Source organism: Bufo gargarizans, chromosome 1, assembly GCF_014858855.1.
Source record: "Bufo gargarizans isolate SCDJY-AF-19 chromosome 1, ASM1485885v1, whole genome shotgun sequence".
Classification (NCBI taxonomy): domain Eukaryota; kingdom Metazoa; phylum Chordata; class Amphibia; order Anura; family Bufonidae; genus Bufo; species Bufo gargarizans.
Window position 1 is genome coordinate 187,220,007 of NC_058080.1, and position 72,089 is coordinate 187,292,095.

General features: G+C 41.3%; 1 protein-coding gene across 1 annotated transcript; it reads right to left on the reverse strand.

The window, feature by feature from the left end:
• Positions 1–1,431: 1,431 nt before the first annotated feature.
• On the reverse strand, positions 1,432–37,497 carry REELD1 (reeler domain containing 1). Its single transcript, XM_044277068.1, has 6 exons — positions 37,236–37,497; positions 27,393–27,615; positions 17,369–17,508; positions 13,669–13,984; positions 4,060–4,132; positions 1,432–2,031 (listed from the first exon to the last, which is right to left on the reverse strand). The coding sequence occupies exons 1-6, from the start codon at positions 37,495–37,497 to the stop codon at positions 1,432–1,434; spliced, it is 1,614 nt and encodes a 537-aa protein (XP_044133003.1).
• Positions 37,498–72,089: the final 34,592 nt, after the last annotated feature.

The window sequence follows — 72,089 nt, forward strand, 5'->3', positions numbered from 1 at the left end:
ATATAGCTTAGGATAAAATTGTGTCGAGTGTCCATATAGAAGCACAGCTCCAAAAACGCTGACAATTTTATGCAAAAGATGAAACGCATATTTTTTTTACATTTATTGCATATACAAGACTCACGGGTACAAATAAAGTCTTCATTGTTCTCTAGAGCTCTGTCAGAAAACATGTGAAAATGGTGACAATAAAAGTATTGAACTGACCTGAGGTAATACTGCCGAGTCTTCTTGCTGTTAGAATTAAACATGTCTCCTTATCAGGTGTGAATGGATGCACAGAATCTCTATCCATTTGCACCTGATGAAAAGTCATGTTTGGTCCCATATGCTGACATTTATTTTCCTACTCTTTTGGTATAATGTGTCATCTAATGACACTTTCCTTCTGTGATTTTATTATTATTATTACAATCAATACTTTTATGACACTTCCAATACTCCAGTCAAGTGTCTTCAGATTTAGCTGTCAACAGTTACTGAAGGTGAAATGACATCGCCAAGGAAGTCACGTGGTCCAGTTAGGCAAAGAAAGTAATACACCAATATCGACAATTATAAAATACATTTATTTACAATCTGATATAGAAACCAGGTTGTAAGGTTATCTACTAATATCATGTAAGTAACAAATTCTCTAGGCAAATAAATAGGCTCACATCCGTACCATGCTAGGGCACACTGCATATTCTCCATGGAGTCTAGGTGTCCTAAATATAATGGAAAGCTACATGCTACATCTATGACTATACGTACAATTGTACTGCCAATGAATTTGAAAAGGAAACTATGAACTATGTAATGAATCATAAGTTTTGATTTTTTTTGTGGAATAAATCAATAATACATGTGAATACGTGCAACTCTATCCAATATCTTATTTGGGGAACGTAGCATCTTTCTTACCTTCTATCATTATTTAGTTTCCCTCCCCCTCCCTGTGATCTACTGCATGCAACTATTCATAATCCTTCTCAGTCCCCAAAAATGTGTCTACTATAAAACATAAAATGGTAGATTTGGGGAGAGGGTAGGAGGGGGATGCAGCTGCAGCTTCTCAATCATTGTTTAAAACAGCATAAGCTAGTGAGGGTAGGGGTAGAAGCCCCAGCGAGATATTTGATTTGCTGAAAGCAACCTGCATATTCAGCACACAGTGACACAAAAAATATGCATTTTATAAAATGTATCAGAGGGAATATAATTGTAAAATAATCAGGTTACATGCCTCATTCCACACTGGTCATTTTGTAACAATAGGTACACTTTATGACAATATTAAACTTCCAGGCAACTCTCCCCAATGCTCTGTGTATACTCTTACTATGTAATTTCTTTAAAAACATTGATTTTATTAAATCAAAATATTAGAAAATACAGACGCTAATATCAGCACTGTGGGCTGCATTGTCTGCTACATGTAAATGACCATTACTGTGGTTTTCCACTAATAGCTGGAGTTATCCAGTTATATTCTGCTTGAACAAGCACAAAACTGTTCTCTCTAAATTTCTTCAAATGCATCATTTCCCCGTTCTCTCTAAGTGTAATAACATTGTTGTCTGGTTCACTGAAGGAAACTTCGGTCCTCCTGTGGCAGTACTGGGCATGGATGCACCGCAGACCAGCAGCAAAGGCCATTCCAAGAACTACAGCGCAGCCTAATAGGATGCCTAGCTGGGTCATGGCAAGTTGCAGCCCTGTCCTTTTATTTTCTTTCTCTTTAGTTGGGCCACCAAACTCCTGGATAGATTTGGTTACCCATGAGGGAGTACCAATCTCGGTGTTTCTTTCTAGAGGTGGAGATTCTGGCTGATATAAGAAGTTAGCAGAAAGCTCTTTGGTGGTCTTGAGCACTTTATATTGTGTGGAAGGATGAGAAGAAGGGAGAATCTGCAAATCCTGGAAGCTGAACTTCATAGGTTCTTTCATAATTTCTTGAGTTTGTGAAAGCTGAGTAGTATGTTGAGCAAAGGAGGCAGGAGGATATGTTGGTCTTGGTGAAGTCAATTTTAGTTCTTGAGGAACCAGCTGGAAATAAGGTTTGACATTTTTTCAGATTCTTTTCTTGCAATATCGTTGAAACATAGTGATAAGAACAACTGAAATATAGATAAACTAAAAAATGCTTGTGTAATTATTCATTTGCCCTATCTAGAATATATTGACATGTTTTATTGGGACTCCAAAAGGCAAAAATGTAGACTGGTTACTTTTCTTGATGTCCCAGAGCTGCTATTGCTACTCCTTGAAGAAGTCTAGCTGGTGTAGGAGGTCTTCTAGGAAATGTACCCCAGGAAAATGTATGCAAATTATCTCTGCTCCAGAAAGAAGAAAGCTGCCTTCCTAATGTAACCTATAGGTAGCTACTCAATAAGCCAACGTCTGACCCATTCAAGACTCTTAATGACACATTTAAAACTTAAATTAGTTTTAAATTGAATTATAGGTTGGCTACCTAGAGGTGGTATTATAGAGGCAGTTTTCTTCTTTCTGGTGAATAACTAATTTGTGTGCTAACCGCTGACTGCTCTCCGTTGACTAGGTGGTCAGCAAGCCACACAAAAATGTTATAACATTGTGCCGAGATTACAACGACACGCTAATCATGCAGTTGTGGTAGTGGGGAGTTTGCTGTTAGTAACAGCAGGGCTCCCCATGGAGAAGTAAAAAACTGTCCCTGCCTTCCTGATAACTACATACACACAGCTCAATGTGTATGCTGTGCACTGTGTATACAACTTCCTGCTCCGCTCTACTGCCAGAGGCAGGGTAACTGTGTGAACTGCTGGGTCTTATCAGACCCAGATTAGCTCTGCAGAGACAGCCCTGAACAATCTGGGGGCTGTATTTCCTCTATTACTGGGGCTACTATGTCATCCCCAGTTACAGGAGTGCCCTCCTAAGATGTCGTATTTGTAAAAGTGTAGTGTAGTGTGAAGTGTAAAAAAATAAATAAATAAGTGCAAAAAAAGGCAAAATTAAAAAGCTACTGCACGCCACACTACAGCTTCTACCCATACATTCCTTATAGTAAAATGACATTTACAGAAAGGTAATACAATTTTTTTTTATTTTGTTACATGTTGTGCTATAAAAAAAAAAGGACATAAAAATAAAGGCCCATATATCACCTAAAAAAAAACACACATTTACTACATAACCGAATGGGCAAAAAAGTTATGGCTTTCAAAAACACATGTACTAGAACATCATAAAATGAGCCTGGTCGGGACGGGGTACATGGCCCAAACTTTAATGGTGTTTTGCCATCTCAGACAATGGGGGCATGTCGCAAGGATATGCCCCCATTGTCTGATAAGTGCAGGTATGAACAGAGGGTGCACTGCGCATGCGCAGCCACCCTCTATTCATTTCTATGGGGCCGCCGAAAATAGCTGAGCGTCAGCTCGGCTATTTCCGTCTGCCTCATAGAAATAAATGGGAACAGGGGCCGTCGTGCACGGTGCACTCCCATTCACTTCTATGGGAGCAGCGATTGGCGGTGGACGGACTCCGGGAAATCCAGGCTCCTCCAGCCACAGGTCTCCCCGCTCTATTCTCGTTGTAGGTGCAGGTCCGAGAGGTGGGACCCGCACCTATCAGGCAATGGGGCATATCCTAGTGATATGCCCCCATTGTATGTGATGGGAATACCCCTTTAGGTCTTTCGACCCAGAAACATGTAAATGATGTGTTAAGAATTCTAGAATGAAAAGTGTTGTCTTGGCTTATATAAATCTTTTATTTCTTCCCCCTTTGTCCTCCGTGGCAGGCTGCAGCCAAGGCTTAGCCTGTATATTACCTCCCTATCCTCTCTTCATGCATTGGACCGAACATGTGACCTTCCCACCTGCCCACTTCATCCATTACCTTTGGTATTATTTTGTTTAGGGCCACATTTGTTATAATAGGCCAGATAACAACTTTATATTATGTTTGTATCTTTATTTGTTTTACTGCTGAGAAATACTTGGACAAGCCCTTTAATTTTATATTTATTTATGAAGTTTGGGAATGGTAACAACTCTTGGTCAGCAACTCCCCTAGCTGACATACATCATGTACAGTACAAGAGGCAATATAAGATAGTTGTTTACTAGTTTTCATCAGAGTCTGCTCTACTTTATGTCTAAGGGATATAATTTGAAGACATTATTTTACTTGAATTACTTTAAAGCTTCTACAAAATGAAACAGATACCTAAACTTTTTTGAGGATATCTGTCTATCTAGCAATATCAGACCAGATGAGATGTGATGGTGGACAAAGGGAGGTTTGTAGGCAAGGCACATTAGTTAAACTGTTTACAATGAATGAATGTGGTCAAAACCTGAATAGGGATGTTTTTTTTTTTAATTGGGGCATCTAAATTTCCAAGGCATAGCCATACAATTTTCAGATCTTTAAGTCACTTATTATTATTATTATTATTATTACTATTGACTATTTAATAGTAACATTTTTTTAAATTATTTTCCACAGCTATAAATTTGAGAACAAAACTGAATAAGGGGTTATTTTTCTACTGTATTGAAAAACAGTGCGGCATATGCTTCATTTACATGCGTGCCTGTAGGCAACTTAAAGGGGTTGTCCGGGTTCAGAGCTGAACTCGGACATACCTCCATTTTCACCCAGGCAGCCCCCCTGACTTAAGCATCGGAGCAGTTCATGCTCCGATGCTCTCCTTTGCCCTGCGCTAAATCGCGCAGGGCAAAGGCATTTTTTGGAGATCCAGTGACGTACCAGGCTCTCCATGGGGCTGCCAGGAAACCCGGTGATGTCACCGGCACTGATGGGTGGGATTTAGTGCTGCCCTAGCCAGTAAAACTGCTAGGGCAGTGCTAAACCTGCCCATCTGAGCCGGTGACGTCACCGAACACACTGCTGGGCGGAAGTTTCCGCCCGGCATTGTGTTATTGAAAACAAGAGAGACCTTGCCCTGCCCGATTTAGCGCACGGCAAGGGAACGATGCTAGCCTCAGGGGGTGGCTGGGTGAAAATAAGGGTATGTCCAGGTTCGGCTCTGAACCCAGACAACCCCTTTAAGTAATTGTGTGGTATACATTTGCATATGTCAGGGGTTAACATTTGGCACACACCAAATTTAAAGCAATAAAAAGAGGTGAATAGAGCTGAATACTGGGAATAACTTAAGACAGTACAACAGTATTATTGACCAATTTTGGAACAGGTATTCACTAAATGACATTCTCTATTCTAAAGATAATGGGGGAGATAGCAACCAATTAGATTCCACCTTTCATTTTTCACAGCTGAAAGGTGGAAAATGAAAGGTGGAATCTGATTGGTTGCTATGGGCAACTAAGCCAGTTGTACTTTACACCAGTTTGATAAATCTCCCCCTAATGCTTTTGTGGTTAGTTACTGTATTTTTCGCCCAATAAGACTCATTCCCCCCCCCCCCCCCCCCCAAAATGGGTGGAAAACGCTTGTGCGTCTTATGGGGTGATTACAGGGCAAAAAAATATAAAATGTGCAGCGCATTGCTTGTGCACGGTACATCGCAGGCTGAGCTGCATAGAAACAGCAGCCAGTGATATACCAGACATCCGTGTTACCTGAAGAGGGAGAGCCCGGCGGCCGCAGTACGTGCTTGTTGATAGGGACGGTCGCTGGGTGGTAGGGTCAGGTGGTGTATCTTCTGCAGGGTGATAGAGAATGGCCGGCCCCATCTGGTGGCGGTTAATAGGGACCTCTAAGTCTTCACACGTGGCTGCTCCTGTGTAGGTGCCCTAGAAGCTGATGAGTAGCATGGGGGCTGATAGGAGGCATGGGGGCTGATGATAAGAGGCTAATTAGAGGCATGGGGGCTGATGACAGGAGGCATGGGGGCTGATCTGAGGTCTTAATTTGGGGTCTTATTTAGATTGGGGTTCTTATCTGAGGTCTAAATTAGGGTCATTCACATTGGGGTCTGAGCTGAGGTCTTATTGGGGTCTTATTAACATTGGAGGTCTGATTGGGGCTGTCAGCTGAGTTCTAATTTTCATTGGGTGTCTGACTGGTGGTCTGACCTGAGGTCTAATGAAAAATATTTTTTTCTTATTGTCCTCCTCTAAAACCTAGATGCGTCTTATGGGCCGGTGCGTCTTATAGGGGCGGAAAAAAAATGGGGTACCTTGCTTTCTTCTCCACATGTGCTACAAGGAGTTGTAAGCCTTATATAAAGTGAGTTTTGAGTCCTATGGCAAAAAATATAAAATAAGACATGTATCACTATTGGCTGCAGAATGAAAAACTTTACAATCAAAATCAAAGCTAAATATCCATGGTCCTATATCACAGCAGTTTTACCTGAACCACTTTATCACATCATAATGTAAAGAATAATTCCTCCCAAGTTTCTTTTGTCAGATATTACAAGTTTTGGAGTGGCAGATGTACTGTATATACATTTGTGAGCAGGGGCGTACATAGAAATCACTGGGTCCCATAGCAAGAATCTACCGTAAATTGGGTCCCCATGCCTCTTAATAGCCTCTCCCTTTACCCATTCCTGGCCAGTATATTCAGCAGTGTACTGATATGTGAGGTATAAGGTATAAACTACAGCTCGTACCTCACATATCAGTTAACTGCTGTATATACTATATATCTTAACACACTGCATCTATTATACCTCGTACCTCACATATCAGTACACTGCTGTTTATATAATATATATGTACACGCTGCATCTATTATGCCTAGTACCAAACATATCAGTACACTGCTGTATATACCGTATCTCTGTACATACTGCATCTATTGTACCTCACATATCAGTACTCTGCTGTATATATTATATATCTGTGCACTCGGCATCTATTGTACCTTGTACCTCACATATCAGTACACTGCTGTACAGGTCCTTCTAAAAAAATTAGCATATTGTGATAAAGTTCATTATTTTCTGTAATGTACTGATAAACATTAGACTTTCATATATTTTAGATGCATTACACACCAACTGAAGTAGTTCAAGCCTTTTATTGTTTTAATATTGATGATTTTGGCATACAGCTCATGAAAACCCAAAATTCCTATCTCAAAAAATTAGCATATCATGAAAAGGTTCTCTAAACGAGCTATTAACCTAATCATCTGAATCAACTAATTAACTCTAAACACCTGCAAAAGATTCCTGAGGCTTTTAAAAACTCCCAGCATGGTTCATTACTCAAAACCGCAATCATGGGTAAGACTGCCGACCTGACTGCTGTCCAGAAGGCCATCATTGACACCCTCAAGCAAGAGGGTAAGACACAGAAAGAAATTTCTGAACGAATAGGCTGTTCCCAGAGTGCTGTATCAAGGCACCTCAGTGGGAAGTCTGTGGGAAGGAAAAAGTGTGGCAGAAAACGCTGCACAACGAGAAGAGGTGACCGGACCCTGAGGAAGATTGTGGAGAAGGACTGATTCCAGACCTTGGGGGACCTGCAGAAGCAGTGGACTGAGTCTGGAGTAGAAACATCCACAGGCGTGTGCAGGAAATGGGCTACAGGTGACGCATTCCCCAGGTCAAGCCACTTTTGAACCAGAAACAGCGGCAGAAGCGCCTGACCTGGGCTACAGAGAAGCAGCACTGGACTGTTGCTCAGTGGTCCAAAGTACTTTTTTCGGATGAAAGCAAATTTTGCATGTCATTCGGAAATCAAGGTGCCAGAGTCTGGAGGAAGACTGGGGAGAGGGAAATGCCAAAATGCCTGAAGTCCAGTGTCAAGTACCCACAGTCAGTGATGGTCTGGGGTGCCATGTCAGCTGCTGGTGTTGGTCCACTGTGTTTTATCAAGGGCAGGGTCAATGCAGCTAGCTATCAGGAGATTTTGGAGCACTTCATGCTTCCATCTGCTGAAAAGCTTTATGGAGATGAAGATTTCATTTTTCAGCAGGACCTGGCACCTGCTCACAGTGCCAAAACCACTGGTAAATGGTTTACTGACCATGGTATCACTGTGCTCTATTGGCCTGCCAACTCTCCTGACCTGAACCCCATAGAGAATCTGTGGGATATTGGGAAGAGAAAGTTGAGAGACGCAAGACCCAACACTCTGGATGAGCTTAAGGCCGCTATCGAAGCATCCTGGGCCTCCATAACACCTCAGCAGTGCCACAGGCTGATTGCCTCCATGCCACGCGGCATTGAAGCAGTCATTTCTGCAAAAGGATCCCCGACCAAGTATTGAGTGCATAACTGAACATAATTATTTGAAGGTTGACTTTTTTTGTATTAAAAACACTTTTCTTTTATTGGTCAGATGAAATATGCTAATTTTTTGAGATAGGAAATTTGGGTTTTCATGAGCTGTATGACAAAATCATCAATATTAAAACAATAAAAGGCTTGAACTACTTCAGTTGTGTGTAATGAATCTAAAATATATGAAAGTCTAATGTTTATCAGTACATTACAGAAAATAATGAACTTTATCACAATATGCTAATTATTTGAGAAGGACCTGTATATATTATATATCTGTACACACTGCAGCTATTGTACCTTGTACCTCACATATCAGTACTCTGCTGTATATACTATATCTGTACACACTGCATCTATTGTACCTTGTACCTCATATATCAGTACTCTGCTGTATATACTATATATCTGTGCACGCGGCATCTATTGTACCTCACATATCAGTACACTGCTGTATATATTATATATCTGTACACACTGCATCTATTGTACCTTGTACCTCACATATCAGTACACTGCTGTATATATTATATATCTGTACACACTGCATCTATTGTACCTTGTACCTCACATATCAGTACTCTGCTGTATATATTATATATCTGTACACACTGCATCTATTGTACCTTGTACCTCACATATCAGTACTCTGCTGTATATATTATATATCTGTACACACTGCATCTATTGTACCTTGTACCTCACATATCAGTACTCTGCTGTATATACTATATATCTGTGCACGCGGCATCTCTTATGCCTAGTACCTCACATGTTGGTACACTGCTGTATATACTATATATCAACACACTGCATCTATTATACCTCGTAACTCACATATCAGTACACTGCTGTGTATACTTCATATCTGTACACACTGCATATATTGTACCTTGTACCTCACATATCAGTATACTGCTGGATATACTATATACCTGTACACACTGCATCTATCATACCTCTAACCTTATGTCAGTACACTGCTGGATATACTATATACCTGCACACACTGCATCTATCATACCTCGTACCTCATATGTCAGTACACTGCTGTATATACTATGTATATGTACACACTGCATCCATTATGCCTCGTACCCCACATGTTGGTACACTACTGTATATACCATATATCTAAACACTCTGCATCTATAATACCTTGTACCTCACATATCAGTTCACTGCTGGGTATACTACATACCTGTGTCCACTGCATCTATTATACTGTATAATAGATCCAGTGTGTGTCTATATCTATGTGGTCAGTTATATATTATGGTTATTATGTGAGGTACATAAGGTAATAGTGGTTGTAACTGTCTGCAGTATTATATATGAGTAAAATAGGAATGGGGGCAAATAAAGAGAAAGGAGGAGGACCTCCTCTTACCACTCCATTCTAGCTACAGTAGAGCGCTCATCCTGCAGTCCTTTTCCATGCTATTGGGGGTTGAAGGACATGTGATGAAGCTCTGCTGTGCACTTCTTTTACTAAATACACAGGACCTGTGATGATGATGTCCTCACAGGTCCTGGCAGATGCTCCTATCTAACCTGGGAACTGCACCATGTTTTGGGCAGTTCCTTTACTAGATGTACAGGACCTGTGATACTGAAGATGATGTCATCACAGGTCCTGTGTATTTAGTAAAAGAAGTGCACAGCAAATGCTCCTATCTAACCTGGGAACTGCACTATTCTTTGTGCAGTTACTTTATTAGATGTACAGGACCTGTGATGACATTATCACAGGTCTTTTAGCTTTCTCCACTGATTATAGGGACACTATACTGGAGCTAAACAGTGAAAAGTGTAATTAGCGGGTAGGGTCTGTGGTTCACTGTGGGCACCTTTTCACCACAGGCCCCATAGCAGCTGAGTAGTTTTCCTGTATTGGAGGTACGCCAGTGGTTGTGAGTAGGGATGAGCGAAAAACCTTGTTACCGAACTCGGGTTCGGTTCCAAGGTACCACATGGAACCGAACCCGAGTTCGGTACCATGGTTTTTTACAGTAGAAATTAATTTCCTAAGTTATTACACAAAGTCTCGCAAGACTTCGCAAAGTAATAACTTCGGCTCATCGGAGCCAATAAATTCTAATACTGCTTCGCACACTAATTTAACAAAGTTATATGCGAATCGACTTCGGATAAAGCATCCGAAGTTGATTCACTCATCACTAGTTGTAAGCAGTCCCCAACACACCACATATACATAAACATATACCCTCTACAAAAGGAAGAACAAATTGTAAAACATAGGATGCTTATAACAAATGATAACCTATCAATACAATGTGATTTCATGTTCATAGCTGTGAATACAAAAATAAATTACAAGAATTTCTTAGGGTATGTGCACATGGCGATGTTGTGTTATGGTTGTGAACCAGCTGCGCTGCGGTCGAGTGCCACATGGCCATTTGGGCCGCAGCAGGCTCTAGTTAAACCAGTGAAAACCACACTGTTTAGTTAGTCCTTAGTGGACACAAGGCACCTTCAATACCGTGAGGCCATTATCAATGTACACTGACTAAACAGTGTGGCCTTCATTAGTTTAATTAGAGCCTGCAGCGGCCGATACAGCAGTACAGCACTTGAATGCAGCACGGCCACTCACTAAAACTGTGTAAGTAGATTAATTTAGATGCAACATATAAGTTTAATGGTGTGTAGCTGCACTCAGATATTTTGTGCCTTAAACTAGAAAAATCACAGAAAATAATGCACTTACAGAATAGATGCAAATATTATCTATGGACTAAGCCCTCACTCTGATATAATAAAATCTGGGACTCTCAGCCAATATATTTGGATCAAAACACATCTGTGCCCGCCTACCCTCGCCAAGGTGGTCTCAGTCAGGCAGGTCCTACTCTAAACCTACCTACAGTCATGTGAAAAAATTAGGACACCCTTTGAAAGCATGTGGTTTTTTGTAACATTTTTAATAAAAGGTTATTTCATCTCCGTTTCAACAATACAGAGAGATTAAAGTAATCCAACTAAACAAAGAAAACTGAAGAAAAGTCTTTTCAAGATCTTCTGTAAATGTCATTCTACAAAAATGCCTATTCTAACTGAGGAAAAAGATAGGACACCCTTGCCCCTAATAGCGAGTGTTACCTCCTTTGGCTGAAATAACTGCAGTGAGACGGTTCTTGTAGCCATCTACCAGTCTTCGACATCGGTCTGAGGAAATTTTACCCCACTCCTCAATGCAGAACTTTTTCAGCTGTGAGATGTTTGAGGGGTTTCTTGCACGTACAGCCCTTTTCAAGTCACCCCACAGCATCTCAATGGGATTCAAATCTGGACTTTGACTTGGCCATTCCAGGACTCTCCATTTCTTCTTTTTCAGCCAATCTTTGGTTGATTTACTAGTATGTTTTGGGTCATTGTCATGTTGCATGGTCCAGTTCCGCTTCAGCTTTAATTTTCTAACTGATGGTCTCACATGTTCTTCAAGCACCTTCTGATACACAGTAGAATTCATCGTGGATTCTATGATGGTGAGCTGACCAGGTCCTGCTGCAGCAAAGCAGCCCCAAACCATGACACTTCCACCTCCATGCTTCACAGTTGGTATGAGGTTCTTTTCTTGGAATGCTGTGTTTGGTTTACGCCAAACATGTCCTCTGCTGTTGTGTCCAAATAATTCAATTTTGGACTCATCTGTCCAAAGAACATTATTCCAGAAGTCCTGGTCTTTGTCAACTTTATCTCTGGCAAATGTCAGTCTGGCCTCGATGTTTCTCTTGGAAAGCAAAGGTTTCCTCCTTGCACACCTCCCATGCAAGTTAAACTTGTACAGTCTCTTTCTGATTGTAGAGGCATGTACTTCTACATCAACAGTAGCCAGAGCCTGCTGTAGTTCTCGAGATGACACTTTAGGGTTTTTGGAGACCTCTTTTAGCATCTTGCGGTCTGCTCTTGGGGTGAACTTGCTGGGGCGACCAGTCCTGGGCATGTTGGCAGTTGTTTTGAAAGCCCTCCACTTGTAGACTATCTTCCGGACAGTGGAATGGCTGATTTCAAAATCTTTTGAGATCTTTTTAAATCCCTTCCCAGACTCATAGGCTGCTACAATCTTTTTTCTGAAGTCCTCTGACAGCTCTTTTGCTCTCACCATGGTGCTCACTCTCACTTCAACAGTCAGGAGCACACCAAACTAAATGTCTGAGGTTTAAATAGGGCAAGCCTCATTCAACATGCAGAGTAACGATCTACTAATTATGTGCATCTGGTGTGATATACCTGTGTGAGATCTGAGACAATTTAAGAGGGAATACATGTGAGGGTGTCCTATCTTTTTCCTCAGTTAGAATAGGCATTTTTGTAGAATGACATTTACAGAAGATCTTGAAAAGACTTTTCTTCAGTTTTCTTTGTTTAGTTGGATTACTTTAATCTCTCTGTATTGTTGAAACAGAGATGAAATAACCTTTTATTAAAAATGTTACAAAAAACCACATGCTTTCAAAGGGTGTCCTAATTTTTTCACATGACTGTATACTGTTGGGCATCTAGATTCAGGAGAGCAGACCCTGCACATATAGTGTGCTGCTCCTAATTACCTCTGTGTGCATCAAGCAACCAATTAGAGGCGGAACAGGCACAGCTAAATGTACCACCTAATCAAGGTTGCCTGTGGGAAAGGTGGGGCAAATGTGCATGAAAATGCAACTCCCAAGCTAAAATAGAAGCGCGTTCACACTTGAAGGTGCCATTCCTTCAGTTGTATACTACAGGCTAAACAAAAATAACTGAAAAAGTTAAAAAAAAACATCCTGCTTGATGTAATAATTGAATATCCGGATGTGCATGGATACATTTACAAAAGAAAAATCACAGCAAATAATGCACACGATAGATGCAAGCATTATATATAGACTAAGCCCTCACTCCGATATGATAAAAATCTGAGACTTTCAGCCAATATATTTTGATCAAAACACATCTGTGCAGGGTCTGCTTTCCTGATTGTAGATGCCCAACGGCATATGTAGGTGTAAAGCAGGACCTGCCTGACTGAGACCACCTTAGTGCTGGTAGGTGGGCACATATGTGTTTTGATTGAAATATATTGGCTGCCACCATGTTTAGTCCTATTCAGCTAACCAATAAATGTATTACTTACATTGTACTGTGCAGACATGGCTCACCTGCATTCATATAAAAATGGTGAAAAGATTTTTAAATGCATGTATATTAGGCTTATTTCACATCAAGGAGCAGCCTGACTGAGATGTCTGGATGTTAATGGGGCCGGAAGGAATTTTGCCAGCACCCAGCAGTTATGGATCCGGCAGGTTGTCCCAGCCAGAACAGCCTGCAAGAGATGTCTAACGCAGATGTGAAACAAGCCTTAGAAATTTGTATAAGTAAAGTGAAATTTGGGTCATATTATTTTAGTACTGTATATCACTAAATAGGCTGTCCTAATATTTGATTTACTATACCTGCTGTTTATGCTGTGAGTTGATGTTAGGTTCAGACTCTGGGATTTGATGTTCGTGACAGTTTGATGTAACATGACAGTTTGGGCTGTTGATCCATGATACTGGAGAGACAGTTCTGCTTCTACATGACCATGAACACTGCTAATTCTTCTGGTGACATACTGCGGAGAGGTTTTCATAATAGATGTGACATTAGGAAAGACATGCTTCATTTCCTCTGTAACAGAGTTGACCAGAATTTCTGGCGGCTTGGTTCTGGCAGTGCTAGCTAAAGTTGTCTTGTGTATACCAGCTGAAGTAATGGAATGCTTGGGGTCTGTTAAAAGAGCAGAAAAACATTACAAATTCAAAATAAATCTCTGGCTCAGTTGCAGATATCTAAGAAATAAATTCATTCAGCTAAGTAATGTAACACTATGATGAATAAAGTGGAATTGTTGACATTTAAAACTTGACTATGCTCTCTGTCCCTCAAATATAGTAATTGTGTGCAGCCTTAAGCTCAACCATTTGTTCTCCAGACATCCCTCAGCCATAAGTTTCTGATTCATGTCCCTTGTCTGGCTCTATGAGGCCAATATCAGCCTCCCAGTGACAGAAAGTCCTCAAGTCTATGTCTATGTGCAGCATTTCTCATCCATGTGTGCATCTGTGAGTTCTCTATAAGAACTAATCCATCCAGGACTTTAAAGAGATTATCCAAGTTAAAAAAAACATAACTGGTAAAATGCATGGCACAATATTAAAATTATGAAAATTACAGTCATTGTTCCGAAATTCTCTGTTCCAGCACCCCCAATCCAAACCTCCATGCTGGGAAATATTCCTTTTTAGTTTATTTTAATACAATCTTAGTTTAATTTTTTTTAACTTCGCTAATCTCTTTTAAGACTACAAAGCTCCACCTCAGCAACAAACTGTTGCTTTAGCCACCAAACGTTTTAGATGATTAACACGTCCGTAGTTCTGGGACCGCAATTGCGGAATGGGTGGGGACCCATTCATTTCAATGGGGCAGCAAAAGATGCAGACATCACACTGTGTGCTGTACGCATCCGTAGCCCCCAAAAAAAGATAGAGCATGTCCTATTCTTGTCCGCGGAAAGAATAGGCATTTCTATCATAGGGCCGGCCATGTTCTGCAAAACATTTACGGACGTGTGAATGGACCCTAAACCTGACCAGGATACGTTCTCAAGGCTTTGGTGTGGTCTGTTGACCTGGAATTGTGGGACCTTCACTGTGTTGTATCACGTATAGTTGGGCTGATGCAGTGCTGGCCCCTAGTTTTGCTTGGTAACTTATCTATGTGAGAAAAAAAATACCAACTATATGTCTGTATAATTGAAATTATAGCTAATACTCAAAGTATATGCCAATGAAAGATACCATATATCAAATGCATATGTTTATATATTTAAAGGCTATGGACACATGTGGGGGTATTTTTATTTGAGCATTGTACTTATTTGGGTCTAAAAAGCATTTTCCCAATTGGTCTTTATTAGAGATGAGCACATCGATTCTACCGACCTTCCAGGTAGCGGCGCACATGCAGTCGCTGCACCTGAAGACGAATGAGCACTTCTATGGTTGCACCACTACTCGGAGCAGCAGTGCAGGCAATAGATTGGCAGGAATAGGCTAGATGTGGCAGGTGGGTGCTTCTTCACCAGCGGGAGCAGCCCCTCACAGGTGAAGAGCTCCTGCTGCTAATGAGACTAATTGATTCGTTAGAATCAATTCCATCATTTCTAGTCTTTATTCATAATTTTCAACTGTTTCTCTTCTACAGCTTTCAAGTTTCACTGAATCTGCAGACTGCTCTTTCACACAGAAGTCCATCAGAGAGCTGCTCAATCTGTAGTCCTTATCTCTGCTTTCCTAACAGATCTCAGACACTCAGTTAAGGTGCATTTACATGTGCCAAGTGGGCAGATAATTATCTGCAAGAAATACTTTCTTCCTGATAACTGGCTGCTTGTCCGTGGAGGTGAAGAGCTATATTCACATGCAGCAATCTCCTCTACTATGTGAGATTGAGCCATGGCTACTGCTATAGCTCGTCCTCATACAAATTCTACAGCCAGTAGAGTGCTGTTTACACAGCATGATCTGCGGCCCAGAAATGATGGCAGTGTACCCATGAAAGATCATTTCATCCTATGATCGAGATTTGTGCTCGTTTATCAGGTGATCAGCACCTTTACACAGGCCCATTATCAGGAATGTAAATCCAGCATTAAAGGGATTCTGTCACCAGAAATACCTAAATTAAACTGGCTGACACTAGCGATGTGCTAATGTCAGCTAAACCTAACTAGCCTATTCCTACTTTTATCTATGCCCCTGTTACTCCAGAAATATAACTTTTATACAATGCAAATTAGCCTCTAGGTGCGGGGGGGGGGGGGGGGGGGTTGCTCCTGCTCCTAGAGCAGGCATGGCCAACCTGTGGCTCTCCAGCTGTTGTAAAACTACACTTCCCACCTTGCCCTGCTGTAGGCTGATAGCTGTAGGCAGTCTGGGCATGCTGGGAGTTGTAGTTTTGCAACATCTGGAGAGCCTCAGGTTGGCCATCCCTGTCCTAGAGGCTCCGTTCTCCCACCTCTGTCACCTCCCTCCAAGTCTTGATTGACAGGGCCAGGCAGCGCTCGCATCCTCCTGCCGGCCCTAAGTGCATGGTAAGGGTACTTTCACACTAGCAGTGTTTGAATTTGGCGGGCAATTCCGTCGCCGGAACTGCCCGCCGGATTCGTAAAAACGGATTACAGTTGAATTCTGATCACAATGAAAATAGGAAAAAACGGATCCGCCATTTATGGACTACCTTTTTTTTTACATTTTTGGGGTTTAACATGCAAAAGCCGGATCCGGTTTGACGGAACACACAGCGCCAGATCTGGCATTAATGCAAGTCAATGGGAAAAATGTTGGATCCGGCGTTCAGTCAAAGTGTTCCGGATTTTTGGCTGGAGGTAAAAATGCAACATGCTGCGGTTTTCTGAAAAGCACGATTTCACAGAACGCACTCTGAACGCATCCGGACCTAATCCGTCACGCTTGTGTGAACCCAGCCTTAGGCTGCTTTTACATCTGCATTCTCCTTTCCATTCTTCTCCTCCATTATAGCAACAGAAAGGACGGCTTCGACACATAACTGAGCCAAACGGAGCCTACGGATCCCATAGAGTATAAGCCTATGAAGGGAAACCACACAGACCACATTATAGTCTATGTCAGGGGTAGGCAATCTCCGGCACCCCAGCCAGGGGCGTAGCTAAAGGCTCATGGGCCCTGGTGCAAGAGTTAGACTTGGGCCCCCCTTCTCTCAGTGCTTTGTGTGTGTCTTCTTATGCAGCACAAGGGTATTTGGGCCCCCTCAGGCTCCTGGGCCCGGTAGCGACTGCTACCTCTGAACCCCCTATAGCTACGCCCCTGACCCCAGCTGTTGTGAAACTACAACTCCCAGCATGCATACTTACTTGGCTCTTCTCTGAACTCCTATAGAAATGAATGAAGCATGCTGGGAATTTGTAGTTTCACAGCAGCTGGGGTGCCGGAGGTTGCTGATCCCTGGTCTATGGGGTCCGTAGGCTCTGTTCGGCTCAGTTATGAACTTTTCAGATGTGAAAGCAGCCTTACATATTACATGGCTTCTAGCAGCTTCAATATTAAACAGTACAGCATATGATAATACATGAACTTATTGCAGAAGACATCTCCGTGTTGGATACTTTAAGTTCTTGCTTCGCTGATGTCCAATTTTGCACATTACTAGAGATGACAATGGATTCAATTCGTGCCCAATAAACAAAGTATGACTGAACTATCGATACACTGTAAGAAAAGAAAAAAAGTCATCATTTATTTTGCCAAATCTGAAGCACCCACCATTCACTTTAAGTTGGCCTTAGCCTAGTGCACCTTGGTAAAATGGAGCACTTCTATTCAAACCTTCAATACAGACATCTAACATTGTGTAATATTTCATATTAAAGTGAGAAGGAAAGAGTATATGACTAAAATTACAATGCACAAAGGAGTCACTCCATCTCCTGAGACAGACCATGAAGTGGAGGGTGAACTTCCAGGACAAGAAATCCATGAAAAATAACAAATAGTGTGGACCACATACTAAAATGGGTGATTTTCCACTAAAGGGTCCAAGGTGTCTCTCCCCCTTGATTCCATTGTGCAATTAAAAGGGAGTGAAGTAGTCTGTCTAAAACATTATATTTTTTTTTTTTATTTGCCCAAAGAATAGTGTCTGTGTTGAGTTAACCTATTCCTAGCAAGTGGGCCTGTAGCTGGATGCCCTAACGGCTCATAAGTAAGGTGTATTCTGTGCTAGTAGTCTACCACGTGGTTAAAACACATACAGCAAAACCACATAGGTTTTCCTGCACATTAGGACCCATCAGTGATAGGACAATGGATTAACCAAATAATGTAACAAGGATCAACATACAGAAGCCAGGACACCAGAATGCAGGAGTGATAGTCAGACGGAGCAAAATATGTATATTGAACAGTTAGAATTAGAGATCAGTGATGACCAGTTCACATTGTTTGCCCGCGAACACATGCGGGCTGCCATCTTTTCTCACAAGTCCAGCGAGGCACAGGTAAGCCCTTACCTGTGCCTGTGCGCGAGACGGTCTGAAAACAAATGTGGTCAGCGGGAGCAGGCAGTTCCGAGAACAGCCTGATGGAGGCCCCCGGTGGCTGTTCTCGGAACTGCCTGCTCCCGGTGACCGCATTTGTTTCAGACCGGCTCGTGGCACAGGCACAGGTAAGGGCTTAACTGTGCCTCGCTGGACTTGTGAGAAAAGATGGCAGCTCGCATGTGTTCGCGGGCGAACAATGCGAACTGGCCATCACTGTTAGAGATACCAAGGCACTGAAATCAAGGATGAAGGAAATAGCACTAGCTGTATTTTAATTAGCCACTACTAATGATGCTAGTGGGAGGTTCTGGTACCAGTTTAAAATTTTGCATCCAAAAGTAGTGAACGTGAGAGCGTAAATGCTTATTCCCATTTCAAACTTTTCTGGCTGAGATTAGAATAACCCTCATAAGCATCGGCCAGAGGTAGCCAGGCTTAGGCTCCATTCACACGTCCGCAATTCTGTTCCGCATTTTGCGGAACGGAATTGCGGACCCATTCATTTCTATGGGGTCGTACGATGCGCTGCCCGGATCCGGAAATGCAAATCAGCACTTCCGGATCAACAATTCCGTTTCCGAAAAAAATAGAACATGTCCTATTCTTGTCCGCAATTGTGGACAAGATTAGGCATTTTTTTTATTATAGTGCCTGCGATGTACGGTTCGCAAAATGCGGAAACAGTCTAGTGCTCTGTGCAAAACTCCATAGCACATGGATACAGCATAGCTCGCTGTGCTGCACTGTTTGCATAGCTCTCATTCACTTACAAAAACAGTATATCAAAGCCCATTCAACTATTTCCATTATTCTACCCACCTCAGGCCAAGGCTTATAAAGGTTATTCTTATCTCAGCCATGAAAGGCTTAGATGGGAATAACCATTTAATGGGATTGTGCAGTGCTATGATACTGATGACCTATGCTCAGGATAGACCATCAATATCAGATGGGTGGGGGTCTGACTACCTGCACCCCTGCCAATCAGCTGTTTGAAGGGATAGAGGCGCTCATGCAAGTGCTGCTTCTTCTTCAAAATGACCTGTGCATCATCTCCTTTGCAGCAGCACAGTAATTACAATTACTTGTCCCATTCACTTGAATGGTAAGAGCAGTTGTAATTACATTGTGCCACATATGGAAACAGTGCTCGCACAAGTATCACTACCCGTTTAAATAGCTGATTGGTGGGGGTGCTGGGAGACCCTCACCCAGGGGCGGACACAGGCAGCAAAGGGCCCCTGTGCAAGGGATGTACCTGGGCCTCTCCCCCCTCAACCACACATACAAATATAAACATATATGTGCAAATAAAAAACATCTTGTGAATATGTTTACAATATGTATATATATTCTTTTCATACTACGTCACGCCTCTAACTCTGCCCAAAGCATTACTATACACACCCAGTCCCCTTAATGACCCCACATAGTACATGGTAGTTATGTCCAGATATGTGCCCCCTCACAGTAGTAATGGTCAGACATGTGCCCCCTCACAGTAGTAATGGTCAGCTATGTTCCTCATGATCACAGTTCAGCCGCTGGCGCTCCACAGCAGTAGCAGGATGTAGTGTCACACATTGCTCTGCTGGTCTGTGTAGGAGGAGGAGCACAGTAGATTCCCGGCCGCACCGCTCCTCCCCATACACAGACCAGCAGTGTGATGTGTGACACAACGTCCTGCTACTGCTGTGGAGCCAGGTCCATATTTAGATTTGATGCTGCCCTAGGCACTTTAGTGCCAGCTTTCTCCCCCCAATAAAGTCAATAGCTGATGGTAAACTGCTCCCTAGGCTTTCAGCTATCCCTCAGGACTCCCTCATACACTTGGACCTGTTATGTGTGCGCTTGGCAGCTGAAGGCATCTGTGTTGGTCCCATGCTCTTATGATAAAACATCTTATGATGTTTTATTTTATATAAACAGGGGCGTTACCAGTACACCTAGAGGCTCCGCTCTCTCTGTAACTGCCGCGCCATCTACACTTTAACATGGCCCGGTGGGATGACATTTTCACTGCCAGACTCTGTCAAAGTAGACAGGGAGAGGCAGCTGCAGAGACAGCAGAGCCTCTAGGTGTAATGGTAATGCCCCTGTTGTTCCTAGAGGATCATTTGCCTATATTTAAATATTGTTTTTTTTTCTCAATAATGAAGGCATATATAAACATGGGCCCAACACAGACCGGCACTGATGGGTGGCTTTAGCGCTGCCCTAGCCATTTTACAGGCTAAAGCATGTCCATTAGTGCCAGTGACATTACCAGGCTCACTGCCAAGCGGAAGCCACCCCTAAATAGTATCCCCAGTGGTAATAAGGCTCCCTACAGTGCCCTCAGTACTAATAAGGCCTCCATATAGGGCACCTCTTGTAATCTATAAGGCACTTCTATAGAGCCCTCAGTAGTAGCAATGTCCTCCACCACTGCCCACAGTATTTATAATGTTCCCTGCAGTGCCCCCTGTAATTATAATACCTCCTGCCGTAACCCCCGGAGTTATAATAATCTCTGTAGTGCCCCCATAAATTATAATACCCGTCCTCTCCCTCCAGTCTTCTATACCATGCAGTCCCATGTAAATAACACCAGTCAGCTCCCACCAGTCTTTTATATGATACAGTCCCATGTAAATAACCTATCTTCCTTACAGTTTTCTATACTATACAGACCCATGTAAATAACTTCACTCCTCTCCCTTCAGTCTTCTATACCATGCAGTCCCATGTAAATAACACCAGTCCTCTCCTTTCAGTCCCATGTAAATAACTTCTCTTCCTTACAGTTCTCTATAACATACAGTCCCATGTAAATAACTTAAATCCCCTCCTTCACCCCCCTCCAACACATAGTCCCATATAAATAACATCACTCCTTACCCTCCAGTCTTCTAAAATATCCAGTCCCATGTAAATAACACCAGTCATCTCCCTCCAATATTCTATAACATACAGTCCCATGTAAAAAACATATCTTTCTTATAGTCTTCTATAACATACAGTCCTATGTAACTGACACCCCTCCACTCCCTTCAGCCCCTCTAACATACAGTCCCAGTTAAATAACATATTTCCCTCCCACTAAGCAGGGAGGAGGTATAATGGGGAGAACCATATCTCCCAGCATTTCTCTGACACTTACATTAATTCCATGGCATCACAGGTCTCCACTGTTAAGCGCTGCCTCTTTCTGCACTGGTCACATGACGGTGACCTCGTCACAGGTCCTACCTCCACTTCCACTCCTGAAAAGATCACATGACTATGATGTAATCGAAGGTCCTTCAGCTATGGAGTGTAGACACAAACCGGCAGCAGATTTGCAGTAAGTGCTAATCAGGCCCCCCCAAACTCCGCCCCTCCCAACCTCCACACCAAGGTGCCCAGGTTACCCTTTTGGCAGAGGTAGGGAATGAAAAATATGATGAGATAACAAAAATAAAACACTTCTGCTGGCACTGGGATGGGCCCCCTCCCGGGATGGGCCCCCTCCCTTGCTGGGCCCCTGTGCAGCTGAACCAGCTGCACAGCGGTATGTCCGCCCTTGCCCTCACCGATCTGATATTGTTAACGTATGCTTAGGATAGGTAATCAATATCTTTGCACTGCACAATCCTTTTACTGTTGATTAATAGATGCCTAATAATAAACATTTTGTCGCACATTTTCTATTTTTTGCTTGTTGTTCTATTTTTTGTTTGAAACTGCTGTATGCACTGGTAAATTAAGGATGAAAAAAGCCCATAAGAGACCTCATCACAGCCGATGAGGTCACCGAACTTCCGCCCGGCAGTGTGTGTTTGTAAACAAAAGAGCCTTTGCCCTGCGCGACCTAGCGCAGGGCAAAGGAGAGCATCGGAGCATGAACTGTTTCGATGCTCAAGTCAGGGGGGCTGCCAGGGTGAAATTATGGGTATGTCCAGGTTCAGCTCTGAACCCGGACAACCCCTTTAAGTAATGTTGTAACTCAAAAAGTGGAACTTTATAGCCCTCAAAAGAGACTCCATAGCATCATTGTATCTGTAACAAGTAATCTTCTTTATCTCATGTGTGGTCGTCATAATCCTATAGAATATATATGATATTAATATCATCACATACAGTACAGACCAAAAGTTTGGACACACCTTCTCATTCAAAGAGTTTTCTTTATTTTCATGACTATGAAAATTGTAGATTCACACTGAAGGCATCAAAACTATGAATTAACACATGTGGAATTATATACATAACAAAAAAGTGTGAAACAACTGAAAATATGTCATATTCTAGGTTCTTCAAAGTAGCCACCTTTTGCTTTGATTACTGCTTTGCACACTCTTGGCATTCTCTTGATGAGCTTCGAGAGGTAGTCACCTGAAATGGTCTTCCAACAGTCTTGAAGGAGTTCCCAGAGATGCTTACCACTTGTTGGCCCTTTTGCCTTCACTCTGCGGTCCAGCTCACCCCAAACCATCTTGATTGGGTTCAGGTCTGGTGACTGTGGAGGCCAGGTCATCTGGCGCAGCACCCCATCACTCTCCTTCATGGTCAAATAGCCCTTACACAGCCTGGAGGTGTGTTTGGGGCCATTGTCCTGTTGAAAAATAAATGATGGTCCAACTAAACGCAAACCGGACGCAAGCCGCTGCAAGATGCTGTGTAGCCATGCTGGTTCAGTATGCTTTCAATTTTGAATAAATCCCCAAAAGTGTCACTAGCAAAGCACCCCCACACCATCACACCTCCTCCTCCATGCTTCACGGTGGGAACCAGGCATGTAGAGTCCATCCGTTCACCTTTTCTGCGTCGCACAAAGACACGGTGGTTGGAACCAAAGATCTCAAATTTGGACTCATCAGACCAAAGCACAGATTTCCACTGGTCTAATATCCATTCCTTGTGTTCTTAAGCCCAAACAAGTCTCTTCTTCTTGTTGCCTGTCCTTAGCAGTGGTTTCCTAGCAGATATTCTACCATGAAGGCCTGATTCACACAGTCTCCTCTTAACAGTTGTTCTAGAGATGTGTCTGCTGCTAGAACTCTGTGTGGCATTGACCTGGTCTCTAAATCTGAGCTGCTGTTAACCTGTGATTTCTGAGGCTGGTGACTCGGATAAACTTATCCTCCGCAGCAGAGGTGACTCTTGGTCTTCTTTCCTGGGGCGGTCCGTATGTGAACCAGTTTCTTTGTAGCGCTTGATGGTTTTTGTGACTGCACTTTGGGACACTTTCAAAGTTTTCCCAATTTTTCGGACTGACTGACCTTCATTTCTTAAAGTAATGATGGCCACTCGTTTTTCTTTACTTAGCTGCTTTTTTCTTGCCATAATACAAATTCTAACAGTCTATTCAGTAGGACTATCAGTTGTGTATCCACCTGACTTCTCCACAACGCAACTGATGTCCCAACCCCATTTATAAGGCAAGAAATCCCACTTATTAAACCTGACAGGGCACACCTGTGAAGTGAAAACCATTTCAGGTGACTACCTCTTGAAGCTCATCAAGAGAATGCCAAGAGTGTGCAAAGCAGTAATCAAAGCAAAAGGTGTCTACTTTGAAGAACCTAGAATATGACATGTTTTCAGTTGTTTCACACTTTTTTGTTATGTATATAATTCCACATGTGTTAATTCATAATTTTGATGCCTTCAGTGTAAATCTACAATTTTCATAGTCATGAAAATAAAGAAAACTCTTTGAATGAGAAGAAACTTTTGGTCTGTATTGAATGATGGGTGAAAGTGATCTTTTGGGGATTCAAATCAATTTTTGAAATATACATTTAGCCAAACAGTCTAGTCTGCAGTTCTCATTCATTTGGTCATTTTATAGAGTCAGTGGAAAGCACAGGAACATGCTGTAACAAGAAAGATTTTGAGTAGCAGAAGGAACATTTTTTAATTCTTTATAATTTAATAACCTGTAGATTCCCTAACAGCAATGACAACATTTCCTGAAACTGCAAATAAGATTTGCACAATAGTGAGGAGGAATTTTGGACCATTCCGCCCTGCACATGTGGTTCAGTTCATCAGTTATTTCTGGGATCCCTTGCATGCACAGAGTTCTCCAGGTCATGCCACAGTATCTCAATAGGTTTAAGGTCAGGTCTCTTGGCCATTCCAAAACATAAATCTTTTCAATTATTCATTTTTTGATTTACTTGTGTGCTTTGGGTCATTGTTTTGTTGCATCACCCCATGTCTCTTCAGCATGAGGTCATGGACTGCTGCTGGAGATGAGCAAAGTTAAGGAAAATTAGATTTGGCTGCTTCGCTGAATTTCACAAAGAAGTCGTTTTGTGATGAATTACTTTGTCATGAAGCGCATTTCTTTGTGTGTAACGGGCGCAATAATGGGAAACAGTGAGACTATCATTTAGGTCTTTCAGTGGTTAATCAGGGTTAAAAAAAATACTCGCATGAAATCTCGCATGGTGACGTGATGATGTCATTACGCATGCTGGTCTGGTGATGTCATACGCAGTATCTTCAATCAAGATGGCCACGAAGGCCTCTTCGCATGCAAATGGATGAGGCGAGTATGTTTTTTTTACCGCCATTTCAGGGAAAATTGATTCGTTACCACAAAGAGCGAGGAAATCTGAATTTAACTTTGATTTGCTCAACACTAAATGCTGCCCTTACATTCTCCTTAAAAATGTTTTGATACTTCTTAGAATTCATTGCTCTATCATAAGGAGTCCATGCCCTGAGGCAGCAAAGCAGCCCCAAACTGTGATGCTCCCTCCATGCCACTTCATAATTGAGAAGAGGTTTTGGTGTTGGTGTTCTTTTATCTACAAACACAGTGTCATAAAACAAAACCAACATTGCAGCACATCTTCCCCAGTGCTTTAGGGAAAATGTTCTAAGAATAGATTAGACAAAAAGTGGAACTTTTTAGCATGAATGTACAATGCTGTGTTTAGAAAAAAATACTGCATACCAACACAAAGCCTCATTCCACCTGTGAAGCATGGTAGAGAGAGCATCATGGGATGTAAAAAAAAACATTTTGTAGAAGAATGTACGGGAATCAGACCATGACCTTAAGTTGAAGATACGTTGGATAATGTAAAAAAAATAACCAAAGCACACAAGTAACTCAATTAAACGATGGCTGAAAAAAAAGTTTTGTGTTTTGGAATGGCAAGGTCAGAGTTGTAACAAGAGCGGATGTGGATCCGCTGTGTCACTGAACCGATTTGACATGAGGTTACTCCTAAGGGCATTGTCCTAGTGGACCCCTGGTCTTCACCCTTTAACCCCTATACACGTAATCTGGCCGCAGAAGAAGCACAAGGCCGCTACCTACTGGAGTAGTGTCTGTTCAGTGACACACCTGTGCAGAGCAAAGAAGGATCAGGGAAAACCATAGTCTGAGCCAAGCCAAGGAAATGGCAGGCAGCATACAAACAATCAGATAAACAGTCCATTGATCATGGCAGGCAGCATATAAGCAGTCCAATAAGCACTCCAAAGGTGAGAGAAGGCAGCAAAGGGTCACATCTGGAAAACAGGCAGAGATTAGTATTGGGCAAACAGACAGAATTATGGCACAGGCACCCTCCCAAAGGGGAAGGTGCCTTATAAACCCATAGGAAAGCTCCCATAGGCTGTGGTCAGATGAGGGCGTGTGTGTGCTGGCTCTTAAAGAGGCAGAGAGGAATGCATGTGCATGCCCTAGTAGAGAGGTTACAGTCAGGAAGTACAGGCTGATAAGGCCTAGCCGTGCATGCTGGGAAAGCTCAGGAGGATGCCAGCATGGACCGCCAGAGATGGTGCGGGACCTTGGTGAGTATTCTGACAGCTGTGCCTGCCAGATGCAGAAGAGCACTGTGAACACAAGGCATACCAGAAATATTGATGAACTGAAGCACATTTACAGTGAGGACCAACTAAAACACATTTACAGGGAGGAATGGTCTAAACTTCCTCCTCAATATCAGGAAACATTTGATGTAATTGCTTTTCGCTGTGCACTAGGAACTACTAATATCCTGGGTATCCTGTATGATTATATAATTATGAAGTTCAATCAACTAAATTACAAATGAGAAAAAGAAGATTACTGGTGCAATGAAGTCTCATTCGGGAGGCGGCAACAAAGTTCCTCTTTGGTTGACTTAGCATGACTTACCTAATGTTGGGTGTCTCCTTATTGAGTGCATCAAAATTAATAAGACAGTAGTTTCTGCTCAGAGCGTCACAGCCAGGGAGAAAAAACCTCACCTTCTCCCTGGCTGTGACGCTCTCCTTTGTGATTGGACCACGCTACAGCCAGGGAGAAGGAGACGCCCATTGAGAAACAGGGCAGTTTCCTCCTCCCTGTACCGATGCTATTCATTAGCATACAAGGCGGGGGGATTCAACAGGGGCCTAGCGGGCGAACGGAGCGGCGCCCAGAAAAAATAGTAAGCGCTTATAGATCCCTGCTGTATGCCCTACATGACCTGCTACTAATTTCATAATGTCTGGACCCATTAAAGGTCCTCTTTAAGATGATTGTTGGCAATCTGGCAGTGTAATTCTGCCGTGGATTACCTTATGAGCAAATGCTCATTCATTGGGCAATCAGGATCTTTTAACATGTTAAAAAATCCTGGTTTTTTTTTTTAGCAGATCATGCCATTTAATAGGTGCTCTGCTGCTGGCAAACAATGAGACAGTATAGGGACGAGTGATGCTTTAGAGATCGCTTATCCCTATACTGAGGAGGAGATCACTGCATGCAATAGCAGCAGTCTCCTCCTCTAGCGAGCAGGCGATTGACGGGAGGGGACGCTTCCCTCCCGGCAAGCGTCTGCTTTATCTGCCCATGTAATAAATGTTTATGACCTCTTAGTAATTTAGAAATAAGTGTTATTAAATGACCGGAAAGTAATAGTAGGATGCACACAGCTAGAAAAACAGAAAGGCTCAATATTTTTTAATAAAGACCAATTTAAAAAAATATTTATAACCCTAAATTTGTTAAATGCAATTATAAAAAAAAATTCCCCTTAAGGTGTACATATCCTTTAAAGAACACAAACGCAACATGACTGAATATGTCTTTTGCACACTCACAAGAATTTAATGTCTCCCACAGGCTGATCAGGTGATTTCCACACAAAGGACAGATTTCTTTTCAAGGACTTGTCTGAATGGGTCACTGTGTCTCCATCTTCAAAGCAGCGCAGTAGTTTGGAGCCAGGTGGAATGAACACAAAAGACCCAGCAACTTGGTCATTCGATACTCTGCGAGCTTGAAGGAAAAAGCCCATGAAATCTCTTGTACTTCTCAAAGTAACTGCAGAGAAATAGCAAGGAATTAAATGCCTCAATATTTCAGCTCATAATCCTCCAAGATTTTAGAAAACTATGATCCAGTGAACAGTATATTGGGGGTATAAACTTTCCCATGAAGATGTATTTTCTACATCTCATTTTCTGTATTACTGAATATTTATCACAGTTATTTATATCAGATCTTCAGCCAAAACATAAAATTAGATTTAAAATTTGGATCTTAGTGAAAACTTATCTTAATACTTATTTGGCTATATAACGTCTTGGACTGTTTACATCTTTGGCAGCAATATTTTTTGTATTTACATTTGACATAATGAAGATTAGTTTTGCTCCTTCAAATATAATGGGAAGAATTCCTATGCACATGCATTTTCACAAACAACTTTTGTATGCAAAAAACACTGCAGCAAGACATTACATGGTGGCGAATAGGGAATGATCAAACACCCTACTGCATGGTTTCTAGTAGTGTTTTAAGACAGCTTCCTTTGGGTTTTTGGTCCCATTTTTTCACATCAGAGAATGCTCTGGGTGTAGTGTTTTTTCATGCCTTTTCCCATAGACTTCTCTATAAAAAAAAAAAATCTGAAATAACCACAAGTAAAACACTGGTTGACTAGAAAAGGCACACCAAACAACGCATAAAAATGCTAGAAATTCATGCCATTTTTTAAAAGCCAAAAATTGCCCCCAAAACTCCTAATGTGGCAGCATCATTATTTACAACTACAATGTGTGTTAGTGTATACATTTTTCTTAAAATGAAAGTCAATGGCAGGCCTAGATGATTGAATAAGCAGACAGTTACACACATTTGCATCTTTTATGATAGTTTTTTTTTTATGTGTAACTCAGCTATATTGAATCACATTCATAGAGAAATATAGGAATATGATTTGTAAGAAAACACACTCTTTGGGCAAATTATTAAATAGCTAATAGTGGATGTATTTAAAGCCATGTCAGGCCATCATGATAGCAGCTTGCTTTGTTATAGTTCTCAGTTATTAACAACAGCTAAGATAATGGTATTGAAGCTTAACTCCAATGAGCCACTTAAAAACCTTATGCACACTGTATGTATATTCAATTGAAAATCGAAAAATAAATGGTCTATGCTCTTTATTAGATGTATTTACTTGCAGTCTCAGCACTGCATTCAATTTACTATGGGGAAGAGTAGGAAATGTGAGGAGTCTGCAACACTTTGTTTTCTTCAGATAGAGATATGGCCAAAAAAATAAAAAATTATTATGCTCCCCAAATATAAAATTATAAGCTATATGTGTCAGTATAAGGAAGCTGCCAGCTAATAAAGCCTGTGATCCCAGCAGCATGGGCACTAGTACAAAGAACAACAGGTCTGCAGCAGAAACAGTGGAGCTTTCAAGAGAAAAGCTATACAAAGGCATTAAAATTAAGCTCTCAGAGCAATGTGAGGTCTTTTTTTATTTTTCACCAGAGATAGGCTTTAATACAATGGATATAAATTTCCCTCTACAATATATTAAATTAGTGATTATAATATTACCATTTTTATCTTTTCTGTATTTACTTTATATTGCCAGTTGACTTGAATTACGGAACCAAAATATCATTAAACTCATAAAGCACACAGTCAAGGCACTTATTATAAGTTGTAATATACCTGCTATAGACTGTGCTGCAATTTGTACATTTGGTCAGTGGCCAAGCTCTAGTGTTGTCTGGTGTTTGGTGCTACGAGGGCTTACTACCTGTCACTAACACAAGGATAATTTATTGATATGGGACTTGCTGAACAATGATGTGTCATCTATATATTTAACAGAATAAATAGGAAAGACTATTTTTGCCAACACCTACAGACAAAAAATACTCTTAGATGTTAATTAGTGGTTGGCACAATGCTGAGTGAGGAGGTCCATCATCCATCATTAAAAATTAGACCAAGGAAGAAAGCTCATTTGACAACATTGTACACAATTTTGGGATGATAAGCATAGAAACATAGAAACATAGAATGTGTCGGCAGATAAGAACCATTTGGCCCATCTAGTCTGCCCAATATATCTGAATCCTATGAATAGTCCCTGGCTCTATCTTATATGAAGGATAGCCTTATGCCTATCCCATGCATGCTTAAACTCCTTCACTGTATTTGCAGCTACCACTTCTGCAGGAAGGCTATTCCATGCATCCACTACTCTCTCAGTAAAGTAATACTTCCTTATATTACTTTTAAACCTTTGCCCCTCTAATTTAAAACTGTGTCCTCTTGTGGTAGTTTTTCTTCTTTTAAATATGCTCTCCTCCTTTACCGAGTTGATTCCCTTTATGTATTTAAAAGTTTCTATCATATCCCCTCTGTCTCTTCTTTCTTCCAAGCTATACATATTAAGGTCTTTTAACCTTTCCTGGTAAGTTTTATCCTGCAATCCATCTACTAGTTTAGTAGCTCTTCTCTGAACTCTCTCTAGAGTATCTATATCCTTCTGGAGATATGGCCTCCAGTACTGCGCACAATACTCCAAGTGAGGTCTCACCAGTGTTCTGTACAGCGGCATAAGCACTTCACTCTTTCTACTGCTTATACCTCTCCCTATACATCCAAGCATTCTGCTGGCATTTCGTGCTGCTTTATTACATTGTCTTCCCACCTTTAAGTCTTCTGAAATAATTACTCCTAAATCCCTTTCCTCAGATACTGAGGTCAGGACTGTGTCAAATATTCTATATTCTGCCCTTGGGTTTTTACGCCCCAGGTGCATTATCTTGCACTTATCCTCATTAAATTTCAGTTGCCAGAGTTCTGACCATTCTTCTAGTTTTCCTAAATCCTTTTCCATTTGGCGTTTCCCTCCAAGAACATCAACCCTGTTACATATCTTTGTGTCATCAGCAAAAAGACAAACCTTACCATCGAGGCCTTTTGCAATATCACTTATGAAGATATTAAACAAAATTGGTCCCAGTACAGATCCCTGTGGAATCCCACTGGTAACATGACCTTGTTTTGAATGTTCTCCATTGACTACAACCCTCTGTTGTCTGTCACTCAACCACTGCCTAATCCACTCAACAATATGGGAGTCCATGCTCAATGACTGCAGTTTATTGATAAGCCTTCTATGTGGGACAGTGTCAAAAGCCTTACTAAAATCTAGATATGCGATGTCTACTGCACCTCCACCGTCTATTATTTTAGTCACCCAGTCAAAAAAATCTATAAGATTTGTTTGACATGATCTCCCTGAAGTAAACCCATGTTGTTTTTCATCTTGCAATCCATGGGATTTTAGATGTTCCACAATCCTATCCTTTAGTAGGGTTTCCATTAATTTGCCTACTATTGATGTCAGACTCACTGGTCTATAGTTGCTCGATTCCTCCCTACTACCTTTCTTGTGAATGGGCACGACATTTGCCAATTTCCAATCTTCCGGGACGACTCCTGTTACTAATGATTGGTTAAATAAATCTGTTAACGGTTTTGCCAGCTCACCACTAAGCTCTTTTAATAATTTTGGGTGTATCTCATCAGGCCCCTGTGACTTATTTGTCTTCACTTTAGACAGCAAACTTAGAACATCTTCCTCTGTAAAGACACATGCATCAAACGATTTAATAGTCATACTTTCTAGTGGAGGTCCTTCTCCTTCTTTTTCTTTTGTAAAAATTGAACAGAAGTATTCATTAAGGCAGTCCAGCTAGCCCTTTATTCTCTTCTACATACCTTCCGTCCTTTGTTTTTAATTTAGTTATTCCTTGTTTTAATTTCCTTTTTTCATTTATATATCTGAAGAATGTCTTATCCCCTTTTTTCATAGACTGAGCTAGTTTTTCTTCTGCCTGAGCTTTAGAAGTTCTTATAACTTGCTTGGCCTCTTTCTGCCTAATCTTGTAGATTTCCTTGTCTTCATTGCTCTGGTTTTTTTTTATAATTACAAAATGCTAGCTTTTTATTTTTAATGATTTGGGCCACTTCTGCTGAGTACCACAGTGGTCTCTTCCTTTTTTTGCTTTTACTGACAAGTCTAATGCAATTTTCTGTTGCCTTCAATAATGCACCTTTTAAGTAGTCCCATTTCTCCTGGACTCCATGTAATCCGTTCCAGTCTGAAAAGAACTCATTTATGACTAATTTCATTTTTGAAAAGTCTGTTTTTCTAAAATCTAAAACTTTTGTTTTTGTGTGGTGGGACTCTTTCACAGTTCTTATATTAAACCACACTGACTGGTGATCACTAGATCCCAAGGTTTCGCCTACAATGACATCATATACCGAATCCCCATTTGTGAATATCAAATCCAAAATGGCCTCCCTCCGGGTTGGCTCCTCAACCATTTATTGTAGGGATAACCCCAGTAGGGAATTTAGAATATCTGTACTCCTGGTAGAACTTGCTATTTTGGTTTTCCAGTTTATATCTGGAAGATTGAAATCTCCCATAATGATAACTTCTCCTTTCATTGTCATTTTAGCTATTTCTTCAACTAGTAGATCATCTAGTTCTTTAACTTGATCAGGTGGTCTATATATCACACCTACACGAGTTACTGCATGATTAGCAATCTGCAACGTAACCCAAACTGACTCTATGTTGGCCTCACCAACTTGTATTAGGTTAGATTTAATGCTATCTTTCACATACAGGGCCACTCCTCCTCCTTTCTTGCCTTCTCTGTCTCTTCTGTATAAAGAGTACCCTGGTATGGTTATGTCCCAGTCATTTCTTTCATTAAACCATGTCTCCGTAACAGCCACTAAATCTACATTCTCAGATGCCATTATTGACCCAAGTTCATAGATTTTTTTACCTAAACTGCGAGCATTTGTAGACAGGACTCTGAGCTTATCATTTCTTAACCTCTGTGCTTCTGACCTGTTCTGGCATTGTTTCGGGGGGCAATTGGACTCTTATTTTCACTCTTTTGCCCCCCCTTTTGCCCCCCCTTTTGCCCCCCCCCTTCCTAGTTTAAATAGCATGCCTCCCAATATATACTGTAGGTCGACCTTTTCTTAAGTGGTTGAAATGCCTTTTCGAACCAAACCAGTAATGTTTCAGCTTTATAAATGGAAGGAAATGCATCAAGAGACAATGATATTCTGTTACCTTAAAGGGTTTCTACCACTTGCTTTGCACCCATTTCGTTTTCAGACACTAGCGATCCGCTAGTGTCTGATGTACAATACAAGCTAAGTATTATCTTATTCTGTTCGGCCGTTTTGTTTAAAAAAGCACTTTTATATTTATGCAAATGAGCCTCTAGGTGCTAAGTGGGTGTCTTTTCAGCACCTAGAGGCTCCGTCTACCTTCATAAACTGCCGCCCAGCTCCTCGCTCCAGCACGCCCATCTCCTAGTGAATTCGATCCTCCCCCTGCTTCTGGCGTCTGAAATCTCGCGCCTGCGCCGTCCGTCTCTGCATTCGGCGGCATTCGGCGCAGGCGCAGTGGAAATGTCTGACCGCTCCCTGCTCAGACATTTCCACTGCGCCTGCGCCGAATGCAGAGACGGACGGTGCAGGCGCGAGATTTCAGACGCCAGAAGCAGGGGGAGGATCGAATTCACTAGGAGATGGGTGTGCTGGAGCGACGAGCTGGGCGGCAGTTTCTGAAGGTAGACGGAGCCTCTAGCTGCTGAAAAGACACCCACATAGCACCTAGAGGCTCATTTGCATAAATATAAAAGTGCTTTTTTAAAGAAAACGGCCGAACAGAATAAGATAATACTTAGCTTGTATTGTACATCAGACACTAGCGGATCGCTAGTGTCTGAAAACGAAATGGGTGCAAAGCAAGTGGTAGAAACCCTTTAACACACTGAGCTTGGTTGATATTCTTCTGGGTACTCCAAATTCCTTCCACATTACTTCCAAAAGCATGCACAGGCTATTTGGTCTCCTGTGTAACTGGCTTTAGTGTTTATGTACATGCAAGTTTTATATAGAGAAGCTACATTGTGAGCCCTTTTGGAGACAGGTACCAATATAGATACATTCCTGTATCTATCTGTAAAGAATAAATCAAGGCAACTGGACGTACTGTAGATTTCTTGAAAACTTTTCATTCGTTCTTCCAATGAGCTTTCTCAATTGTGAGTGACTGTACAAGAATTCTCTGGGAATAAATATGTAACTGAATCAACATCTGGTAATTATAGGCAATGAGGAAAGCTTGAATAGAGGCGGGGGGGGGGGGGGTTTAGTCATCTATTGTCTGCCACATACAATGTTGTCTTGACACCTTTTTCTGGGAGGTCATTATCACCTACTGACTCCAATTAGGATAATGGGATCAACATGGGTATAATGACCTCTGACCCCATGCTGGGTATAATTACCAGATGTTGATTCAGTTACATATTTATTCCCAGAGAAATCTTGTACAGTCACTCAGAAGTGAGAAAGCTCGTTGGAAGAACGAGTGAAAAGTTTTCAAGAAATCTACAGTAAGTCCAGCTGCCTTGATTTATTCTTTACAGATATACCAGGCCAGTATACATGTCTATTCTGCACAAGGTACGGACAAGTCGCATCTTACGATCACACTCCAGTGATGGAATTAAGGACAGTACGTTGTGCTCAGGTTGAGAACGTTTATGCCTCGCTTCAGACTCTGATTGCACAGCGTGCAAACCAAGCGTGTCTTGTCATCAGCACATTGTCTGAAGAACTGCCACGCCAGGGAACTCCTTGGAGCTAGCTTTGGTGTGCTTAGTCCCTTGCTGCGGTGGGTAGTAGCAGGCGTACTGTCTAGGGGACGGCCACTCCACTTTTGCACCCTGCTCCCTCTTCTGCTGTGCTGGTTGCTCTGTGCGACTAGCGCCTCTTCCTCCGAACTACACAGGTCACTCGCATGACATTGATTCCATGTGGGGTCGAGGACCTCATCGTCCTCCACATCATCTTCCACCCAGTATTCACCCCTGCCCTCCTTGTCGGTCTGCACACTTTTAAAAAGCCACAGCAGTTGGCACCTGTGTTTCGTCATCATCCGAGAAGTGCTGCGGTGGTCCTCCCATGTACTAATCTTGAAACATAAGTCGTTGGGTATCAGTGCACTCAATCTCTTCCACTTCTGGGACAGGGCTAGGTGGATGGCCCTGGGAAACCCTGCTAGCAGAGTCATCAAAAAGCAGAAGAGACTGCTGCATGACTTGGGGCTCAGACTGCTTGGTTGATTTGCAAGGGGGTGAGGTGAAAGACTGATGGACATCGGCTGCAGGTGCCAACTCTGATCTTTCAGCAGGAGACTGGGTGGGAGACAATGTAAAGGAACTGGAGGCACTGTCAGCAACCCAATCTACTATCGCCTGTACTTGTTCTGGCCTCACCATTCATAGAGCCATATTAGGCCCGACCAAATACCGCTGAAGGGTCTGTCGCCTACTTGCACCTGAGGAAGGTGTTTCACTTGTGCGTGTAGCTGGCACAGATCGACCACGTCCTCTCCCTGCAACAGGAGCTCCACCAGCAGCACCACGACCGGGGCCAGGTCCCTTATTTGACGCTCTCCTCATATTTCTCAAATTTAGGATCTTGCCAAAAATGGGTGTTTTTTTTTATAGGAGAATAGAACAGCAGTATATAACGCATGTATCTCACACTGACAGATGCAGCAAATTAATTTTTTTTCCCAAAATAGGTGTGTTTTTTTTAATAGCAGAATAGAACAGCAGTATCTAACGCGTGTATCTCACAATGACAGATGCTGCAAAGGCTGCAATATTAAGTACTTTGCCAAAAGTACTTAATATTGCAGTACAAAATGGGTGTTTTTTTAAACCCAGGATATTATTGCTGTATTTCAAGCTTGTATCTCGCAATAACAGCTGCAAACAAGGCCGCAAATTTAGTTTTTGCCCAAAATGGGTGTTTTTTAATAACAGAATATGACAGCAGTATATAATGCTTGAATTTCACACTGACAGATGCAGCAAGGGCTGTAAAATTGAGTATTTTGCCCAAAAAGGGTGCTTTTTCAATTATTGCTGTATTTCTAGCTTAAATTGCACACTGACTAATGCTGCAAAAGCCACAGATGTAGGGTCTTGCCAAAAATGGGTGATTTTTTTAAACCCAGAATATAATTGCAGTATTTCAAGCTTCTATTTGACTGCCACAAATGCACATATGCTGTGCTGGTGCATAGAACTTGCATAAAATGGCCGCCGCCGCCCACCTAACTGACAGACGGATAAAAGTTATTTTTCTGGGTCCCTGGGCTCAGGGCAGGGTAAAAAGATTGTGCACTGCACCCACAAAACAAAATCTAGGTAGATCGCTGAGTTAACAAGCACTTCTGATTAAATATTCTGTCCTATTCTCTCCCTCACAGCAGCAGCATCCTATCCCTACACTAATCAGAGCAGAGTGATGTGCAGCGCTACGTGACTCCAGCTTATATAGAGGCTGGGTCACATGCTGCACTGGCCAATCACAGCCATGCCATTAGTAGGCATGGCTGTGATGGCTTCTAAGGGCACATGAGTTAAACGCTTGTTGATTGGCTGCTCAGCAGCCTTTCAAAAAGCGCCATTAACTCGCCGAACACCGAACCCGAACTTTTACTGAAATGTTCGGGTCCGGAGTCCAAAAATCCAAAAATTCAGTATGAACCCAAACTTTACAGTTCGGGTTCGCTCAACCCTAGTGACCACCATTTGTCTTCAAAACATCATCAGTTCTTCTAGGTAGACCTACACACAGTTTTCAAAGGATCTTATCAAGGAGGTTGCTCCAAACATCTCGGAGAACTAACCACAGATCTTCTGTGGGTGTAGGCTTGATAAAGAAATCCTTCTGTCTTTTAATGTAATCCCAGACAGCCTTGATTATATTGAGATCAGGGCTTTTTGGGGGCAATATTATCACTTCCAGGAATTCTTGTCCTTTACACTGAAGATAGTTTTTTAATGACATTAGCTGTTTTTGGGGTCATTGTCGTGCTGAACAATAAGGGCTCATGCACACAACAGTATTTTGCGTTCAGTATACTGGACATTTTTTTAGTTCAGTATGCGGAACATATACTGAACCATTCATTTCAATGGTTCAGCAAAAAATACTGAAGTGTCTCCGTGTGCATTCCGTTTCAGTATTTCCGTGCCGTGAAAAGATAGTACATGTCCTACTCTTGTCCGCAAATCACGGTGCTTGGCTTCATTCAAGTCAACGGGTCCTCCAAAAAATCGGAACACATACCGAAATGCATCCGTATGTCTTCCGTATCCGTTCCGTTTTTGCTGAACCATGTATTGAAAATGTTATGGCCAGCCCAATTTTTTCTATGTAATTCCTGTATACTGTATATGGCATACGGAAAAATGGAAAGGAAATGGAAACACAACGGAAACAAAAAACGGAACAACGGATCCGTAAAAAATGGACCGCAAAACACTGAAAAAGCAATACTCTCGTGTGCATGAGCCCTAAATGTAAATTTTTACTCTTAAAACTTCTATTTCTGAAAGCATTCTTACGGTGCAACATTTTTTCTACATCAGCCAAAAACTTTTGAATAGTACTGTAGATATATATATATATACACACACACACACACACGCATATACATACTGTATATCAAATTAAAAGTAAAATAAATAAATAAATAAATAAAAACTATGATGAATTACCAGGGACTTTTTCTCCTGGTAGGTAAAAAGACTGATTGGTGTGAATGGTGACATAGTTCTTCCTCAGATTCTGTGGCAAAGCTTGAATGTGCTTTGGCTTCATGTCCAAGCAGGCAGCAAGGCTTCCACCACGTGAGAATGCTGCAGAGTATGAAATAAAACCAAGGCTGGTGCAGATCCACACAAATCCCCACAGTCTACACTTTGTGAAATCTTTCACCTTGACAAAGTAGAGAACATTAGTTAATACCACAAAATTCATAACTCTTCTTATTAAATATGATGAATATATCATTTAACATTTTAACCCTGTTGATGCAAAGTAGTTTAAACATGGTATCTTTTCTTGACAAGTCAAAATGGTATGCAAGCATTGAATACAAGCAACGATATATTTATTTCTATTCTATCTTATAGATCAAACACATGTCCTCCCATCCTAGCTCAGGCCTGGTTGCTTTCATAACTTCTTATGGCTTCATTGGTGGAACCACCCTATCCTCTTTTCTACTCATGTTGTAGTTCTTTTTCCTTATCTTTTTTGAGATTTAGCCTAAACCTATTTTGGCCAAACCATTGAAGGGTTTCAAAAGTATTCTGCAATTGTAAAAGGCACTCTTCCATCAAAAAATGATATTCTTATCACACATTAACAAAGAGTGCTTTATGTAACTTTGTATGCAAAATGGGTGGATGTTTTTTTTCCCCCTGAATATAATTTTTCACTTTATATACAGTACACTGATTCCTGTCTTGGCTCTTGAACATCCTTTCTGTCTAGACTTTTAGCACAACATAGAGTCTTACTTGACACTCATTGTCAAACCATCAGTCAGACTAGGGAGGAGTGACTCAGACCAGCACAACTCCTATATGATATCCCAGTAGTTTGGCTGGTCAAGGACAATAGAGATGTCATACTGTCATCCTATTTCTGTGCTTACTACTATCATGAAGATTACCCTTCAGATAAATTGTGTGCGAAAGTCATACTTTTCCATTGAGAACTTTTATTTGTCTGTGCTGCCTCCAACAGAAGGACAATATTTTTTATTCTTTTTTCAATAGCATAGTACTGACACAATGTAAAAAAACAACAATTCTGTAAAAATCTTTTCTAAATCTTTTCTATGAATATTGTTTTAAAAATTTGCCTTTAATATGGAAGTGTCCTTTAAAAGAAATAATCACAATTTTTACTGCCAGAAAAATATAAATTGCTCCGTGTGTTTGTATTGCCAGGCAAACGCAACACTTATAGAAAAAGTCTTGTCTATGAATGCAAAAATCAAACACACAATAGTTAACTAATATTTCAAATTGAATTCATTCAACTGGTACTATACAAGTGGTATAAATATGAAAAATGCTGATGGACTATAACATTTTATAGCAAGTTTTATCACCATAAAGTCACTTAGATTATAACAAAATACAAATATCCATTAATCACAAGTTGGCTGGCAGAAAAAAAAAAAAAAAAAGTTTCAAATGTGTGTTTATTGCCCTGAAAACTCAATGGGGGTCATTTATCAAACTGGTGTAACGTAAAACTGGCATCTTATGCACCACAATCATTGAGAGGCACTCAATGATTGTGGTGCATAAGATGCCAGTGGGAGAGAGACATTAAGGCCAGTGCATAAAACACTGGCCTTAATAAATGGCAATGCTGCATGTGGCATTGTATGTGTGTGGCCTATTGTATTAATATACAAGTACAGAAAATATATAAAGCACAACTACAGGAAACAAAAAATACAGATTCAAAGTCAGAAGTAAGTTATCAATGAGATCGGGATGAACATGTTAATAATAAAAAACAAACCATAATTAACTAATATTTCAATTTTAATTAATACATCTGGTACTATACAAGTTGTATAAATGTGACAAACGATGATGAAGTATAGCACAGCCACTCAGAGCACAGCAAATAAGCATATATATTCATTAATCATAAGTTAATTGGCAGAAAAAAATGTTCCAAGTGTGTGTGTTTGTATTGCCAGGCATCTACAGTGCGTTAATCAATCAAGACTTTTAGGCAGTACCTGTCATCCGTATGGTGATGGATAAAGCAGAGCCAACTGTACATCAGCCTGGCACACTGCTATGGCTTGTTAGGGTGTGTGCCAGAACCTGAGCTGGGATCCCTCTGCTAATCTTGGCAACTTCAGAGGCAATTGCAAAGTATCAAAAGCGACATTGTAGTTTCTTTCCTGGCATAAATATTAACTCCTTTGTTAAGCTCTAGCACTAGGATTGCAAAAGTATTGCAAAGCTACATGAATTAATTATATTATAGTGTGTAATGAAAATGTTCAGTTTATAATTTGCTTCATATTTTGTAACAGTTTTTTAGTTCTAAAACCTTTGCTGAAGGTTGTCATATTGCATTCTCACTTAGATGACACACTGTCTTCAATAAGAAGAAAGCATCACATAAATGTTTAGTCTCCAAGAAATACAGATCAGAAAGTAGACAGCATGGTTTATGTGGTGTATACTCATGGAGTACTGCGGATCTGTCCACAGTAGACCTGGCATTCATCCCTTCTCTCCACAATGACACTTGGATGGTCCAAGCCTGCATAGCAATGCTGACAAGCGTATGTATAGTGCCAGCATGCTGTGTATGATGGCTTATTGTAAGGATAGTCACAACCAAATTAAAAATATATATAAATATTGTAAAAAATACATTTAATAAAATATTTGATTAATAGAATTGCCATTTTAGCTCCCATTTAATTAATCTTACTAATCATTCAAATGTTTAAGGGTACGTTCTTATGCGGAGTAAATACTGTGGATCCACTGCAATTTTGGCAGTGATGCCACCGGGAAAAAATTGAAGGGGATTTTTGGCTGAATCTGCTGCAGATGTTCAGCTGAGGAAAATCCTCAGGTATTCACTAATGTACATTATGTTTATATTAATATGTTGTTATAATGCTTTTAATTTGTACTTACACCAAGTTTTTTTTTAAGCAAAATCACAAAAAATGCTTCTGAGGCCTCATAAATAAATATGTGTTATAATAAATGTGTGGTGGAATATTTTTAGTAGTTTCCTTAGTTATTGCAATGCAAATGAACGGGAAATTGCTTCTAATGACTGTTCTCAAGAAAATTCAATGTCAGTGTGAACAGGATGATGGTCATGTAGCAGTTTAACACTGGCTGTCTGATTCTGTGTCAAACAATCTTCGTTAAAATGTGCTGTTTAAGGCTGGGTTCACACAGGCGTCACGTTTTGGCCCCGGATGCGTCCCGGGTGCATTGCGGCAAACCCGCGCGAGTAGGTACGCAATTGCAGTCAGTTTTGACTGCGATTGCGTTCCGTTGTTCAGTTTTTATCCCGCGGGTGCAATGCGTTTTGCACGCGCGTGATAAAAAACAATGTGGTACCCAGACCCGAACTTCTTCACTGAAGTTCAGGAATGGGTTCGGTGTTGTGTAGATGTAATTATTTTCCTTTATAACATGGTTATAAGGGAAAATAATAGCATTCTTTAATACAAAATGCTTAGTAGAAGGTCAATTGAGGGTTAAAAAAATAAATACAAATTAACTCACCTCCTCCAATTGATTGCGTGGCTGCCGGTCTCCTGTTCTTTCTTCAGGACCTGTCAAAGGACCTGTGGTGACGTCACATCACATGGTCCATCACCAAGGTGATGGACCATGTGATTGGACCATGTGATGTGACGTCACCACAGGTCCTTTAGCCGGCAGCTCATGATTAAAGAAGTAAGAAGAGATCGGCAACTATGCGATCAAGAGGAGGAGGTGAGTTAATTTTTATTTTATTTTTTGAACCCTCAATTGACCTTCTACTAAACATTCTGTATTAAAGAATGCTATTATTTTCCCTTATAACCATGTTATAAGGGAAAATAATAAAGCGAATAGACTGTCATCTTAGCAACCATGCGTGAAAATCGCACCACATCTGCACTTGTTTGCGGATGCTTGCGATTTTCACGCAGCCCCATTCACTTCTATAGGGCCTGTGTTGCGTGATAATCGCACAATATATAGCATGCTGCGATTTTCACGCAACGCACAAGTGATGCGTGAAAATCACCGCTCATGTGCATAGCCCCATAGAAGTGAATGGGTCCGGATTCAGTGCGGGTGCAATGCGTTCAACTCACGCATTGCACCCGCGCGGAAATCTCACGCGTGTGAACCCAGCCTAACATGTAACTGTCACTTCAACCGGGGAAGTGATTTTACATTTTTTTAATATACTTTACTAAGTGATTTTATTCACTTTTCATAAAAAGCTGGCTCTGAAGTTTTCCATAGCAGAGCACTAAATGAGCATTGCTGAAGGAAATGCATCTTCAGCATGTATTGTACAAGCTGAGGATGGCTCACCCTTCAGCCTGCCTCTAATCTCACTGCTACTGTCGATATACATATTGTATACATAGGCGTGCGCAGCCTATTGCATTAGGGTGTGCACCCTAAAGCACAAACACACACGCCGCGCATGTATGTATATATTATATACACATATACACACACATATAAATATACACAAATACACTCTGCATGCATACATACAGACCCGCACTATCTTGTACAGTCTGCTGTGTGGGCGCGCATAGTGTGAGGTCACAGTGCGGACTCACACTGTGCGCAGCCTTCACAGTGGCACGCCGGGGACCAGGAAGGAAGAGGGGAGTATAGCGCTTTCAGCGCTTCCCGACTCTGACAAAACCTTGAGTCGGCTTGATTAGGGTGTGCCCAGGCACACCTGGCACACCCTGTGCGCACGCCTATGATCGTATATGTATATAACTGTTTGTAGGAAATAAAAAACTTACCACTCAAACATTAATTGCTTGTGAGTATATTTTGTAGTAATCCACAAAATTATTTAAACATGTAAGGTTTTCAATACAGAACACAGACCTTCTTCAGATTCCAGCAGCCGACGGAGCTAACTGCAGGGAGCCGGAGCGTTGTCTGTGCTGTGAAGATGGCTGAAGAAAAGGCGCTCATCACACACATAATACTGCTGTTCCCCAAAAAACAAAAACATTTACATGCTTCTGTGGAGTGCTACAACATAAACTCACAGACAATTGTTTGAATGCAAGGTTTTTATTTCTTATACAAAGATGGATTGGGATCCTACTTGAGCACCAGTAGGTGTGGGAGTGTCACATGGCCTTATTTATTGGTGTAAGGCCCCTTTCACACGGGCGAAATTTCCGCGCGGGTGCGATGTGTGAGGTGAACGCATTGCACCCGCACTGAATCTGGACCCATTCATTTCTATGGAGCTGTGCACACGAGCGGTGATTTTTACGCATCACTTGTGATCACTTGCGTTGCGTGAAAACCGCAGCATGCTCCTCTTTGCGCGTTATCCGCGCAACGCAGGCCCCATAGAAGTGAATGGGGCTGCGTGAAAATCGCTGAAAAATTCACAGAAGTTAGGCTACTTTCACACTAGCGTTCGATCGGATCCGTTCTGAACGGATCCGATCATATTAATGCAGACGGAGGCTCCGTTCAGTACGGATCCGTCTGCATTAATAACTTAGAAAAAATATTCAGTGTGAAAGTAGCCTGAGCGGATCCGTTCAGACTTTCAATGTAAAGTCAATGGGGGACAGATCCGCTTGAAGATTGAGCCATATGGTGACATCTTCAAGCGGATCCGTTCCCATTGACTTACATTGTAAGTCTGAATGGATCCGCTCGCCTCCGCACGGCCAGGCGGACAGCTGAACGCTGCAAGCAGCGTTCAGCTGTCCGCCTGTCCGTGCGGAGGCGAGCGGAGCGGAGGCTGAACGCCGCCAGACTGATGCAGTCTGAGCGGATCCGCTCCATTCAGACTGCATCAGGGCTGGACGGAGGCGTTCGGGTCCGCTCGTGAGCTCCTTCAAACGGAGCTCACGAACGGACCTATGAACGCTAGTGTGAAAGTAGCCTTAGGGTTTGGGTTAGCATTCTTAATACAGAATGCATAGTACAATAGGGCTGAAGGGGTTAAAAAAAATAATAATAATTTAACGCACCTTAATCCTTTTGATCGCGCAGCCCGGCTTCTCTTCTGTCTTCATCTATGCTGTGCACAGGAAAAGAACCTATGGTGACGTCACTGTGGTCATCACATGGTCCGTCACATGATCCATCACCATGGTGATGGATCATGTGATGGACCATGTGATGAGTGCAGTGACGTCATCAAAGGTCCTATTTCTCAAAGATGAAGACAGAAGAGAAGCCAGGCTGCGCGATCAAGTGGATTAAGGTGCGTTAAATTATTATTATTTTTTTAACCCCTTCAGCCCTATTGTACTATGCATTCTGTATTAAGAATGCAAACCCAAACCCGAAGAAGTCCGGGTTCGGGAAAGAGGCCTAACTGTTTATATGCCATGTAAAACCTTTTCTCTCTGTCTCCCCATCATACTGACTGTCAGCACTGACTGATAATAGTCACTTTCTCCTCTATCTTCATGGCGCTTCCCACAGCTAGTTAGGTAGTAGGCATGCCAGGGAGACAGAGGAGAGATTGGCTGTCAGAAACAGTTTTACACAACATAAGAACAGGAGCTTGACAGATTGCGAACCCATTTGAATGTTATATATCAATACATAAATTTGACCTAGATTCACATCAGATGAGAAGATAAAGATAACTGAATCAAACAAGGGAGTCAAAGATATTAGACTTGAGGCTGGTTTACACCACACAATGTCACAGCCGATTGTCCGGAAGGAAGAGTTCATTCCCAACAGCCGGCTGCTCGTTCAGTGAAGGAGAGCGCTGTATTTACATGCAGCAATCTTCTTCACAGTATGAGGTCGAGGGATCACTGTTGCGATCCCTCGACCCCATACAGAATCATTGTTTCTCGGCAGCAGATCTCTGTTTAGGCAGCATGATCTGCTGCCCAGAAGCGATTATTGATGTGCACAAACGACAGGCTCACCCGATGAACGAGTGTTTCGCGGCACATTTAGATGGGCAGATTGAAATGAGTGTTTGCATGAACGATCGTTCCCGATAATCTGTCCGAGAATTGTGCCATGTAAATCCACTTTTGGTCATTTATTTATTAAGGAATATTATCCAATATCACATGTGTGTGAGTGGCAAAAGTATGTGAACAGAGATGAGTGAATCAGTTTGTAACAACCCGGGTTCTTTATGAACTTCCCAAAAATCTATCCATAAGATGAACCTGAAGCTTTTCAGGTTGACTTTGGACGAATATAGTAAAATAACGTGCAGCACCATTTTACTGCACGGGGGGGGGGGGGGGGGTTCTACCCTGATTGGATCACAGACTGACAGTCAGCCTGGAAAAGCCAATCAGTGCTACATCAGGCAGAGAGGTATCCGAATGAGGGTGGATGGGTGTAGCAGTCTCTGGCAGAAAACGATCCTAGGGACAGTATACAGTCACTATCAAGCTTCTATCCTAGTGGCAAGGACAGTGAAGGGAAGGACTAGAATGAACAATAATTGTGTAGAATAGGGAAGGGCAGGGAAAGCTTTCAGCCAGGGAGTGAGGAGCTGAGGATGTGTGTGGTTGGCGCAGGCAGTGCCTTCTAATACAGCTGCAGGTGCTGCAGAACATCAAGAGCAGCCACTTCATTTTTACAGAAGGAGAAAGCAGTTTTTTTCCCCCCAAAATCTGAAGTTTCTCTTATTGCCAGCGTACTCCCAGTACAATTAGCAATATGTTGCAGTGCTGACTGCTGAGCAATTAGTGTACATATCCATCCAAGCATTGCATAACAGCAGAAGCATTGTATGACAATGACACTATCTGCTTATGCTGAGTTTTATTTTTTTTAGTGCATCATATCTGTATAGTTTTTTAAATGCGTTGTATTGTAGCAAAAGCAATAACATCATTTTTCTACCAAATGTAAATTACACCGTACATGTAAATCAAACCGACATCCCTGCACATTTAAAGTGTTGGTGTGGGGGAAGGGGGGAGATTATCGCAATACAAGGGTGCAATAAGTGTTTTATAATTCAAAGGATACCGTTTTAAATCTTTAAGTGAAAACACCTGAAATAGTAGACCAAAATCTTTTACAGGGCATCTGCAGAAAGTTCAAGTGTTGGTGTAAGGGGGAATAATATCATAGTAGGCTGACAACTTGTGTTTTGCACTAGAGAAAGCTTTTTTCTGAATCTGCGTATTTGAACACACATAAGACTTTAGTCCTAAATCTGCCAATAAATCATTATCCCCAAAGTAAATTGTAAATGGTCTTTAGTGTGTTTGTAGAAAGGGAGGGACATTTAATTGCGCCGTTCTATCTTTAAGTTCCAGAAAACAGACTTGCAAACCGTTCCATACTTTGTGTGACTGCGTACGATAGGCTAAATGTCTGGAATATGGAAGGGTTTGAAACACTGGTGTACATGGACAGGGGTCGCAGGGGTCGCAGTTGCGACCAGGCCTGGCACTCCAGGGGCCCCGCCACCTGTAGACCCCCCCCCAGGCCACCCTAAAGCATGTTAAAAACGGCCGCTGGCAGCGGACCCCGCTGTACTCGCATCTAATGGAGTGCTCTGATGGGGACTGGCATGAAGTACAGTGGCAATTTCAGGCCCCATCAGAGCGCTCCATGGGCACCTACTGAGGGGCACCATATCTGCCATAACTAATTTGAAGGGGCACCTAATCTGGCATAACTACTCTGAGGGGGGCACATATGAAGGCATAACTATGAGGGGGCACATATGAAGGCATAACTATGAGGGGGCACATATGAAGGCATAACTACTGTGAGGGGGCACATAATCTGGCATAACCACTGTGAGGAGCACATATGTAGGCATATCTAATGTGAGGGGCACATAATCTGGCATAACCACTCTGAGGGGGCACATATCTGGGCATATCTACTTTGAGGGTGCACATAACCGGGCATAAATACTGTGAAGGGGCACATAATCTGGCATTACTACTGTGAGGGGACACATAATCTGGCATAACCACTCTGAGGGGGCACATAATCTGGCATTACTACTGTGAGGGGACATCACGCCGACGCCAGTGACACCCTGGATGAGGTAGGACCAGATTTTATTAGGACTGCGTGAGTGTAGCCATGCATTGGGCTTAGGGCTCTTTAACACAAGCGGATCCCGTGTGGGTAATCCGCTGCGTGAAAGAGAGCCAAGCCCTGTTCCGGACAGCAGAGACACGGAGCAGTAACATGATTGATAATGCTCCGTGCCGCTCTGTGACCGTTTTACTACAAAATCACAGTGAGATAAAGTTGTCACCGAGATTTTGTAGTAAAAAGATCACAGTCAATCATGTTACTGCTCTGTGTCTCTGCTGTCCAGAATGGGGCTTGGCACTCAGTCACGCAGCGGATTAGCTGCACGGAAAGAGCCCTTAGTAAGAAAATCTGCCGCTTCTTTGTAAAAATGGGGGGGGGGGGCCCAATCCAAAGTTTGCACTGTGGCCCATAACACTATAGTCACGCCACTTAGTGTTCCCTCTAAGTTGCGCGGGTGAGCGGCCGTGCAGCAATTATTGTGCCCCCACTCACAAGTTTACTATGTCCGTGCAGCGTGCCCACTCACCCGCCTTGCAAAATGCCCACACACTTGCCCACACTATTGGTGAGTTCTTCCAAACTTCCTCTTCCTGTGCGAGGTAAGTGGACCGCCTACCACATATTCCCTGCGCCACTGCTGCTGCCTCCTCCTTCTTTTTCTGACTGAAGAGGAGGAGCAGCATTGCACAGGGAGAGGTAATGTGGAGGCGGCGTTGTCGCCATCTTAGAAGCTAGACTACCTCCTGAGACTGAGGGCTGCCTGCTGCACCTGCTGCACCTGCTGCATAAGTATGCTGGGAGTGGGCACAGACCTGGAGGGCATGCTGCTGCAGAACACAAGGGGTGAAGCCACTGTCAGGGACACACCATCCTATCCCAGTGATAGTCTATCCCTGCCCTGCACTTATATACAGCCGATACCTTTGTATACCCCATTAATTTTCAATGGGGCCGGAAAAGATGCAGACAGCACACAGTGTGCTGTACGCATTTGCACTTCAGTTCCGCAAAAAATAGAACATGTCCTATTCTTGTCCACAGACACGGGCAAGAAAAGGCATTTCTATTAAAGTGCCGGCCATGTGCGGTCCACAAAATGCAGAACGCACATGTCCGGTGTCAATGTTTTGCGGATCCGCAATTTGCGGACCCCAAAACACTTGCGGGCGTGTGAATGGACCCTAAGGCTGACTGCAAGCAAATATGCGCAAGCTCGCCAGCTAGGGGTCATGTGATCTTTTTCTTCATCTTCCCTGTCCTGCAGTGTGTCTCCTTATCTGCAAAATTGCCAATGCTATTGAGCAAGTCATCTGAAACTAATTGCAAATGTGTCAGATTCACTAGAATCCAATTTTTGGGGGGAAATTCGATTTACTCATGTCTAAGCACTATGGAGGTCATTTATTTAGATCGGCATTTTAGACGCCGGTCTTCATAACCCTTATGTCTGGCAGTGGATCCACCGATGTTATGAAGAGGCACTTTGCCGCATTCAGTGCCAGTCTAAATGTAAGCCAGCACCAGAAATAGCCTAATACAGGCGTATTTCTGGATAATAAATCCAGAAATGTTTGTGTTTTCCACAGACTCGCCTATCTGGGTTACCTTATCGCTGTAATCCACATTTGACTGTAATATTTTCCATGGCTCTTTTAGATTTTTCTTTCTCATTTAACAGAACAAGATGCCTCTAAAGCTCTACCTTATTTTATATTGTCAAGGGATGATTAAAGGGAATCTGTTACCAGTTTTATGGTGGTTTAACTAAGGGCAGCATAAACTGGTGACAGATCCCCATTACTTGTCTCAGCTGTTTTGCTAAAATCTTGTACTGAACAGCTCCAGCTCATGATGAGTAGTGTTGAGCGCGAATATTCGATTAGGGAATTTTAATCTCGAATATTTGTTTTTGTTTTAAGTTGTTCCTACTTCCTCAAAAGCAGTTCTTTTTACATGTCCGGGGGACTCCGTGCTCCTTGCTGGTTCCAGTCAGTGCCTGTTGGCGCATCTGCCAAGTGCCGACTCCCCATGCACATGGAGCGTTCCCATCACCATTGGAATGCCTCCATGCTAGAATGTACTGTCGGATGTGAGAATCACGGTCATCTAGACCAGTGTTTCCCAACCAGTGTGCCTCCAGCTGTTACGAAACTACAACTCCCAGCATGCCCGCACAGCCAAATGCTGTCCGGGCATGCTGGGAGTTGTAGTTTTGCAACAGCTGGAGGCACACTGGTTGGGAAACACTGATCTAGACCACTCTCAAAGTTGGATGTGCAATGCGAGTAAAATTACGCATTGAGCATCCAACTTAATTTTGTGTATAGCCAACTTTCCTAATGGTTGGCTTGCTAGAATTAACAAATATAATGAATATAGTGATATATTCTCTATATTCATTAATTCTAGCAAGCCAATAGGAAAGTTGCCTATGGACAGCGCTAAGATGGATTCGCAATGCAAGAATATTACTTTGCCTATTTTTCGCAATAAATAGAATACTGAGTCATTATTCTATTTATTGCAAAAAATAGGCAAAGTAAAATTCTCGCATTGCGAATCCAACTTAGCGCTGTCCATAGGCAACTTTCCTATTGGCTTGCTAGAATTAACGAATATAGAAAGTATATTGCTATATTCGTTATATTTGTTAATTCTAGCTAGCCAACCATTAGGAAAGTTGCCTTATACAGTTAAACTCGCAATAGGCATATAATTAAATCACATATTATTCGCGATAAATAGAATAATGATGAATATTCGATTTCAACGAATATAAGATGAATATTCAATCAAATATTTATGAAATATTGCGAAATCGAATATGGCACCTCCCGCTCATCACTAATGATGAGGAGTCCTGATATTCAAGAGATCCTGGCATCTGCCCTCTACCTGCCACCAACTGCAGTAGGAACAAAACTGTCAGTCATTGGCAGGGGGTGGGGAGAACCAAGAGCTCCTGAATATGGAAGGTCTTACCTGCATGCACTAGAGCAGGGGTGCACAACCTTTTTTGGTCTGAGGGCCGCATTGTCATATCGCTCTATTTCAAGGGGCCGCAATGTACACAGGCCGATGTAAAGTGACTGGGGTGGAATGATCGCTATCACAGTCATTCCTTATTCATTTAGTTACATTGACTATCAGTAGCACATACCTGATCACACAGAGAGATGTGCGGCACGATTATACCGCCAGTTATCATGAGTGAGTGTCCCTATAAAGAAGTGTTTCCAGTAATTGACCTGAATATCTCGCTGCTGGCCCTGGAAAAATACTAACAGTGGCCCCGTTTTGTAGTTGGGTACAAATTTATGGAAGTCCGGGGCAGCAATACCATATTGTGGCACATTATACTGCCCCACAGTTCCTCACACAATACTGCCCCCATGAGCACAAAATACATCCCCAAAAACTCTCACTGGCTGGCCGTGAAGAGGGTCCGGCAGCCCCTTGGGAAATTTCCCTGTGAGATCTATGGCTAATCCACCCTGGCTTAAAGGGATTTCCCAGTAAAAATGAATTTTTAACAAGTTCTTGCAGCATGGCCCCTAAAACCGAAGAGTTATACTTACCTGCTCCCGGCGCTGATTACACCCGTCAGTGCATGGCCATGTCACATGTACCTCTGCAGCCAATCACTGGCTTCAGCGGTGATGTGGCCACAAGCAGCGTGTCACTGCTGCAGCCAGTCATTGACTGGAGCAGGGTATGTGACCATGGTCATGCACGGACAGGTGTAAAAGTGCAGGAACCAGAAGATGGAGGCAGGGTGGCATGGAGCAGGTAAGTATGCATCTTCTGGTTCAGGGGCCACACTGCAGGAACTTGTTCATAAATCAGTGATTTCCCTCACTGCAAAGGCCTTGCTCCCTGATTATTACCACCTCCTTCCAGTTACAGGCACCCTGCAATAACCAGTAAGCACTTTCTCTTACTAGTGGGAAAAGCGCTTATTGGTTAATAACCAGGCCTGAAAATACACTTTTTTTGTGTTTATTGTGCACCTGGTGGTTCAAACGGTTGTAACTTTATGTGTGGGGACTACCAAAATAATTTTTGCAACAATTTTTCACTTGACAGATAGGGCCTTATAATTTATTTTTTAGGTTTTTGGGGGGAAAACTGCACAAAACATTTTTAAAAAGTATGTTTTTTTTCAAACTATAGCTCCTTATTCTGTAAATATTCAAACTGACACCAAAATAAATTATTATAATTAGTTCCCTATTTTGTGTTGGTCGTTTTATAACCATATAGTTATATGTTTAGTTAGTTTCATATGAATGGCATGATAATGGCAACGGTTTTGGTTGGTGTGGGTGTTTTTTCTTTTATGTACTTTATAGTTTTTAAAATCTTTTTTAACTTAATTTTTAATATATTTCTGCTACAAATAATATCCCCCAAGAGGTCATAAAAAGACCTTTGGGGGACACTGATACTTGTTGTGAATTTTTCACTCTTTCCTTTTTATTTTTTACTTTTATTTGTATTTTAATAATATATTATTGTATTCTTTTTTTTATAATTGTTTTATTACTTATTATTTAAATATATTTTTGCCACATAATATCTCCCCAAAGAGGTCATAAAAAGACTGTTGGGGGACAATGAACACTCTACTATTTTGCATATATATATATATATATATATATATATATATATGAATAAATGTATTAATTTTTTTTGCCACATAGGGATCATAAAAAGACTGTTAGGTGGCAGTGAACACTCTTTTACTTAGCAATTTTTCCTATTACTTCCTTTTTATTTATATTTTATTTTTTATAATTTTCAGTTTTTTTGCCACATCATATTTTTATTTTATTTATTTTATTTGTGATTTATTATTTTTTTTTAAACTTATTCAATATATTTTTTCCGCATAATTTGTCCCCAAGAGCCCCAGTTACAGGGGAAACCAGCCTATGGTGTGGGCATTGTACACAGGCAGAGCTGATCAAGTCTCCTAACCCTGCAGCTCTGCGCTCCTCTGCCCCCAAGCCGGGTCCACCCTACATAGCGCTCACCTGTGTGAGGGGAAGGCAGAAGCGCTGATAACTGCTTATGCCTTCTCATCGTCTCTCCCGCTGTCACTGACAGCCGACGACCAGTCCTGGCTGCTCCTGCTACAATGCAGGGGCAGGAGCTGTAATGATTCATCGCGCGGCGCTGCGGGCAGAAACACAGCTGATTTTACAATCAGCTGTGTTTCTGTCCAGGGGGACGGGGGCCGCAAATCCTGGCTCAGGGGGCCGCATGCGGCCCGCAGGTTGTGCACCCCTGCACTAGAGCTTTCAAGATTTAGGACAGCATAAACGTGTGACAGATTCCCTCTAAAGGAGTTATACCATGTATGATGTAATTTTTTAATAAATTACATGACAATCTCTTTCTAACAAAGCAAGAACCAGCTCTGTACCTCACATGGATCCAGAGATCTCAAAATTGTTCCAATAGATTTACTTCAGGCTGGCACCTCATGGGGGCGTCTCACTTTTGCTGCAGCTCAGGGGGCATATCCTTTCTCAGGGGGCATATCCTTTCTCAGAGGGTGTATCCTTTGTGCTCTAGCTATTTCTCTGTAACTGCCAAAGCTTCCAACATAAAATATGTCTGGTGGCAGATTTAAACTGAGCATGTGCAACCACTTCAGTCAGGGGGACGGAGAAATAAGGAAATGAACAAACAGCAGGCGCTATCCATTTTATTGGATAGATCAGTGGCTATACAAAATTTTTCATTACATGCAATTAAGAAAGTATTCCAAGCCAGGTGCTGGTTTGAAAAATATAAAATTATTTTCATGGTATTTCATGGTATAATCCCTTTAAATATAGGCTAGGCTAGCAAGTAGCAATGACAAAATGCTACATACACTGAAACAACAGAGTCATATCTTATAGTCCATCTTTTTGTAGTGAACACAATTTTAAACAATAACCAAGATTTATTAATCCTATAAATGGCGTGAGCTTAGAGGTAGTCTAGACCTGCACCAGATTTATCACATGGACTCGATGAGACGTGGTGCAGAGATAGACACTTTTGTCTAACTCTATACCAACTATTGGTTGGCTTACTTTGAGACAGAATTTTACATCAGAATTTTGGGCGCAAAATGGCGCATCTTAGGCCACATACCCTTTCCTGTGAAGCTCCATCCCTTTGGAGGAGGTTGGAGAAAAGTGTAGAAATCCTACTTGTGTTAAATTGCACCAAAATTGCACCACTTTTTAGACAGAGTTTAGGTGCAGAAACATTAGTAAATTTGCAGAGATCTTCTTTAAATAATTTAAATACAGTGCCAAAATGACATATAAGACATGATAAATGAATGAAACACCATTCATGCCCTCCAGCTTCCAACAAAACCCCTTACGAACTTGCTTGATTAAAATATTGATAACAGAACAGTAGACTTTTTTCATAAAATAAAATGATTTTTCTGGATTTCCCCATGGCTTCCTTGTGAACAGTTTGAGTTAAATGTATTTTATGCTATACATCAAATAAAATAATGTTGCTTTGAAAGTCCTCGGTACCATTGAGAAAGAAAAAGAAGACTTTTTAATGATCAGATGACGCTAAACATTTATCATATTCTCATCTCCACTTGTAACATCATTCACATTCACATCATATAGAGTCCTAGCGAAGACATATCCATATGCCTTACTTCAGTCCATTACTTATGCTTTTTATTCCTGGGTTCATACACAAATCAAAGATATCATTTGTTCCCCAGGATACTTCAGTGAGCTACCTGACTGAACTCGTGGAGTGCCAAGGAGTTCTCAAGGTTAGATTTTCTCACCAGCATGAATTTTGTACATTTCTAAGACTGCTCTCAAACCTTCTTCTTACAAAAAACATACTTGCAGAGTTATAAAGTTTTCACTCTCTTCCTTCCTAACATTACACATGAATATCTCTGATCTCTTTCACTAAGCCAGTCACAGAAAGCAGCAAGGAACCAGAAAAAGGATGGCCTTCAAGCCTCAGCATGACATTAACCACCATGATACACAGGTTTAGTATCGCATTCAGATACCATGTAGATCTTCTCATCTGTTCAGCAGTACTGGGGCCAAAGTACTGCACTGCAAGGAAAAATATCAAAATAAACCTGATACTATCACTCAATAAAGCTTACATTTATTACCATCACCACTCCATTTGTTAACTAATATTTCGTAATTTGTAAAAAAAATTGAATGGATGATATGATTACAGTATATTGTAAGGGATCGTCTCTTTTTCGGGGGTCATTCTCACAGAATTATCGCTGACAACCGTGTTGCATGTCCAAACAGTGCATGTATTGGACAGTCTTCAGACACAACATGACACAAATAGTACAAAACAATAAACACTGGCCTTGCTGGGCTCTAAATAAACGTATTACTTAATCCCTGACTCGCCTACATAACAAAGTTTACACTTGGGCTCAGATGCGGCTTTCTCAGCCGATCGCCCAGCAGCCTCCAGGCTGTAGCAAAACAGTATGTCAGGGGAACTAGGGCCCAGAAGTCCACCTGACTCTGGCCGTGCAACCTTCTCACTGCAGGCGTTGCGAGGTCCCCCAAACTCCAGGCTATTCAAAGGCTTGTGGCCCCTCAATCCTCCTGACTGAGACCACACACAGAGCCTCTGCAGGACTCTGCTTTACAAACACTCTCTCTCCCAGACTGACATACTGGGAGGTGCTTTATGCTGGCCTGATTACAGCAGGCCTCACCTGGGGATCCCATCCTGCTAGGGAAAAACCTGCCCCGGACTAGGGGGTGGATTGGGAGGTCCCACTGCCAAAACCTACCATCCCAATCCAAGTAAAATCCAGCCCTGAATAAATAAATAAAATAGCTTCAGCAAATAGGTTTGCTGAAACCAGCGCCATCTTCCTGGACATAGGTGAGATATACACCCCTTCCAGGGCTTCATCATACAGATCACTATTCACATTGCCACAATATGTAAAATAAATATCTTAGATTTATTATATACATATTAACAAATCTGAGATTTGCAGTAAGTCACATCACATTAAGATCCTACATGACATATACCTTTAATGAAAGGTGACATATCTGTACATCATGGATTTCTAAAAGAAAATAAGCAAAAACATAATTTGCACATATGCTAAAGAAACAGAGGGGGTCATTTATTAAACAGAATTGCACCTATATTAGGCATATTACTGGCGCAGACTGCGGCGCAAAAGACTAATCTGCGATTTTTCCCTGCTCCCGCCAGGTCTAAAAATGTAGGCGGGGACATTTATCATTTTCTACCCCTGTTTTAGGCTAGAGAGCTGTTTTACATTTAGAAGTAGCGGTGGATTCGCCAAAGTTAAGTACGGGCCGGCACCTCTTCATAACTTTGGCAGATCCTCAGCCAGCGCCGGGCCTTATTAAGACTGGCATCTAAAACAACGGTCTTAATAAATGTGCCCCACAGTCACAGGAAACCAGGAGAGAGAGGCAATGCATCCAGCTTGCAGTCATTGCATGCTCGTGTGGAGAGGAAGAACTCGGTCTTCCCAGGTGCTTTGGATTTCTGGTTCAGGATATCGGCAGTGTGGATCTAAATATCTGAACGTCAACTTTAATGAGATGGCTAGATCCCGTTCATGTGCACTACAGAGCCATCTCATTGAACAGATGAGATGTAATTACACCGGCTCACCACTGTAGTTGCAAGGGCGACCAGGCAAACCCCTTTAATGAACTGTTTGGCACTAATCAGCCAAATTTGGCACTAAATGTTAAGAAAAGCTGTATGATAACACAGTTAACAGCAGTAACAGCCATTTGGAGGTGACACTTTAAGTTAATTTTTTACAACAGTGCACAGCTGGAACATATACGTTGACTGATTAATAGTGTATTTTAGATTGGAATTTCAAGGGGTTGTGCAGTGCTAGTATATTATAGACATATTCTCGTTAATCTTTACTAAATCGGTGGGGGTCCGACATCCTCACGATCAGCTGTTTGAAGAGACCCTGGCGCCCTTGCCAGTGATGTGGTCTCTTCAAACCTCTATATCTGCACACTGTCTAGATCAGGCATCCTCAAACTGCGGCCCTCCAGCTTTTGCAAAACTACAACTCCCAGCATGCCCAAACAGCCTACAGGTATCAGCCTACAGCAGGGCATTGTGGGAGTTGTAGTTTTACAACAGCTGGAGGGCCGCAGTTTGAGGATGCCTGGTCTAGATCTTAGCAGTGGTGCAGTGTAATTGCAACTTCTTCTCCCGTTCATTTTACTGTGTGCAGTTACACTGTATAGTTGGCCTTCATTGTTAATGGCCACGCGGCACCTTTAATGCACCTTTAAACAGGGTTGTTGCTGGCATGGTGTTTGGTGGGGGTACAATATGCATATTATTGCTGTTCTGGCCTGCAATCTCCTGCGGGTTATTTGACAGTAAACACAGAATATTAATCAGCTCTGGTATACCCCCTCCTCCAACCCCAGCGCTCTGCCGCCCTACAGGTGGGAGTCCTTCTTCTGCCTTCTGCTTTTCCTACTTTTCCACATCATCTAATATCGATGAGAATATGTCATCAGTAGTGTTGATCGGGAATATTCTAATAGCAAATTTTTATCGTGAATATCGGAATTCGCGAAGATGTAGAATATAGTGCTATATATTCGTAATCGCGAATATTCAAGATTTTTTTTTTCCATCACTAACCTCACACTTGCTTGTGGGCCAATGAGAAGGCTGCAATATCTTTGTCAGAGCTTAGCAACATCCGTAGCAACCAATAGGAAAGTTGCCTACCCCTTTACTATATAAAAACCTCCCCAGCATCCATTTTCTGCCGTTTTTTTTGAAGTTCTGAGAGAGAGAGCAGTGTAATTTCTGTGCTCTGTGCTTTCATCTGGGTCCTATTCCTTATCCAATTGCATTAGATAGTTAGTTATCTCATATAAATAATACAAATAGTTAGAGGGAGATAGTCAGTGTAGGTTAAATAGTGATATAGTGTAGGGTGTTAGGTAGTGTGATAGGAATTACTGTTTCTCTGCTGTCCATACATACATGCTACAGACATAGTGCTGTGATGTCACATCAATACTTAGTGCACCAATCAGTAATAACGACTCAGACCTGATAAAATGTGAAGTTGCATGTATTGAGCAAAAAATATGTGCATCATTAGTGCCGATTTGCGCAATCACTAAAATAATGACGAGATCACGAATTCTAGAATTCGCTAATTTATTGCGAATATTATGAAAAAATTCGCTAAATATCGCGATAACGAATATTGCCTATGCCGCTCATCACTAGTCATCAGGAACATCCAGCTCCTCCTCTCTCTGCATCCTGATGACCTTTCTAGGACATGGAGACTTTGAAGGATGATTTGAAAAAAGTAAAGCTAGCGAAAGATCAGGATGGTCATCATTAAGACCTGCCCTCCCTAAGGGATGCAGACTGGATGGTATTGGTTGGCACGCTGGCAGTGGAATAACAATGGCTTCCATCTTATTGGTATTGATTTACATATCTAAGTTTACGGCTGATGTAGGAATAAGTAAATGTAGGAATAAATAAATAAAACTGATGCAGGATAAGTCTCCCTGCACTCTCCCTCTCCAATATTCTTCTATTAATTGTTTTCAGCAGCACTATCCCTAGCGGAAGAGCACTTGTCACGTCTCTCCCTATATTCAGCTCACAGGACAATGGCAGAGACTGCGCAGGATGAGGGTTTTATAGGGCTGTGACATCACAGGGGATGGCTATCTGCAGATTGGCTGGCTGCATGGCATTATGGGTGATCTTGTGTTCCCGGGTTTGTCTCCTCTACACTTAGATTCACTTTGTAACACATGCAGAAAACCTGATTACCATGAAGCGAGAGGAAATTTGGATTTGTTTACAATCGAAGTGTTCCTAAACTTCGGTCCGAACTCCGCTTTGAATGCTTCGCTTAACACTATTGATGATATATCCTGTGATGTGCTTTCATGGTTTTTGATGCAGCTTTTGAAGCCAATGACAGGAGTAGGTAATAAATCTACAATAAAAAAAACCTGAACATGGAGACACACCCTAAAAGTAGTACAGTGGTCCCTTAAGGGGCCTCATAATGGCCTCATGATACCATATTTTCAACATACAACGGTCTTTCCCGGGCCATGGTATGTTGAAACTAGACTCAACATACAATACCTCAGGCTCAGATCTAACCAATCAAAATGGGCATTTCTCTGGTAAAACACCTATATTGGTCTAGTAGCTCCTCTTTACAGTACAGTGTGGTACTCTATGTCCTGTACTGCCCTCTGTCTGTGTTATAATGAGCTGCTCCTTTGGATGTCAGATGAGGACAGTTCCATTTAATTTTTCTGGTACACAGTGCGCTATAGAGGACCCTGAAGATGCCCCTGTCCTCATCATAGAAAGTGATTTACAGCCTCCAGCTTCTATTACTGACTGTTATATGTAAGGACTTGCTTTACCTGTCTTAGCTCACTGCTTATTTTTCTTAAATCTTAATCTTCTCTTATTTTATGACATTTTGGGTCTGTAACCAGTTACCAGTTTTCCATAGAGTTATAGACTTGTTACAATGGTTTCAATATACAATGGTTGTCCCAGAAGTAATTAATATTGTAACTTGAAGGGCCACTTGGACTAGTAGTGAAAAGTGTCTAACATTTAATGTATCAGTAAACAAGAGGAAGAACAGACAGAACAGCAAGAGCACTCAAGTAAAGTATACAGAATACATGGTAGAACAAGGGTGCGTCTTTTAGTCGTGATGGGATGAATAAATAATGTTTTAGTCATCAGTAAATCCATCCCCAGAAGTGAAATTAATAATACGTTATTTAAGTTGAATTACAATGATAAAAAGAAATAACTTTGTTTAGTACAATCCTTTCCAACTGATAAATAACTGCTATTAAGATCAACTTAGTGTTTCAAAGTCAACTAAAAACTCTCAAGATGCTCAATTACACATAAAACACCAATAATGGCACAGTCGGTCTACTTACCACGAGAGTCATATTTGATCAAGATGCTTTTCCCAAATCAGACAACTAGTAAAATGTTCCTTAGACCCACGGAGAGGAATTCTTTAGAGAATGGCTTGGACCAATTTCTCTAATAGTGTGTGCAACAGCTGTCACAGATAATGTAGCGCCTGTGGAGTCCTTACCCCTTTGGTGTTGATAGACAGTCCTGATTTGATTACTTTTTTCCCTTATACTTGATTTGGAAAGGCTCCTCAAGGATGACAGAAACACAACAAGAAAGACAAAAAAAACACAATATCTGTGCTTGAAGGATCAGCCTGCACATCCTTTAACTCCCAGTTGGGAAATGTTATTGTCCCTCCTGTCAGCCCAGCAGGATGGGATTTGGTTGCAACAAAAGGATTCAACAAACCACAATGTTCTGTCTCCCGGAGGAGATACACAAACACCCTGTTCACATCAACAGAGAAGTGTCACAACTCTTTCCAGGTCTTATACGAGTTCTCATAGTCCTAGTATATGATACACATACAAAATTCTAAAATGATTCACCAATATAAAATTGTAACATTGTATATTCAGAATTTTAGTTATATCGGCGTCAGGGGTTTGTGCCCAACCCGCTGTAACCTAAAATGATATACAGAGCAAAAAATTGCATCAGAGTTACTCACAGGGTTTGCATGTAAATGTGCGCTAATTACAATGACTAAACAATATGCTATATACATTGATATTTTACCTTCTTTGCCGCCATGCATTACTTTATTGGTTATATCACTTTGGCATATGAGGCAAATTGAATATTTAAGATATATTTTTTAACTTACATTTATTTTGCTTAATTAGAATAATGCTCTCTGAAAAATAATATGTTAGAACTTAAAGGGGTTGGCCACTGTTAATGAGTGTGTATGCAAGATGGCTATATGGTAGTTACTAATATAGCCTTTATTGATATTTCGTGCCATTTTATATATTTCATAAGGTATGCCCCTTTGTTTGCCAAGTCTTTTTTTGCAGTCCTCAGAGGTGCTGTCCATAAAATGGCTGCTTGGAGAGTCATGTGACCAGGAAAAAGCAAGTCTCCTCCTTTCAAATACTCTGCATCTGCCATCTGCACTTGTTCTGTTGGGAGTTTAGAGCAGGTACAGTGTGATTGACTGGAGGAGGCTGAGTGATGTGTCTGGTCACATGACCCTCCATCAGATGCCATCTTATGGACAGGACCTCTAGGGGAACGAGCAGAAGATTTGCCCAACAAGGGGACATGTCTTTTGAAATATACCAAACAACGCAGAATATTAGCTAAGCATGAATCCTGTGCATCAGTTATGTACATTGGTCATCCGTTTGAGCTATTTCCGTTTGAGATCTGTTTTTTTTAGACGCATCAGAAGAACGGAAAAATAACAGTGATGTGAACTCTCTCTAAGTGTCATCTAGTCACCTTACCTACACATTGGTCACAAGTAGCCAGAAAATGGCTAAACTCTTTATAGTGACTCTTCAGTCAGAAGCTCCAAAATGATATGAAAGTCTGCACCTACAAGAGATGATTATCTGCTTGACTGTTTTTAGCTCATTCCCATCAGGGCAGAGCTGTCATCTGTAACTACACTCCAGGTACAGTGCAGAGAGTGAGACAGTCTAAGAGACACCCCCTGTCTCATCATTGGTTCAGGCTGAAACAGTGATCAGGCAGGAGGTATGTCTTAGGCCCCTTTCACATGGGCGAGTTTTCCGCACGGGTACAATGCGTGAGGTGAACGCATTGCACCCGCACTGAATCCTGACCCATTCATTTCTATGGGGCTGTGCAGATAAGCGGTGGTTTTCATGCATCACTTGTGCATTGCGTGAAAATCGCAGCATGTTCTATATTCTGCGTTTTTCACGCAACGCAGGCCCCATAGAAATGAATGGGGCTGCATGAAAAGAAAGCAAGTGCAGATGCGGTGCGATTTTCACACATGGTTGCTAGGAGATGATGGGGATGAGCAACCCCGGACCCCATTAAAGTAAATTCACTGTATTATTTTCCCTTATAACGTGGTTATAAGGGAAAATAATAGTATTCTTAATACAGAATTCTTACTAAAATGTCGATTGAGGGGTTAAATAATAATAATTAACTCACCTAATCCACTTGATCGCGCAGCTGGCATGTCTTCTTTCTTCTTCTTTCAAGACCTGCAAAAGGACCTTTGATTACGTAATCAGGGACGTCAGCGCAGGTCCTGCTGAATGAAGATAGAAGATCCCTCTATTGTTTTCCGCAATGCACACGCGATGCATCTGGAGCAAATCCGGGACGCCCGTGTGAAAGAGGCCTTAGATTACCTTACACTCTGCACTGTAGCTAAAGTATAGTCACAGATCACAGCTCGGTCCTAAAGGAGATTAGCTGTAAAGCAGCCCAGGAGCAAGATCCAAGGAAATAAATAGCAGATAAGTACTGACTCACTTACTGACTTACTTACTGCTTTTGAGCTACTGACAGGAGATTTACTGTGAGTTTTTATTTTGATTTGTTGCAGTAATGTTGTGCGACATTTTTCATAATGACAGTCTATGGCAGTGATGGCGAACCTTTTAGGGATCGAGTGCCCAAACTGCAACCCAAGACCACTTATTGATCGCAAAGTGCCAACATGGCAATTTAACCTGAATACTACAGTCCAATATAGTATATATCTTCCATGTACTTTATCATTTAGCTATAATAGCCTGCCTACATTCAGTGCACTGCTTGTGCCGTTCATAGTGCTCCCTGCACTGATGAATGGCAGTAAAAGTCTAAGGCATATTGGTATGCCATTGATTTTTTCCAGGGTGCGGGTGCCCACAGAGAGGGCTCTGAGTGCCGCCTCTGGCACCCGTGCCATAGGTTCGCCACCACTGGTCTATGGTGTCGCACTGCGACATGTGACATGACAGTTGCACAAAAACCTATCCAAGATGGATTTTTTGTGACTGTCATGTCGCAGACGCAGCATGTCTCATGTCGCAGTATGACACCGTAGACTGTCATTATAAAAACTGTTGTGCAACATAAATGTCACACAACACGTCGCAGTGTAGTTGCACCCTTTTGTCGCAGACAAATGTCATTGTGTAGCCGTACCCTAAAATTTTAAAGCATTTCCCATATGGGATTAAAAAAAAGTTACATTTAATAAAATGGACAAAGAAAGTACATGAAAAATGATGCATAATAAAAAACAGTTGTATTGAGTAAAAGTACCATACTTAAATATTTACAAATGAAAGTAAAAAAATTAAAAATGTATATATTAGGTTTCCCTATCATCGTTGCTGTAAATTTAATTCAGGATGTTCAAAGAATTACATAAAAAAAATAAAAATAAAAAGCTATTATTATTAGCTGTGTTCTTAAAATATTAGACAAAGGAATAGTCACATAAAACAAATTTTGAATGATCACAGCTTTTATTTAAATGAACACAACAATACAATGCTGATACATGTTTAGAAAACATATTCTAGTCAATGGGTGTCTATGCAGCCAGCCAAAAATACGGAGAGGACCCAAGAGGAGATGAACTGGAGCAATACACTACCTGCCCAAAGTAAACTAAAACATACTCCTAAGGAATATCATAAACCCCAGTTACAGCCATAATATAGTACATATGCATGCCACTGTATTAACATGCAATGGTACGCACAGATATTTTTATGTAGAGTGTCTTTCAAGGTAATTTGCATCATACCCTATTTGGTGCTGTGTATGTCTTCTTGACACAGAACCATTTTGTAGACCAGTTCTTTGTCCGTTCTCCTTTGAATAAATGTTTCTATAAGGCATACCACAACCTTTAACCTACAGCCAGTGCAGATGTTTAAGTGACACTTTAATCCCTTCCCCAAATATCTTGAGAAATGTCTTTCTAAAGAATTACCTTAGCACAGTAGAGCCTTCTTCTAACATCAAAGTCCAAGCAAAAAAGCAAATCAGCAACAAAAGATGATGAACACACTTGTGGATGTGTGGTTATGTATGGTTGTTTCCCATACTTGCTTAATCCCTGGTGGAGAAGACAAATGCTTGTCCTAGGAACAGCATTGTTCTTATTCCTGAGATGTTCTTAATTTTAATACAAGATTCACTTCAAGATTTCAGTGTAGCATAGTCCTCTTTGAATACAAGGCATTCTTACTGCAGAGTTGATATATACAGTGGATATAAAAAGTCTACACACCCCTGTTAAAATGTCAGGTTTCTGTGATGTAAAACAATAAGACAAAGATAAATCATTTCAGAACTTTTTCCACCTTTAATGTGACCTATAAACTGTACAATTCAATTGAAAAACAAACTGAAATCTTTTAGGTAGAGGGAAGAAAAAATATAAAAATAAAATAATATGGTTGCATAAGTGTGCACACCCTTAAACTAATACTTTGTTGAAGCACCTTTTGATTTTATTACAGCACTCAGTCTTTTTGGGTATGAGTCTATCAGCATGGCACATTTTGACTTGGCAAGATTTGCCCACTCTTCTTTGCAAAAACACTCCAAATCTGTCAGATTGCGAGAGCATCTCCTGTGCACATCCCACAGATTTTCAATCAGATTCAGGTCTGGGCTCTGGCTGGGCCATTCCAAAACTTTAATCTTCTTCTGGTAAAACCATTCTTTAGTTGATTTGGATGTATGCTTTGGGTCGTTGTCATGCTGAAAGATGAAGTTCATCTTCATGTTCAGCTTTCTAGCAGAAACCTTAAGGTTTTGTGCCAATATTGACTGGTATTTGGAACTGTTCATAATTCCCTCTTGCTTAACTAAGGCTCCGGTTTCAGCTGAAGAAAAACAGCCCCTTGGCATGATGCTGCCACCACCATGCTTCACTGTGGGGATAGTGTTCTTTTGGTGATGTGCAGTGTTGTTTTGGGGCCAAACATATCTTTTGGAATTATGGCAAAAAAAAGTGCAACCTTGGTTTCATCAGACACCTTTTCCCACATGCTTTTGGGAGACTTCAGATGTGTTTTTGCAAAATGTAGCCTGGCTTGGATGTTTTTGAGTTGTACGGTTTATAGGTCACATTAAAGGTGGAAAAAGTTCTAAAATGATTTATCTTTGTCTCATTTTTTTACAGCACAGAAACCTGACATTTTAACAGGGGTGTGTAGATTTTTTATATCCACTGTGTATATATATAAATATATACAGTACAGACCAAAAGTTTGGACACACCATCTCATTCAAAGAGTTTTCTTTATTTTCATGACTATGAAAATTGTAGATTCACACACAAGGCATCAAACACATGTGGAATTATATACAGTACATAACAAAAAAAGTGTGAAACAACTGAAAATATGTCATATTCTTGGTTCTTCAAAGTAGCCACCTTTTGCTTTGATTACTGCTTTGCACACTCTTGGCATTCTCTTGATGAGCTTCAAGAGGTAGTCACTTGAAATGGTCTTCCAACAGTCTTGAAGGAGTTCCCAGAGATGCTTAGCACTTGTTGGCCCTTTTACCTTAACTCTGCGGTCCAGCTCACCCCAAACCATCTCAATTTGGTTCAGGTCTGGTGACTATGGAGGCCAGGTCATCTGGTGCAGCGCCCTATCACTCTCTTCATGGTCAAATAGCCCTTACACAGCCTGGAGGTGTGTTTGGGGTCATTGTCCTGTTGAAAAATAAATGATGGTTCAATTAAACGCAAACCGGATGAAATAGCATGCCGCTGCAAGATGCTGTGGTAGCCATGCTGGTTCAGTATGCCTTAAATTTTGAATAAATCCCCAAGAGTGTCACCAGCAAAGCACCCCCACACCATCACACCTCCTCCTCAATGCTTCACGGTGGGAACCAGGCATGTAGAGTCCATCCGTTCACCTTTTCTGCGTCGCACAAAGACACGGTGGTTGGAACCAAAGATCTCAAATTTGGACTCATCAGACCAAAGCACAGATTTCCACTGGTCTAATGTCCATTCCTTGTGTTCTTTAGCCCAAACAAGTCTCTTCTGCTTGTTGCCTGTCCTTAGCAGTGGTTTCCTAGCAGATATTCTACCATGAAGGCCTGATTCACACAGTCTTCTCTTAACAGTTGTTCTAGAGATGTGTCTGCTGCTAGAACTCTGTGTGGCATTGACCTGGTCTCTAATCTGAGCTGCTGTTAACCTGCGATTTCTGAGGCTGGTGACGCGGATGAACTTATCCTCCGCAGCAGAGGTGACTCTTGGTTCTCCTTTTTCTGGGGCGGTCCGCATGTGAGCCAGTTTTTTTGTAGTGCTTGATGGTTTTTGTGACTTCACTTGGGGACACTTTCAAAGTGTTCCCAATTTTTCGGACTGACTGACCTTCATTTCTTAAAGTAATGATGGCCACTCGTTTTTCTTTACTTAGCTGCTTTTTTTCTTGCCATAATACAAATTCTAACAGTCTATTCAGTAGGACTATCAGCTGTGTATCCACCTGACTTCTCCACAACGCAACTGATGGTCCCAACCCCATTTATAAGGCAAGAAATCCCACTTATTAAACCTGACAGGGCATACCTGTGAAGTGAAAACCATTTCAGGTGACTACCTCTTGAAGCTCATCAAGAGAATGCCAAGAGTGTGCAAAACAGTAATCAAATCAAAAGGTGGCTACTTTGAAGAACCTAGAATATGACATATTTTCAGTTGTTTCACACTTTTTTGTTATGTATATAATTCCACATGTGTTAATTAATAGTTTTGATGCCTTCAGTGTGAATCTACAATTTTCATAGTCATGAAAATAAAGAAAACTCTTTGAATGAGAAGGTGTGTCCAAACTTTTGGTCTGTACTGTATATATATATATATATATATATATATCCAGTGGTTTGCCAAAAATGTCTGAGATAAAAACACCCTTTAAATTTTCATTGTATCTTTTGTCATGGCATAGAAAATTGAAATAAGATAGTTGACAAAATTATAGAGTTGCAAGAAAAAAATAGTAAAACCTTTGTGGGGTGAAGGTTTTGGGGGTTTTGATATTACGGGGTTCTCAGTGTGCTAAAAATGACATGACATCCTTATTATGCAAGTCAGTATTTTTTTTGGGTGGGGGCCAAGGTGACCAAAATATTGTGAATCGTATATTTTTTTTCATTATGCCATTCAGCGCGCAGGAAAAATATTTTGATATTTTAAAAGTTGGACACTTTCGGATACGGGGATGCCTTTTATGTTTATATGTAAAATTGGGAAAGTGGGGGTGATTTTAATCTTTGATATTTTTGTTTATTTACATTGTTTTAAACTTTTTTTTTTACTTTTTACAATATATTTTTTTAGTCCCCTTGAGGGATCGCTTTTGCAGTTTTTGGGATTCGACGGGCACAACTTTTCACGCAGCTTGCCATGACTGGCCTGGGAACCGTCACAAGGCTGTCATGGCAAGCGATCGGAGACCTATGATTTTGCTGTAGGGTTTCTAGTTAGAGGACAGAGGATGCCCCTTCCCCCTGACTAAGGCCTCTTGCACATGAAAGTTGTGCATCCGTTCTGTGCATTGGGGACCGAAATTTGCGGTCCCAAATGCACGGGCAAAGTCTGTGCGGCAGCCAGGACAGATCGACACCCATTCAACTTGAATGGGTCCGTGATCCGTCCGCACTGCAAAAAAATAGAACAAGTTCTATTTTTTTGCGGTGTGGATGCACGGACATAAACACCAGGGAAGCACTCCATAGTGCTTCCGTGGGGTTCCGATCCGTGCTTCAGCTCCGCATCTCCGTAATTGCGGACCCATTTGTGTGCATGAGGCCTAACTCCATAGATGCTGCGGTCACTATTGACAGAAGCACATGAAGGGTTAAATGACAGGGATCGAAGTCAACCCTGATCCTGGTCACTGCCTGGGAGTGCCTGCTATGTTAAACAAAACAGCCAGCACTGTGTATGGAGCCAGCTTAGCATGTGAGCTCGCTTCATACAACCCATTAACACCACCATTAACACCAATCATGTACAATATTATGCATTAAAGGGTTAATAATCTATAGATCTCCCTTTAGCAGCAATGACCTCTACTAAACAGGTTCTGTGGATACAAATAAGATCTGCCCAATAGTAAAGAAGTATTTTGGGCCATTCCTCCCTGTAAATATGTATGAGTTTGTCAATATTTCTTGGATGCCTTGTGTACAGAACTGTCTTTAGGTCATGCCACAGCATCTTCATATGATTAAGGTCAGGACTATGGTCATGTGGGAGGAAGAAAACATGGTGCACACCAAAACCTCACCTCAACTGTTAAGCATGGTGAAGGGAGGATCATCGAATAAAATAATGAAAGAATGGTTCAAAAAATAACTTTTGTTTTGGGATGGTCAAGTCAGAGTACCGCCCTTAACCCTATCCAGATGCCGTAGCGTCACATGAGGAGGGCTGTGCACTTAATGCATACCAGAAATATTATTGGACTGAAATAAATTAATGAATGGAAACAGATTTGCAGAGATGAAAGCTTCATAATTCCTCCTCAAAGTTGAGTAAATCTTTTCGCAGTTTGGTGGAGGTGATTGCTGCTAAAGGGGGTCTACAGCTTATTAAAGTGCATCTGTCAGAAGATCTGTACCTAGAGTTTGAAACTGGCTGACCTGTTACATGTGCGCTTGGCAGCTGACATCATCTGTGTTGGTCCTATGTTCATATGTGCATTATACTTAGAGGCTTAGCTCTCTCTGGAGCTGCCGCGCCATCTCCACTTCGATTGACGAGAGCAGGCATGATGGCATTTACACCCCCTGGCCCTGTCAAACAAAGTGCAGGGGTTGCAGCACTTGCAGAGAGCCTCTAGGTGTAATGGCAACACCCCCATTGCTCCTACAGCCTTATTTGCATATATTAAAACATAATTTTTAGCAGCACATATGAACACGGCACCAACACAGATGTCTTCAGGTGCCAAGCGCACATGTAACAGGTCAGCCAGTCTCATAGGTACAAATCTGCTGACAGATGCCCTTTAAATTTAAGGGCTCACTTACTTATTCCTCCTGCACTGTTGATATTTCCTTATAAGTTTGTTTGCATCTGTAAATGTAACTTACATAACAATCAGACCACATGATATTAGCCATCAATGAAGAAATCCAGGTAATTCCATTAATATGTATTGGGTTCTTCTAAGTAATTTCTTACATCAATTAATAAAATAAAAAAAACTCTAATGCATGCATATGGGCTGGTAAAAAAAGACATGAAACATATGTTTTGCTAGTTTTCTTTTTATTTCTTTGGTGTGAGTTTTTGGTCACATGTTTTTACATGCATTTTTTAAGATTTTTTTTAAATTCATTTAGAGAAGTCTATATAAAAATGCCTGAAAAATACTGAGAGCATGTAACATCTTTAAAAAAAATGTACCCCAAAAACGTAGAAATTAAAAAAAGGCTCATAGACCCATATTTATTGCGTGTTCACCTTTTTTTTATAGCAAACATCTAGCTTCAGTGTTTTAGCCTGCAAAAACCACTAACATCGCCATAAATCATGTTTGTCCATATCTAATGTACTTTGAATAGGTAATCACCAGAAGATTAAGAAGATCTTACGGAGAGCAGTCACCTCATGTAGTCTGATCAGTAGTGACAAGTTTACATTTAAAGAGAACCTGTCCCCACTAAATGCAATGTCAGCTACAAGCTGCATGTTATAGAGCAGGAGCTGAGCTGCTGATGTATCGTTTTGTGGGAAGAGATTCAGTAAAACTTGTAATTTATACATTTAAATCTCTGCTCCAAACAATACCTAAAAAAATAATAATCGAGCAGAACGAGTATAGCAGGACACTACAGGGCAAAGACAGGAGAAACATTTACTTGGATAGGTACAGTTGTGTTCAAAAGAATAGCAGTGTGTTTAAAAAAGTGAGTAAAGCTTAAAACCCTTCTAATAGCTTTTATTTCCATACACACAAATGCATTGGGAACACTGCACATTCTATTCCAAATCAAAACATGAAGAAAAATATATAAAATTTGTGTCGTTCCTCTAAAAAAAATAAAGAAAAGTGAATATCAGACTGTTAAAAAAAAAAAAAAGGTGTGTTTGTATTCTTCTTTACAAACTCAAACATTCACTATGTAAACTGAAAAATGTTTGAAGATTTTGCTTTCCTTTGAATCATTAATATTTAGTTGTATAATCATTGTTTTTGAGAACTGCTGTACATCTGGGTTGCATGGAGTCAACCAACTTCTAGCAGGTATTCCAGCCCAGGATGATTGGACTACATCCCACAGTTCTTCTCTATTTCTTGGTTTTGCCTCAGAAACTGCATTTTTTATGTCACCCCACAAGTTTTTTATTGGATTAAGATCCGGGGATTGGGCTGACCACTCCATAATGTCAATCTTGTTGGTCTGGGACCAAGATGTTGCACGTTTACTGGTGTGTTTGTGGTTGTTGTCTTGTTGGAACACCCATTTCAAGGGCATTTCCTCTTCAGCATAAGGCAGCATGACCTCTTCAAATATTCTGATGTATTCAAACTGATCCATGATCCCTGGTATGCGATTAATATGCCCAACAGTGTAGTAAGAGAAACATCCCCATATCATGATGCTTGGCCACCATGCTTCACTGTCTTCACAGTGTACTGTGGCTTGAATTCAGTGTTTGGGGCCATCTGACAAACTGTCCGGCCACTAGACCACAAAAAGAACAATCTTACTTTCATCAGTCCACAAAATGTCTCTTTAGGCCAGTCAATGTACTCTTTGGCAAATTTTAACCTCTTCAGCACGTCTTTTTTTTAGCAGTGGGACTTTGCGGGGGCTTCTTGCTGATAGCTTGGCTTCACATAGGTGTCTTCTAATTGTAACAGTACTTACAGGTAACTTTATACCTTCTATGATCTTCCTGGAGCTGATTGTTGGCTGAGTCCTTGCCATTTTGGCTATTCTTCTATCCATTCGAATGGTAGTTTTTTCGCTTTCTTCCACGTCTTTCAGGTTTCGGTTGCTATTTTAAAGCATTTGCGATCATTTCAGCTGAGCAGCCTATCATTTTCTGCACTTCTTTATATGTTTTTCCCTCTCCAATCAACTTTATAATCAAGCTATCCTTGCATTAATGCTATACTTAGTGTACATGTAAATTTGATGCACACATTTTTGATGAGGCAGTGGGGCAGATTTACTATTGAAAAATTCCACGGCTTTTGGCACATTTTGCGGCAAAAAACTGGTGTGTATGTTTTGCATCACATTTACCAACTGTTTTACACACTTTTCTAAGCTTCTTACGCCTCGTCTTACAAAAGAACATGGCTTCGCACTAAAGTGTTGTGGCCTAAATGCACCTCTGTGCACCAAAAATGTGGCAAAACACTACCAATTTGTAGGAGATGTAAACTTAGAATTCACTTTAGACACGTCCCCACATACAAAATATAACTTTGAATAATTAACTCTAAAATTGGAGCTTAAATCAAGCCCAGATCAAATCAATCCTAAGGCACACTATAGCAATACACTTGATAACTCCAACAAAAAGCTGTCAGTGTTATTGATGTTACTCACGGTTTGTAGAGTCACCAGCGACTTAGTAGAGATGTTGACCACCGAGGATAGTAGAGGATAGTAATGGTCTGAGGTAGGTATATAAAAAAGGGGTAAATCCCAAATGTATGAACTCGGGAGTTCCTATTCTCTCCCTATTTGGCCCTTCCTAATCCTCAGCCCAGGGACACCCCTTGATGGTAGGGGTTTCCTGTCCTCGTACCTAGTCTGTAAGTCACCTATTCAAGCCCTCCAATAAGACATTTCTGATGAATAGAGAGTCCTACAGAAAAATGACATATGTTAAGAGGATTGCTATTAGATGGACCAAAAGGAACACTTTTAACACAAAATTACAAGAAAAAATTCAGACGCAGCGCTTCCCCAGTAACACAAAGACTGGTTCATCCGGGGATTACATAAGATATAGTTTGAGCAGAGTCTCAAGGTGAAGACCCTGACTTACATGAACCAATATCCAAAGATAGAAAAAAGCAGTGGTCCCTTCAATAAGGCCCCATTGGGAGACCTGGGCTGTGATGTAGGCTTCTAAGGTAACAGGCGTCTCAGTGTTGAATTCAACACTGGCGCCTTAAATACAGCACATCCTCTAACCACACCCCTCAACTTCCTCCTATAGCCCAGAATTACCTTTTAATAAAACTAGTTATCCACAAGTTTTCTACAGTTGCCAATGACCAGATACTAAGTGTTCCGATTTATAATATATAGTGGCCAATAAGAAATCTCACAATGATCTATATTCTTGAAGGAATACTTCAAAACTTCACTTCACTGTGGAACACATCTTACATCTAAGACATTCAAGAGTGTCTCTACAGAAAGAATTTTTGACATAAGAGATTTCTCTAATTGTAAAGCATGTGGAGTGGTATACCTCATCACCTGTCAATGCCCTCTAAATTATGTAGGGAAAACTAAAAGAGAATTGAGAAGGAGAATTGGTGAACACATTGGAGATATCAAACATAAAAGGGATACACCAGTGGCCAATCATGTGCAGGAATTTCATGAGGGGGACCATCAAATTCCAAGTTATTGAAGTTATCTATCCCTCCCCACAAAAGGGTAATTGACATAGGAAAATATTGCAGAGGGAGTGTCAATGGATTTATAGATTGAGAACATCAAATCCAGAGGTTCTTAACGAACAGCTGTCATTTGGCTGTTACCTATAGTTAGGTTTACCCGTCACTGTCTCATACAATAACATGCACTTGTAAATGTCCCCTCCCTCTCCCTGTCCCCCCCCCCCCATGTCTTTTTCTCTTTTTTTCTCTCTTTCTCTTCTCCTCTTTAATCTGGGTTCCAATATTGTGAATTTAGGCCTTAGGGCTCATTCAGACGGCTGTATGCTGTCCGCAAAAATGCAGATCTGTTTTTTTTGCGGACAGTTCAGCATGTCCGCAAAAAAAATGATTGCATTCCATTTTTTTGCTGATCCATAGACCTCAATAGGGCTATGTCCTGATTTTCACGGACAAGTATAGGACATGTTTAATTTTTTTGCTGAGCCGTGCAATGGAAGAAAAGAGCCCTATAGAAGTGAATGGGACAGCATCTAATCCGCAAAAAAACGGATCCGCATTTTTGCGAACAGCATACGGCCGTCTGAATGAGACTTTAGTCAGAGTTATCAGATCAAAAAGATCCATTATAAAATATATTGATCAATAGTGGCTACAGGGGGATCCTAATCATATATGGATTACCCCATGTGAGTCCTTTTTGCAATATGTGGGCATTTTGTAGTAATCTTCTACAATAGGTACAACGTTTTAATAGGTAATATTCTCCCCTCTCTCTTTCTAATGTAATGTTTTCCTTTAGCTCACATACATCTTATCTTACACTACCCCCTTGTATTATCTATTTATCATCCCTTCTTTCATCTATTTGACTATGAAGTTATGTAATCTATCCTTTAAGCATTTGTGATTACATTTGTGTGTCACATTCATGTCTTAAATGGAGGTTCTGCTATGTTATTGGCCCGGTTTGGACTGTGGAAGGCACCTTGCGTTCCATACATTATATCCGGTGCTGGCAATTTCCGCTTTTATCGCTTGTGGATCTACACAGCGATATTGCGTAGCGTTGGTCCGGTTTGTGAAACGCATATGCGTTCCAGATAGTACTTCCAGGACTTACAACTTCCGGTTTAGTGCCTGAGGAGCGCACTGGAATAACGTGGTGCGTATTTCCGGTCTGTGGAACGCAGGTAAT

Coding starts and splice junctions, on each gene's coding strand:
- REELD1 (XM_044277068.1), bottom strand. CDS start 37,497: ATGAATTTTGTGGTATTAACTAATGTTCTCTACTTTGTCAAGGTGAAA. Junction 17,509..27,392: donor GTGGGAGACATTAAATTCTT/GTGAGTGTGCAA, acceptor CTTTTCTTACAG/TGTATCGATAGTTCAGTCAT. Junction 4,133..13,668: donor ACTCACAGCATAAACAGCAG/GTATAGTAAATC, acceptor TATATCCCTTAG/ACATAAAGTAGAGCAGACTC.